Source organism: Fukomys damarensis, unplaced genomic scaffold, assembly GCF_012274545.1.
Source record: "Fukomys damarensis isolate Sample0158 unplaced genomic scaffold, DMR_v1.0_HiC HiC_scaffold_4, whole genome shotgun sequence".
Taxonomy (NCBI): Eukaryota; Metazoa; Chordata; class Mammalia; order Rodentia; family Bathyergidae; genus Fukomys; species Fukomys damarensis.
The window spans coordinates 67,267,226-67,339,314 of record NW_022900916.1 but is presented as its reverse complement, the minus strand read 5'-3'; the positions used below and the strand labels follow the sequence as shown (position 1 = coordinate 67,339,314).

At 38.7% G+C, this 72,089-nt stretch overlaps 3 protein-coding genes and 1 pseudogene across 3 annotated transcripts; 2 read left to right on the top strand and 2 right to left on the bottom strand.

The window, feature by feature from the left end:
* The first annotated feature begins 5,614 nt into the window (after positions 1–5,614).
* LOC117284136 (zinc finger protein 14-like) lies at positions 5,615–10,641 on the top strand. Its single transcript, XM_033758702.1, has 3 exons — positions 5,615–5,858; positions 6,038–6,098; positions 7,536–10,641. The coding sequence occupies exons 1-3, from the start codon at positions 5,771–5,773 to the stop codon at positions 9,427–9,429; spliced, it is 2,043 nt and encodes a 680-aa protein (XP_033614593.1). The 5' UTR covers positions 5,615–5,770; the 3' UTR covers positions 9,430–10,641.
* A 5,194-nt stretch (positions 10,642–15,835) lies between these two features.
* LOC117283362 lies at positions 15,836–16,580 on the bottom strand (annotated as a pseudogene).
* Positions 16,581–27,668: 11,088 nt separating this feature from the next.
* Positions 27,669–30,737, bottom strand: LOC117283361 (putative zinc finger protein 833). Its single transcript, XM_033756112.1, has 2 exons — positions 30,624–30,737; positions 27,669–28,367 (listed from the first exon to the last, which is right to left on the bottom strand). Exons 1-2 carry the CDS (start codon positions 30,735–30,737, stop codon positions 27,669–27,671), a joined length of 813 nt encoding a protein of 270 aa, XP_033612003.1.
* Positions 30,738–38,040: 7,303 nt separating this feature from the next.
* Positions 38,041–66,408, top strand: LOC104868224 (zinc finger protein 14). The gene is made up of 4 exons (XM_033758698.1): positions 38,041–38,607; positions 60,567–60,693; positions 60,888–60,948; positions 62,389–66,408. The coding sequence occupies exons 1-4, from the start codon at positions 38,605–38,607 to the stop codon at positions 64,622–64,624; spliced, it is 2,427 nt and encodes an 808-aa protein (XP_033614589.1). The 5' UTR covers positions 38,041–38,604; the 3' UTR covers positions 64,625–66,408.
* The last annotated feature ends 5,681 nt before the right edge of the window (positions 66,409–72,089 follow it).

Genomic DNA, 72,089 nt, shown 5'->3' with positions numbered 1-72,089 from the left:
AATGAGAGTGTGGGGTTATACTGTGCCTATCTTTGTGGCCCTGCTGCTGCAATTAGTCTTCAGAGTTGTGGTGTGACTCTAGATAAACAACTTGCCCATCTGGGACGGCCAAATATTTTCTTTCCTTTCACTTTGATTCCGCTGTATAATGCTGCTTCATTTGTCAAATAATTGCACTGTCTTTTTAGCATGGTTTTATTATCTGGGTTCAAAATGTCTACATTGAGAGATGAGGTGTGAGAAAATCTGTGATAGGAAGCCAAGTGCCTTATTCAGATTTCTGCCTTCTGACGACATTTGTTCTTTCCTTCTATTCCATGGGTCCTGCTCTTGCCTGAACTTAGGTTCTTTGGATTCGGGAGCTTTATCTGTGTGATACTGAGTCTAAAACTGCAGGAGCACAGTTGTGATCACATTTTCAGGGACAAAAATTGGAAGAGCCCACTGATAACAGTAAGAAAAACATAGGCAGCTCTGGAGTGGTAAGAGTAGATCTTGCTTCAGTGCTATGATCCCTCAGACTGGTTCATTGAACATACAGGGAATAGCTGTGGGTTGGGGTTTGGTTGGTCTTGTCATTTCAGCTCCACACGTACAGGTAGTGTATTGTTTCTCTTTTCTCTCTTGGCTCAGTCGGCAGGAAGCAGTGCAGCTTTGCATCACTAAAGAAGCGTTTGTGCTGTATGAACTGTCCAGACAGGAACGCTGGCTTGAGAAGGGGGTCCTTCTCTGTCAGGCACCCAAGGCAGAAGCTGCCAGTGTGTTGCTGAGAGCCCTCCCACCTGGCTCAGCCTGATTTGCTCTGTGGGTTCCACTGACTGTGCCCACAGGACAGATGCTGGGAGACTCAGTCCTGGAATGGGTGATTGTGCAGTGCAGTGACCCGAGGAAGGAGTGGAGCTTGTGGCAGAGGCATATGTTCTGGTTGGAAGTGAACAGAACCATCCTTGGCCAGTACCTGGGCCTTCTTGTAACAGTTGGATCTTTGTTGCTAAATGCAACTATCACTGGTGCACTTTGGCCTTTATGTGGGGCAGTGACTGCTGCCAGGAGCTAAGCATCCTGTCCTGTCCCAGTGAGGGACCAGACCATGACCAGAGCCCTACCTTTGGCAGTTAAATGCCTGCAACTCCACTCCTCACCATGCTGTACAGTGAGCAAGGGTGATTGGCTTAGACCCCTGACTCCTGTCTGAGGTTTCTGTTTGGGTGGGACCGTGCTGTTGGAATTGTTGTTTTCTTCCAACAGCTGACCTTGTATTATGGTTTATAAAAATGTTCCCAAAAGGTCTCATAAGTTTGAAAGTTGTTTGGTTTGTGTGGGACCTGTATTCACCAGTGGTTTGAGCTGTTGATAGGTTCACTCTTTGAAAGTGCTGTGAGGAGGTTGGTCATGGCCTAGAAAAGTGTGCTCTCTCCCCAGCTTTCCCCTGGCTGCCATGGCTTGAGTACATTTTTCCCCATCTGCCTTCCTGTATCTGCCTTGGAGCTAGTAAACTGTAGCGAGGCAAAGTACACTTCTCACATTTTAAGTTGTGGGTGTTGAATATTTTGTCATGTTGATATGAAAATGAATGACAGCTGGTAATTTTTTAGAAGTGTAGAATGCAGACTCTCAACAGCACAAGTTGTCTGCTGAACCCTGCTCTTCGTTGTGATGGCAGTCACTTCCAAAATTTCCCCACAGTACTCATCATTAGAAGGTGTTTATAAAAGCCATGAAAATCTGAAGAAAGATGTAATGTTACTGTGATGAGGTTCAGTCGTAGGGCGCCTTCCAAGTATGCGTAGACTCTTGTGGTCTAAGCAATGCACTGCCTACTTACATACATGTGTACATATGTACATGGTCCTCATGTAGTTTAGAATGTGAAGAAAATGGGGGAGAAAGCTATCAATTTACAGTGGCCAGTAATTCTGCACAAGTCAATTTGCAGAAGGAGCTGCCTATTCAACCCAAACTGAGAATTTCTTTTCTTAAATTAAGTTTATTGGTATATCTTAGGTGTACATAATGATCACATTCATCATAGGGAGTTTGTCCCTGCACATGATGTATCTTGCTCATTTTTTCCCATTCCCCTTCCCTCCCTTCCACACCTCCATCCTTCTCATTCATAAAAGCTTTGTTTTCATTTTCTCATTTTTTCCCCTTCCTTTCCCCTGCCCGCCCACCTAGTTCCTCTTCCCCTTTGCACATTTTCTTCGTATTTCACACTTCGTATTTGGTTCTCATTTACACTTTCAGTTTCTCACATCAGAGATATGTGTCTGATTTATTTCTGAGATACGTGTGTCTGATTTATTTCTCTTAAGAGTATAGTCTCAAGGTGCATCAATTTAACTATAAATGTCTCAAGTTTATCTTTCTTTATGGCTGAGTAATACTCCATTGTATATAAAAATCACATCTTTATCCGGTCACCAGTTGATGGGCATTTGGGCTGTTTGCAAGATTTAGCTATTAATAACTGCTGCTGTAAACATTTCTTTTGAAGCATCTGTTTCTGAGCCTGAGAAATGATAATGTTGTACATATTCATTTTAATGTTATGAAACCCTTAATGTTTAATCAAGCCTTCTGCCTAAAGCATATACCTTTTAAAATTTGTATTTTAATCTCCAATTCTTAGGAATATTTTAAATATAGCTCCGCTGTTGGTTTTGAATTTCATTTCAGTAGGTGTGAGAGTTTGCTTTGCATGATTTCCATTACTTTGAACACATTAATATTTTTCCTTTTGTTTGTACATCTTTGTAGTACCTAATGATTCATTCATTGTAGCGAGTTGGTACATGTCTATAACATATTTCAGTTTTGCCTCCTAGAAGTTATTGTTGTTCTGAACATGGTCTATTTAGAATATTTGAGACATCTGTGTACTATGTAATTATTTGATAAAGTATTATGCAATATGTAGTCTGTCCCCGTGAAGCATGATGTTAATTTTATCTGTTCCATTATACATTTTTCTGCCTTCTTCATCTATAAACTGGTAGATTTGCTTTGAAATCTTCAGGCAGAGTTGTGAATCAGTGATTTTTCTCTTCACATTCATGTTTTTCCTCATGCAGCTTGATCCTTTATTTAGTGGAATATATATCAACAACTGTTTTCAGAGAACTGCTTTTTATCTGTCTGAGCACTGTGATCATTATTTACTTTGAGGTACAAATTAAATAATGTCAAATTAATCTAGCTTCTGCTGTTGTGTTGAATCAATGATAGACTGGTGTGACTTTTGAATAGCTTTGTATTTATCCTACTCGGCTCGAGCGAAGCAACCATTCCTGTCCAGGTGGGCATGGAAATGGCACCATAACCCAGACATCTAGACATTGATCAACTTTGATATCCATTCTCTTTATCTGGCCCTCTCACCTTTTCTTCTCATGGGCAGTATAGAGTTTGACCACTGCCTGCTGGCAGCCTGTGGGTCTCATGTTTGCAGCCGTGCTGCTTTGCTTATTGCTGCCCAATGTGTGATGTCTCATTTTTTTACATATGAATGCAGACAAACAGATATAAATTAATGTGTACTTACTAGCAATTCAGTGTTTTCCTATTTTGCAATGCATTTTAATTTTAAAATTGTTGGTGAAATTTAATAAGAATAATAATTAAATATCCAGGGAATATTCAGAAAGTTTTATCATTGGGCCTTGGGCAATCAGTGAGAGTACTCAGCTGATTGATACCCCACTTGACTCCAGCCTCTCCTGCCCATGTTGTTACTCTCCCACTCTGGTGACTTTTCCCGTGTTTACCATGTATAATTTTCTGTGATGAACAGTGTTCTTTTAATTTCTTCCTTTGGAATTTTCAATAAGTGAGTGCTATAGAAATTGCAAAGAGAAATACTTTTAGTTTGTTTCACTGTTGTTCACAAGTGCTGATATGTGAATCAAGGGCAAAGCACTTTCACATACATTCCATTGGTCATGCGGTGCAGGATTTTTCAAATGTAGAATACTTGAAAAGAATCACATCTATCGCTAGTCTATGTTCTGAACATTGCAAAAAAGTCACTGGTCAACTGCAGAGTAAAGGAAATGGCTGTAGAGTGTATCACGTGATTCTTGCATAAGTCTACTTCCTCAGTATGTTCTTCCGCATTTCTTATTTGGTGATTTTCTTGAAAAAAGATTTGGTTCTTGTTTTCTCTTCAGTGTTTTTTCCTGAGTTCGATATGTGGTAGGCAGTTTTTAAAAATTTGTATCTATTGTGCTTTACCCCGTATAACATCTTTATGCTGTGAATACAGGAAATATTTTCTTGTCTTATTTCCCATGATATTCAGTATTTCAATTTATCCTAATTCTGATGGTTTCTCGACTTTTGTCTGAGAAAACAATTTATTTCACATTAGGAGTCATTTCCCTATGAATTCTGAAGGCGTTCAAGTTTCTTTCCCTTTTCAGTATATCACTTAACATACATAGATACATAGAAGAATATATAGTCTAGGATTCCAAATACATAAAAATCTTTCCTGAAACATAAATGAAACAGATTCGCAGACATATATAACATCAGCTCTATCATGAATCGGTATTCTCTGTACATGTGGACACATTAAAGACTGTCTTTCTTTTCTTAGATCCATTTGCTGTTCACTCTAGTCTCAGGAAAGGTTGAATTTGAATCTTTCATGTATATTACATAAGCTATCCACTTTCTTGCTTAGAAAATACATACATTATAATTTATTATATTTTACTGCTATACTTTTTTAACAACTCAAAGGTGTCATTTGTAAATGACACAATTTTTTGAAGTTTTCCTTTTTGGGGGGTAGTTTGAGGTAGGGTCTCACTTTGTATTTCCAACTGGCCTTAACTTAGTATGTCGTCCAGGTTAGCCTTGAACTCCTGGCAATCCTCCTGCACTAGCCTCCCATGTGCTGGGATTACAGGCTTGTATCACCACACCTGGTACCTTTTGTGTCTGATTATTTTGGAATATATTGGTTTTCAATTCATAAAATACTTTTTATTCAGTTTATTTCCCTCATTACTCTCTTATACCCTACTGAAATGTCTTATTCAAGTGCAAGGTGACCATTTGGTGACAGCAACCTATAAGATAATGTGCCACCTTTTCTCTATTTTATTTACAGACTTGTTCCAGTAAAACTGTTTTCCATTTTAATTATTCATAAACCTTATTTGATGTTCAGTTATGTTTTTTCTATGAAACTAAGTTCAGGTTTCACAATATCACCGAAGTACAAAGAAAGAAGGACTTAATGTCAGAAATTAGAAGATTTGATAAGAGGTAGCACCCATGATCTATCAAAGCCATTCATTAGATATTCATCTGCCACATTGTTTTGTGGACGGTGATCTTGTAAGCTCTGTGAGTTCTGTTTTAGAGACAGTGCAGATACCCTTGCAGTTACCCAGCAGAAGAACCAGTGCTAGTGGCAATCTAGCATCAGAATTACTGTCTAAAAATGTGCCTACACATGGATGACTAAGACAAGGAGTAGTTGAAGGATTCAACCTCCATTCAGCATTTGTTTTTGAGACAGGATCTCCCTATTTAGTGCAGGCTGGCCTTGAACTCACTGTGTAGCTGAGGCTGGCTTCAAACTCACGGCAAACCTCCTGCCTCAGCCTCCCCGGTGCTGGGATTACAGACATGCACCACTACACCTGGCTGTCAGTTCAGCTTTTTATCCCAGCTGTCAGTCAACCTTCCTTGAAGAAATTTATGATTGGTCATTTAGGAGGCAGTGACCCTCGAGGATGTGGCTGTGAACTTCACCATGGAGGAGTGGGCTTTGCTGAATCCATCCCAAAAGAAGCTCTACAGAGATGTGATGGGGGAAATATTTATGAACATGGCTGCTATAGGTAAAAAAGACATCATTTTCTCATTGCTTCTTGCTCATTGTTGCAGTTTAATTACATAGAATATGAAAACATTTTGAATATTGAAGGTCTGGTTACATTACAGAATGAATCTAACTGGAATCTACTAATGTTTATGTAATAAAAAAATGATTGCTTATATTTTTATGTCTACAATTCAGGAAGAGTCTGGGATAACCAGGAAGTTGAAGAAGAATACAAAAGGTACTGGAGAAAGCTAAGGTAATTTGCATTCAGAAGGAAAAGGAATTGTTAAGAGGCTGTGTGTGAGCAGAAATATGACAACCAAGGAAACGAGGCCATGTTCAAATTTAATTTCAGAAATATTCTCCAAAGATGTATGGCTTGAGTACGTGTAATCTGACAAACAGAGAAATATTCCAATATGGGAAACTGAGTTAGTGCAGATGTCATGCAGCAAGTGACACTATTTGATATTTAAGTATAAAAATGTTCTTTCACAATCAACATCATGAAAATGTATAATATTGCATTTAGGTATTGTGTATATGAGTAGGTGTATACGAAAAGAATAAATTTTGAGTTTTGACAGGAATCCATGTTCTGGATATTGATTTTTGTATACGTCTGAGCATGAGAGAGTCAGTAGCTAAAAAAATTGCTAACTGTGAAACAGTATTCAATATGCAAATAAATGCCAGTGTTGTAATAATAGATGTTTTCAAGCTGTCATCCTCCAGAGAATTGGGCCCATTCATGTTTTAAAATTCTTAGAAGAAAGCTTCCAACATTGGTGGCAATGTTAAGAACAGCCACTGTGATAAGCCGTATACAGATGTCTCAAAAAGCAATGATTGCATTTCTGTTTGATACAGGTGTACTTCTCCTGGGTATAGTCACAAAGAGTTAAAACCATCATATCATGCTAACACACGATACTGAAAGCAGGACATTATATAACAGCTAAGACTTAAAATCAGCCTCAATGTCCATCATTGGATGCATGGATAACATTTTCGATAGGCTTAGCATGATGGTGCATTTTATAAAATCAGCCCTCTGGAAAGCAAATTCAGCAGGATGGCAAGTTGAAGCTCAGCCTGAGCAACTTAATCATCATTGAGAATCTTTCTCAAAATAAGAAATAAAAAAAGCTGGAGATGTAATTCAGTACCAAGACCTGGGTTTAATTCCAAGCACTGAAAAGGAAAAAAGAAAATGTTCTATATAATCAGCCATAAAGATCAGTGATACCAAAAGAACTGAGTTGGTCTTCAACCCATAATGTTTAGGGAAATAAGTCAGATACAGAATATGAAATATCACGGTTTCTCTTATATGAGAATCAAAATACAAATTAGAGAGTAAAGTATAGGAGAGGTGATAGCAAAAGGCAAGCCTGGCTTTGGGGAGATCGGAATGAGAGAAGGGGGAGAGTGCCAGGGCAGTGGTGACAAAACGATCCATGTATGATATACACATGTACCAACTTCTGAGAGTGAAACCAAGCTTATGCGTTGCAAAATGTTCCAATGAAAACGTTTCCAAATGCATGCCATTTGTTTGGGATTGGCCATTTTCAATGTATCCTCCAGGCCATTCACTTGATTCATTGTCAGTATTTTTTAGAAGGTGGAAACTTGTTCTGGTAAATCATTAATATGGAGATCCATTTTTTGTGACTTTTTTTTTTCATAGAAATAAACATGTAGAGAAATTCTATCAATATAATGCATGGAATCAACATGAAGAAATACTCCTTTGGACTCCAGATGCTATTGTGGACATGAAACAAGCTAGTTTAACATCAGCTGAAAGTCTTGCTTGTAGAAAGCCCCTGACTGGGCGTTTGTCACTAAATGTGCCCGTCGTAGCTCACCCTGGACTGAAGCCGTCTGAGTATTTGGGCTTTGAAGAGGAGCTGTATAAATGTGATGAAAATGGAAGAGCCTGTGGCGATTTCCAGTCCGCTCAGAAGCGTGCGAAGACAAAGGGTGGAGAGAAACCCTGTGAGCGTAATCAGAGTGGGAAATCCTGCTCTGGTCTTAGTGCAAGAACTCACCTCAGAGAGAAGACCTTTGTGTGTAAGAGAAAATTGAAAGCCTCTGGCACACCCAATGATACTCAGATCCATGAAAGAAATCACAGTTGGGGGAATCAATATGTATGTAAACAGTATGACAAAGCCTTTGTTTCACCCCACCGTATTCAAGCACCTGAACGAAGGCATGCTGAGGAGAAGCTCTATGTATCTAAGGAATGTGGGAAAATGTTCACTTACAGTAATTCCTTTCACAGACGTGTAAGTATGCACACTGGAGAGAAAACCTGTGTGTGTAAGCACTGCGGAAAAGCTTTTAGCACACACAGTCATTGTCAAGTACACGAAAGAACTCACACAGGGGAGAAACCCTATGTATGTAAACAATGTGGAAAAGCTTTTAGCACACATAGTTGTTGTCAAATACATGAAAGAACTCACACTGGGGAGAAACCTTATGTGTGTAAGCACTGCGGAAAGGCTTTCAACACACACAGTCATTGTCAAATACATGAAAGAACTCACACTGGGGAGAAACCCTATATATGTAAGCAGTGTGGGAAAGCTTTCAGCAGATATGGTAATTGTCAAATACATGAAAGAAGTCACACTGGGGAGAAACCTTATGTATGTAAGCAGTGTGGGAAAGCTTTCAGTACACACAGTCATTGTCAAGTGCATGAAAGGACTCACACAGGAGAGAAACCTTATGTATGTAAGCAATGTGGGAAGGCTTTCAGCACACACAGTTGTTGTCAAGTACATGAAAGAAGTCATACTGGGGAGAAACCCTATGTTTGTAAGCACTGTGGGAAAGCTTTCAGCACACACAGTCATTGTCAAATACATGAAAGAAGTCATACTGGGGAGAAACCCTATATATGTAAGCAGTGTGGGAAAGCTTTTAGCACACAGGTTAATTGTCAAACACATGAAAGAACTCACACTGGGGAGAAACCCTATGTATGTAAGCAGTGTGGGAAAGCTTTCAGTACCCAGAGTTACTGTAAAATACATGAAAGAAGTCACACTGGGGAAAAACCCTATGTATGTAAGCTATGTGGGAAAGCCTTTAGCATACATGCTAGTTGTCAAGTACATGAAAGAACTCACACAGGGGAGAAACCCTATGTTTGTAAGCACTGTGGAAAAGCTTTCAGCACACACAGTCATTGGCAAAGACATGAAAGAACTCACACTGGGGAGAAACCCTATATATGTAAGCAGTGTGGGAAAGCTTTCAGTACACAGGTTAATTGTCAAGCACATGAAAGAACTCACACTGGAGAGAAACCTTATGTATGTAAGCAGTGTGGGAAAGCATTTAGTACCCAGGGTTATTGTAAAATACATGAAAGAAGTCACACTGGGGAGAAACCCTATGTATGTAAGCAATGTGGGAAAGCCTTTAGCATACATGCTAGTTGTCAAATACATGAAAGAACTCACACCGGGGAGAAGCCTTATGTATGTAAACAGTGTGGAAAAGCTTTCAACACACATGGTCATTGTCAAAGACACGAAAGAACTCACACTGAGGAGAAACCCTAAGTATGTAAGCATGCTGTGTGGGAAAGCTTTCAGCACAAGTGGTGATTGTCATAAGCACAGAAGAACTAACTGGCGAGGGTCTCCATGCGTAAGCAATATCAGAAAGAATTTTCTGCTAAGTCCTCATTTCATAGAAATGAATCACACTAGGGAGAAACCCTGTGTTTGCAAACAAATGTGAGAAAGCTTTCAGTACAAACATGTATTATGCATACATGAAAGAGTCGCACTGGGGAGAAATTTTATATATGTAAGCCTGTTTTGAAACTCCTGTAAAATTTCTTATGAGGACCACTACAAATAGTACAAAGAGTTTAATGTCAATATTTCTTCATAAATTTTCCAGAAAATATAATCCCAGATGATGAGATCCTAAAGTACAAATATTGCGTTTTTCAGTAAAAATAAATATGTATCTGTAGTATTTAATGTAAAGCTATTGGGTTGACATTATATATTTTGGGGTGTCTTGGAGCTTAGTGCATAGTGCATTAATTAAAGATGGTTAATTGAAATTATTATTATTACTGGGGATCAAACTCCGACCTTGTGCTTGTGAGGCAGGTAAGGTATCACCAAGTTAAATCCTCAGTCCTAAAATATATTATTGACTTTCAAGTAGGATAAGTATGTAAGGAGGCATAGGCCACTAAAAATTAATGTTGTTAATTTTCTATTATTGCTGGAATTTTGCCCCTGCTTTTGTTTTAAATTTTTGGCGCGTATACTCCATATTCTGTGCAACAAAAGATATTTTTGAATTTTATTATATATTTCAAGATAACGTATTTTCAGAGAATCGTGAGCATGTATTTTTAAATTTTTTTAGTACACGTTTACAATTATGCAGTTTACAGTCATCTTGGGAGCGGTACAGGTACATGTTACAGCTTGTTTCTCCTTTAACCCCTTCCCATCCCACGCTCTCCCCTTTCCTCACTTGCTCCTCTACCCGTTGTTCACACTTGTCGATACTATTTGTCCTACCTTCTGTTACGACAGTGTTTACGTTAACTGGGATTATTAGATTCATGTACGTGGCACGTCTGTCTGTCTTTCTTTTTTTTTATGTCTGTCTTTCTTACTTCCCTTACCCCTCTCCCCACCCCTCATCCTGGTTTCCTTGGACCCCTTTCTTGGTGCAGTAGATCTGTCCTCTTGACCCTTTCTATCCATCCTATTTCATTTTCTTTGTTCTGTGTCTCACGTGAGAGATACCATATGGTGTTTAACTTGTGTGTCTCATTTATTTCACTCAACATTATATATTCCACATGCACCCATTTTTCTACAAACACCTCAAATTCGTTATTTATAGCTAGCAGTATTGCATTATATATAGATACCACATTTTCTTTATCCAGTTATCTGTTGATGGGTGTATAGGCTGCTTGCAGGATTTAGCTATTAGGAATTGCACTGTTATAAATATTGGTGTGCATGTGTCACTGTATATGATAACTTACGCTCTTTGGGGAAGATACCTAACAGGGAGACAGTTGGATTATATGGAATTTCTGATTTCCCTTCTTTGAGAAGTCTCCGTACTGATTTCCATGATGGTTGTACTGGTTCACATTCCCACCGACAGTGAAGGAGTGTTCCTTTTTCACTTCAGCCATGCCACCATTTGTTATTGTCTGATTTCTCAATGATAGCCATTCTTTCTGGAGTAAGATAGAATCTTATCATATTCATTTGCATTTATCTAATGGCCAGAGATGTTCAACATTTCATATATTTGTTGACCATTTATATTTCTTCCCCTGCGAGGTGTCCATTTTTCTTGCCCACTTCTCAACTGGGTCTTCAATTTTAGATGATTTAATGTTTTTGAGTTCTTTATATATTCTAACTTAGGCCTATGGCAATTAAATAAGTTTTTTATACTGAGTTCGAACTCAGGACCTTGCACTTGTGAGGCAGGTGCAGTGCCACTGGGCTAAATCACTGGCCTGTCTGGCCCCCCCCCCCCAGGTTGTCTCTTTACACTACTGATTGGCTGTTTTACTGTGCAGAAGATTTTTAGTCTGGTATAATCCCATTTGTTGATTCTTGCTGTTATTTTTTGTGCAGCTGAGGTCTATTATAAAATCCTTCCCTACACCTGTGTCTTATTTATTATTTGTAGTTCTGGAGGGAGGAGAATGGAAGGTGTTTAGATGAGCTGTTTAAAACATTAAGGGGCAGGTTTTGGGGGAGGATAGTGATAGAAGAGATGAAAAGTTGGATGTGGGTCTGCTTCAGTTGGAGCACTTTTCATTAAAATGAAGGCTTAGCATTGAGAGTTTTCAGAGGATATTGTTGGAGGCAAGAGAGATGGTAGGAAGGAGATGTACTTTGTGACCGAGGAAAGCTGTGTGGTTGTCAGAAGCTGCTGATAGGACAGTAGGCTAAGTAAGATACAGGAGAGCCAAAGGCTCACAGTAGAGAAGATAGGAACGACAGTGGGGAGCCAAGCATGGGAAATTAAAGACGAGGAAGAGTTTATGGAGGTGGGAAAAGAATAAAGAGTTTGAGGTGACGAAGCTGGACAGGGGCTGAGACAATGATGAGAACAGAGGCAGTGGAAGAAGAAAATACAGCAAGTCCCAAGTTATGGACATTTGCACCGCAAACGTTGCTGGAGTGAAAGGTTTACTGTATAAGACTCCTTTTGTTGGACTTAGAAAGGAACTCAACTTTGAGACCTCCTGGAATGGAACTCGTTTGTAATTTGAGGACTTACTGTACACAAAATACAATACAATACAAAATACAATAACAAAAAATCAAAACAACATAACCCCACACTACTAAGTCAGTCAACAAACAAAACTCAATTCTGTAAGCTATCCAGTGGGGACACATTAAATATTCCAGTGAGGCAGTGTATGTGTGAGTGAGTCACATGTAGCTTCTTTGCCAGAGAGTCTGATTGCTCACACCCCAATAACTCTTACTCTTCCACTGCAGTACTTAAACTAGCTCACACTCAGAAAGCTAACTCGCAGAAAGGGTTGCAGGCATTCTGGCAGAGTCTGATCTGGTACAAGTTCCTGGGTTAGGACTCTTGCTGACCCTCTCCCTGCGTGTGGTAGAATTGGCACGTAGATTCATTGGCATAAAGTTGTTCACTGAACCAGGAGTATTCCTAGGTGGTTAAGTCAGCTACAGTAGTAACAGTCAGCTATAGTGGCATGTATTGGGGCACGTTGAGAACATAGCATCAGGCCCAATTTTGGATCTCCCTTTAGCTTAGAGAAGAAATCCAATTACAGTGTAAGCATCATAACAGCCCAAGTATGGACCCAGATTTAATATGCACTAAATGTGATACCTATGTCTCCTCTTATGGTTTAAAATTTTTTCAACACTATTTTTATGAATCAGTTATTTAAACTCAGGGCCTTGGGCACCAGGTAATGACAGAGGGGTGAAGAAAAGAAAAAAAAACTTTCTGCCATGTGGTATAGAAGGAGGAAATATGAGGGAGGCAAAGAATCCTAACAGTAGAGGTATGTTTTACGTTTAGACGGGGATAACAGGAAAAGCAGTATAAAATCACTAATGAATGAAAATGAGAAAGGATTCTATGACTAATATAAATGTTAGAGAAAAAGAAATTAAAAGGGGAGAAGAAAAAATAGAGAAAGGATAAAAAACAGGTGAACGAAGTCATGAAAAGATACAGATAAAGGAGAAGGGATAAAAAGGAACAGAATTTTCTTATCTTCTATAAACTATTGGAAGAAAAAAGCAAGAGGAATAGAGACATCCATACACATGGGAAAAAAGGTGGAAATAATGGAATAAAAATGGAGGGATGAACAGAGGAAAACAGCAAAAAAAAATTTTTCCTATTGTTTTGGATGCATGGTTCTTTTTCACAGCTTAGGAATAAGCAGAGCTCCATCCAGGACTGCCTCTGCTCACACTGGACGTCTGAGGTGGCAATCCACCCCCGAGATGGTGCTGGGTGCAGACATCCACATACAGTGGGCTCAGGGCACCGCTGTGACCTTCCAGTCCTGTGTAACTCAGGCCGAACCTGGCCTCTGACCACATAGGCCAGGTCCGTGTTCACCAGCTCCAGCCCCTCCGCAGGACTCCTCCAGCCCGCCCTCCAAACACCAGCTAGCTGTCTCCCTTGGCTGTCCTTCCCTCACCCACTCTGGAACTTGACCGTGTGGAGCATGGCTTGGAGCCAGGGGGCTGCTCTGGGACTCGGGTTCAAACACAGCCCTTCCTACACCAGTGTTCGCATGCCCCAAATATGCAGGCACTGGACTGAGGTCACTCACCAACTGTTGACTGTGGAAAGCCGCTCTGGAAGCGGTGCCCCACGTCTTCCTCACAGATTCCAACTGCCTCTCATTCGGTCTCAGTTTCTCTCTTCCTGTGGAATGTTCTGTGGTTGTCTGGACAGTGTGTGGGTTAGAATCTTCAAACCAGTGATTAGACATGGTCACCACATTGCATTTGGTTAACCCCTCTTATGCCTCATTCCGTTTATGATGGGTGGTCCTCCTGTCTGTGCTTCTGGTTGGTATTTTGTGAGTCTCTAAAATGGTTCCTCCTTCACTCAGCCGTGTTGGATCTTTCAGATTCTGCCTTCCCTGTGGATGTTTCCTCATCTTCTGTGATGTGAATCCTCTAGTCAGCCATGTCCAATCCCCTGTTTCAAACTTTTGCCTTGTCCAAGATCAAGTCCTTTGTCTGGTGGTATTTCTGTTTTCCCATGCAGAGGGGAAACGACACAGAGCCTGCTCCAAATTGGCTGTGGCTGAGCTAAGACACGGAGTCACAGTTGTCGGGTTGATTGGAGACCAGCCCGTGGGTCCAGGCATTCGAAAACCAACAAACGAATAGTTTTTTGGGAGAAAAATAAACTTGAAATACTAATGTGCAGACTATAATTTTTTTAAAAACCTGCATGACATTTACTTTCTGTTGTTACCAGTATCTGTAGAAATACTTATTGTCAGAATAAAAATTAACAGGTTCATTAAAAACTTTTTCCAATTTCATAACATAAAATCAGTGTCATCGGCATGCACCTTGCATGGCTATAGCAAAGTGAGTGGGCATTTTGGAAGCAAAATAACAATTCTTTAACTTAGAACAAACAATACAGTGATGTTTTGTCTGATCTGAGGTCAGATCTTGTGGGGTCTTGTCAGCCAACAGAAGCAATCCCTTAACAAGATAGACAGTCACAATCTCAACCAAGCAGTTCTGTGTTTTCATTCTCTACGATGGGACTTGAAGATCCTAAGTATTTTCTCTAATGCCCAAGATCCAGGAAACCATTATCAAAATACATAAAAAGGAACATGGGCTTCTCTGACATGTGTGACTCTGCAGAAAGCCAGCTACCAGGGAAAACCCATTGCTATCATTGCAACCTTAGGTCTGCCCTTGGGGTTGGATTAAGGCATTTTTGAATGAGGATGCTGCTATTGTTTGCCTTTGGAAGACCAGTTAAATGTGTTGACCAATGACAGAATTGCATTCCAAAAACAAGACATCTTCCTATTAGCAAGTTGTAATCTGGGCATTCAGGTGGTCTTGAGCACAGTATCTGACAGCAGAATTTAACACAAGAAAATCAAAACTTTGTTTTCTCCAAATTAGTTTTACATTGTAAATATTTTCCTTTGAAGGGATCTGATAACTAGTTAAGTCCAAGTAATAGATCAATTACTCTGCTTGTACTATTTGCATAGAAATGTCACAAATTACAAAAAAATAATTTTATATTACCAATTCATTAATAAGCTGTTATACAATTTTCCCTAAAAGGAGAAAGTATTTTTCCCATCTCTGCTCAGTGAAAATAAAGAAATTCTGAACAGCATTTAATAAATAGCTATTTTAAAAAAGAGACCAATTTTTAGGTGCTTTAGAATGTCCACTTAAAATAATACAAAAATAATTCCTTGTAAAATGTACATTTCTACATAACTTGAATATATTTGTGTACATCTAACACCTATATATTTCATTTGTGTTCTGTAAATGTGTGCTGACATATTTTCTCTAGTTATTATGAAATTAACAAGGAGGGCAGAATATGTCTTCCATGAGTCAGACGAGTGCAGCTGGTACCGTGGGTAGGTTAGAGGGGAGGCATGGTGGCTTGTAGCTGTCCACTGCTCCAGAAATATTCTCCTGGTGAAGATGACAAGTTACCTATTATATAAATCTTTACACATGCATCAGTTACTTTTTGGATTATGTACTCCTCTGATCCATATATACAAGCAGAGACAACAAGCTCTTGGAGGCACTGCCTCCTAACTCAGTAGGTTCCTGGCACATTTTTGGGCACAGTTTTAACACTGCCATTTATGTGTGGACACTAAGGCAGGCAGGATTCACAAGGCCTGGGGTTTGGAGAAAACACAGGGTCCTCTCCTAAAGATCAAGAACGTTTTGTGTCAGGGGAATAAGGCGAGTGCTGTTCCAGAGGCTGACTGAAGTACAAGTGCTCCTCACTGGTTGTGGGAGTACGTGTTCCTTGTAAGGCTCCAGGCTGGTTTCGTAAGTTTTAGCCAACAATGCTATGTCCCTGCTTAAATTCCTTCCATTTTTCAGCTACCTCATCGTTGAGTTGGATTTCCTACAGCTGGACAGTGGAACTTGACAGTGTCAGCTATGGGGACAGCGTGTAGATGCTTTTCCATCTTTTGCAAGTTGGTCCAGTACAGTGCTCTCTTGTTACTGTTCTCGCTGACAAAATCTTTAGAGCCATCCGTGTGGTCCTTTCTATCTTCAGATGAGACGGCATATGTGATATTCACCAGGAGTACTATTTCGCTGTCTACAGTCCCATAGGAAGTGTGAGCAGAGAGGCCGTTGTCTGTAGGTGTGGTGCCTTTTATTTGCAAGTGTTCCTCACTAAGCATGGTTCTATTGTTGGGTCCCGAGTGTACCTGTCCTTAGCCCAGCTGATCATCTTTCATCGGGCAGCAAAATTCTACATACTCCCCTAGTGGAGCTATGGAAACTTCTGATCGAGAGAATTGGTATTTGGCTGGGGGCCCTTAGCGATCAAATGTGGTATCTTCAACTAAATTGCAGGGCAGCTGGGCCAGCGACAAGGTTGCCATGGTGATCATGACCAGGCAGAAGCAGCAGCTCCGGGTGACCGTGGTTAAGGTGCCCATCTTTTTCCTGTTCCGTATGTCCAGGTGGACAGTAATCCCATCTGTACATTTCTTCTGTAAGTGTGGACTACCTACAGTGCCTTTAGCACTAGGGGAGCTCAGCACACAGAGCGCTGTGGTGGGCTGGGCTGGCTGCCGGTCTTGCTGGTGCCACCACTTGAATGGCAAAGCTCATCTGCAATCTGCTGCCCCAGAGTTTGGCATGGCTCGGGTGGAGCAGGAGATGAGCTCAGGCGGGAGCTCCAAACACAGTGGTCCTTGGACCCTGACCTGTGCAAAGGCTCTGAGTCTTCCCATGTGCCCAGGCTGCTGGGGAGGGCGAGAGGCACGACGAAGGCATGATGCCTTCGGATTTGGACAGCCTGAGGAAGAAAGAAGTCAGGCTTGGCGCTTTCTCCTCCGAATTAGCTTGCAAGCCTCAAACTCAAAGAGCAAGCCAGGGAGCTGTGGCCCTACTGCCCCCATCAGCCCGGAGAGGAGTCGCTGCACCCGGTCAGGGCAGGGAGCCTTGCGGAGCCCAGCTTTGTGCCTCCTGCACGCTTACCTGCTGCCCTGCACTGCCCTCTGCCGGCTTGGCTCTCCATGGCACTCCCTCCCGCTTCAGTGCTGCTGCCAGACCATAAGGTTAACTGGAAGTAGCCTTGAGTTTCCAAGTCCCTGTCAATGATTCCACACAGAGAAGAGCAAGAAGAGGCCCACGATTCCCTGCTGGACGTCTCAGCCGGGAGAGATGATGCTGGTGAGATTAAAGCATCACACACGCGTCCAAGGAAGTATGGGAGCTGACCTCCCTGAGATAGTGAGGGGCGGTCTCCTGGAGTGAGGCTTTAGGGACACATCGGTGTGTTCCCGGAAAGGGTCTGGACAGTCACACCGGAGTCAGGCAGGGGCTCCCAGCCAGTCTGGAGGGACGTGTGCTTGGCAGAGCAGCCAAGGAGGGAGGCATGAGGCAGAGCGCTGAGCTGTCAGGGCAGAGAAGGCTGGCAGTCTTCCCTGAGGTTGCCAGAGGTGCCCCAGCGTCTGGAAGCACAAGCTGACACTGGAAGTGTGGGGCAGGTGCTGCACAGTAGGCAAGGAAGGCTGGGACATGGCAACGACTGCGGAGGTCTTCCCGGCCCTCGGCTGTGAGGAGCACACAGAGCCTCCAACGCCAGAGGGAAGCTGGGTAGAAGCTAGGGGTCTAGGCTTCTGCCTTGTGTGTTTCTTATAGACCCTTGACCTCTCTAGGCTCTCCAGGAAGTCAGACGCACAGATCAGTGGCTACTTCTCCAAAGTCATGGACAGCCCCTTCCACCGAGGCCACCCCACTGAATGCCTCAGCCTAGACCCAGAGAGATAGGGCTGGGCACTCTGCGAACAGACACCTGCACTGTCCTCACCTCGTGCCCCTGATGGTGGCCTCTTTGGGCCCTGTGGGCTATTGGAGGGCCCTCTCCTACGTAGTCTCTTCTCACCTGCCTTACAAGACCTTGTTGTCTCTCCTAGGACCCCATACCGTCTACCCCTTACAGGGACTTACTATCTGTACCATGCCCAGGATCCCACTCAGGCAGGTAAAGAAATAGAAGCCAGGGTCAACTTCTGTTCCCAGGGAGTGAGGGCTGCTGTGAGGGGTCAGCATGCACAGTGGGGTCACTGGGGCTTCCTGCACAAGTCAGGAGTTGCCTGAGCGCCCTCATCCTTTCATCAGGAACCTGGAGCTGGGACTGTGTGAGGTGGGGCTGCATGCACCCCTTAAGACACCTCACCTTGCCCAGAATGCCGGGCCTGGGACCATGCTCTGCAAGTGACCCCACAATACCTGCTCCTGCAATGTATAGAGCACATGGAAAGAGTCAGCAGCTCTGAGGGAGCTTGACGTGGCAACAACGCGAACCAGATGGAGAGCGGGGTTGGGGAGGGGGACCCGGGTCCAGGACCAGGGTAAGAAACCCACTGTCCCTCCTGTTGGAGACGGAAGACTGATCAGGGCAGTGTAGGGTTTAGTCTAGGGTTTAGGGTTAGTGATGGGATGGAAAGAGTTGGGAAAAAGGTTTTGATTTTGAGTAATGGGTTAGTGAGGGGATTGGGTTAGATTTTTGTGTTAGGGTTCAGGGTTACAGATTATGGTTATGATTTAAGTTAGGGTTTGGGTGAGAAGGTTAGAGTTAAGTTTAAGGGGTAGGGGAAGGGGTAAATGCAGTGTTAATGCTAGGATTAGACAGGGTTAGCGTTTGGCTTAGGCTATCTGGTAGGGTAATAGAGTTAGGGTTAGGATTATTCTTAGGGTGGTGGTTTTTAGGGGGTTAGTGTTAGAGTGTAGGGTTAGTGTTAGGGTTTAGAGTTTGGTTAATTTAGAGTTAGGTAAGCGATAGCATTAGGTTAGGGGTTAGTGTTAGGGATTACAGATTGAGATTGCAGATAATGTTATTGCCTAGAGTTAGGGTCTAGTCCTACTGGTGGTCCCTCCAGAGGGATTCATCAAAACATTCTCAGGAGGCATGTCCAGCCACTAGTCCACTTGTGGGAGTGTTGCGGCTTGCCCTGCATCCACATCTCTCAGAAGGCAGAAACACAGTCATCGGGGATTCCAGTGATGGAACCCACTCTACACCAGGATGCATGGCTCTTAAATTGCATCCCTGGATGCTCTTAGAATCCTCTTCCAGAAGGGAGCTGGAAACATTGTGGGAGGATAGACCCAACCAGAAAATGGGCCATGGTCCAAAGGTCATGTCCATCCCTAACTTCATGGAACTTCTTTTTATGTAGGAAAAAAAGATATAGCCCCCTTCAAAAAGGACCCTTTGATTTTTACACAAATATAGTTTATGCTATTGGACTAGAGGATAGCATGGAGATAGGGTACAAATTACATATGTGATCAGGAAGGACTTTCCGGAGGAAGTAGTATAATTATTAGTCCCAGCAAGAGCTGGAGCAGTGGGAATAGAAAAGACAAAATCCGCATACTATCTCCAAGCTGCCTAGGATCTTAATGCATCACAGAGCTTGCCAGTTCTAGTTCCACCCTTGTCAATCTGTAAAGAAGAACAGTTCTTTGCTTTATGCTTAGTAATTTTGATTCTATGTTTAGTACAGAATTTAGTGTGTGAATGGGATGGAAAATCCTACTTTGTTTCAGCTACAAATTTTTCTTTTTTTTTTTTTTTTTTTTTTTTTTTTTTTTTTTTAACCATAACAAACCTTTATTATGGGAGGATCTGCCAGGCTGTCTCTGAATAAGGAGAAAGAGCAATATTCCTTGTGACATCACTAGGAGGGGCTTCTCTCTTGACAGGAAAAGAGACATGGTAGGAAGAGGCTGTCCTTTAGTGGGAGAAGCCATATTTTTAGGTGAGAAGCAGGGCATTATGGGAAGAAGGCTATTCTTTTTATGTAGCAGCCATCTTCAGAAGAGGGAAATCTAATATTCCAGGCTTTTGTTTTATGGTCATTGGGCAAAGGTCTCTTCTTCTGGAGCTGCTTCAAGCTGACAAAGGGGTGAAGGTTAGGGCTAAACCTGGATCTGGTGGGGGCAGTGGTATGTAGGGATTTCTTCCCTCTGCCTCAGTTGCTGATATCCCGCCACGATGGGTTTAGTGACTGGTTGGCAAATGTCCTTGTGTGTTCCTGTAAGAAATTGTGAAAACAGCAAAACAGGCATTTGCCTACCATGGCCAGAAGACACATGCAGGTCAGTGAACCCAATAAGGGAAGTAGCTGTGGCATAATCTGTTGGAGCCAGGAATAGTCTTGGGTCATTTCCCCATGTACCCCATTGTTTCTTAAGGTTCTTGACACATTGTTGTAATTCTTTAACATTTGCCTTGACTATGCCTGATTGGTTAACAAAATAACAACATTCTTCACCTAGAGACTGGAACGTTCCCCCTTGGGTTGCTGTTAGCATGTCAAAGTCACATCTATTTTGGGGCACCACAGCTGCTAAGGAATTAATCTGGTCCTGGCACCTGGTGGAGCCATGCTCTGTTTATCAGTCCTTCTGCTTCTTTAAAATGATTGTACCTTTTTATCTTACTGAGTTTATCGGTAAATTTTAGGTACACAGTGCAGTTACATTCATCACTGGGGTCTTGTACCTTTACATGACAGGTCTTGGTTCTCATTTTTCCCCTTACCTCCACCCTCCCTCCACCCTCTCTCTTTTGTTTTTTCCAATTGTTCTTTTAGCAAGGGCTCGACTCTTCCTAGTCAGGATTTGCCAGAAAGCTTACTGAGGGCTTTATCATATTATTTCCAATGCTCACACTTCTGAGATAATATGAATTTTGTCAGAAAAGAGGAACCCACATTCCTGCCCCAAAGTCATGCCGTCCATGCTCACGGCCCATAATTCTCCTTAGTTTCTGTCCATGTTACATACAATGTTGTCAGTGATTCATACATTCAGCTGCTTAACTAGTGCTTCTGGCAGATGCAGTAACAAAAAATAAGCAAATTTGCTTCAGTGGGACTAAGACAGCATTGCATCTCAGTGAAAAGGGAGGCTTGAGGAATGAGAGAGACCCAGAAGCAGACGGTCACTGGAGTGGTCATCATTTGTGTTCATGGACCGAATTTGTGATCTAATGTAGGCACAGTTTGTGGCACCCTAAAAACTCATAGGGGGCCAGGCTTTAGCTCAGTGGTTCCAGTGCCTGCTTCACAAGCACAAGGACCGGAGTTTAATCCCCGGTATCAGAAACAAACAAACAAACAAAACGAAAAACCTCTCACAGTAATAAAAACAAACATCATTAATCAAAGACCACAGTAATCAACATAATATCAGGGAAAATGTTGAAACATGGGCTATAAAAGCCATGCTAAAGACTTTTCAGATAGGGAAGATGACTCCATGGAAATTTTACTGGAAGTTATGTGTGTTTGATTCTGGCTAAGAATTTGTCTATATTTCCTTCATGTCCCAACACTTTGTGCATGATATCTAATTTAAATGTCCCAGGCCAATTGATCTGCCAGAGGAAACTGTAAGGCAGCTCAACATCCAAGCTGTGACATTGGCACTGTTTGCTGCCTTGCCGGATATGTAAAGAGAGTCAGGAATGTGAAGTTTTCAGGGTCACCAGAAAGGAAGTGCTGGCAAATCCCAGACCATGAAGAACATGATTGCTCAGAAGATCAGCACTAAAAAATCAAGCATTTTGCATGAGGCCAAAAGGATAATACCTTTAGGACATCTCCAAAAGTGGTCAGACACCCACCTATTTCAAGTTCATTGGCAAAAAGAGTAGTGATTTCCTTTGAAAGGCTTTGCTTTGAGAGGAAAGCCTCAAGGTGTGTGTTTGGTCAGGGTCCACAGGTAAGTGTTTCCTGGAGTTAAGCATATTTCTTTATTTTTCCCCAATCCATAAATTCCTCAAGTTTTAAATTTCCCGTTCTTATCTCCCCCCAATCATCCCTGCTTCTCTAGTATTGACCCTCAATCCCCCCATCACAAGCCTTTGGCTCTCCCATAGCTTACTTAGCCTATCGTCCCCTCTATCAGCAGCTTCTGACAACCACATAGCTTTTCTCAATCAAAAAGTACAACTCCTTCTGTCCATATCTCACCCTCGTACCCCCAAAATATCCTCTGAAAACTCTCGGTACTAGCCCTTCAACTTAATGAAGTATTCTAATAGAATCAGACCTCACACTGAGCTTCTGTTTTCATCTATCACTATCCCCCCGAAAAACCTACCCCTTAATGTTTTAAGCTCTTCATCTAACTGCCTTCCATTCTCCTCCTCCCACTTCACCTACCTCACTCCAGAACAGCCACAGCCATAAATATTTATGGTGTACAGAGAAAACAAAGGGGGGAACTACAACTACAAGGACTATCATATAAAAGCATTATATGATTGAATCTACCGATGCTGTTATAACCAGAAGTAACACCCCACTTTCACAGAGATAGATCAATTTATCAAACAAACAAAAACAAGTATCATAGCAGAACCACACCCATGGAATATATAAATCTGAGTATCCCACCTCTCTAAAACAATGTATTCTTTTCAGCAGCACATCCTTTTTCCAAAATAGATAACATAATAGTGTACAATGACTGCTTAAATACTATAAACAAAAAAGAATTGAGGGCTGGGGATTTAGCTCAGTGGTTCAGTGGCCTGCCTTGCAAGCACAAGGACCCTAGTTCAATCCCCAGTACCAAAAAAAAAGAATTGAAACTACCCCCATAATATAAGATCACTGGGAAATGATAACAGAAATCAGTGACAGAAGAAATTTCAGAAAAAGCAAAAGCTCCTGGAAAATTAACACAATCCTAAACAACCAATGAGTTACAATAGAAATCAAAGTAGAAATTTAAAACTTTCTAGGAATCAATGACAATAATTGTACATTTTGCCCAAACTGCTAAGACACAATAAAAACAGTTCTAAAAGGAAAATTCATTGCAATTAATGCTCACATTGGGAAAACAGAGCAAGCTGAGGTAAACAACCTTATAGGAAATTGAAAGATACTTGAAAACTGTAACAAACCAAACCCAAACCAAAATTAAGGAGGCAAAATGAGAGCAGAAATCAATGAAATTGAGATGAAATAAGTAAAAAAAAAACAAAAACAAAAAACAAAACCAATGAATTGAAGAGCTGTTTTTTTCAAAACAATAAAGAAGATAAGCCCTTAGCCAGACATACCAAGGGAAACACAGAAAAGATTCACATCAGTATAATTAGAAATGGAAAAGGTGAAATAACCACAGATGCTATGGAAATCCAGAAGATAGTAACTACTTTGAAAAATTACATTCCAAAAAATTAGCAAATTTGAATGGATAGATTTCTACATACATACAAATTACCAAAACTAAACCAAAAAGACACAAATATGCTTAAACCTTAGTAACAAGTAATAAAATTGCCACAGTAATAAAGAATCTACCAACTAAGAATAGCTCGGGGCCTGATGGATTCAGTAATGAATTATACAGAACCTTTAAGGATGTTACATCATCAATATTCCTCAAGGTGTTCAAAGAAACTGAAAGGGATGGAGTGTTCCTACATTCATTTATGGAAGCCAGACAAAGACCCAACTAAAAAAGACAACTACAGAAAAATCTCCTTAATGAACATAGATGCAAATATTTCAACACAATGTTAGCAGATAGAATGTAGTACATCATCAAAAAAGATTATACATCATGATCAAGTACATTAGACCCCAGAGATGCAAGAATGGTTCCACATACATAAGTCAATGAATGTAATACCTCATATAAACATAAGCAAGATTTAAAAGATAACATATAATCTTATCAGTAGATGCATAAATGACTTTTGACAAAATCCTAAACCACTTTGAAATAAAATTTCTGAAGAAAATAGATATAGTGGGACCATACCTGAATATGTTAAAATCTATTTATGACAAACCAATAGCCAGCGTCATACTAAATGAGGAACAACTAAACATATTCCCCCTAAAATCAGGAATAAGACAAGGCTCTCACTATCACCACTTCTGTTCAACACGGTATTTGAAACATCAGTGAGAGCAATCAGGCAAGAGAAAGAAATAAAAGGGATAGATATGGGAAAGGAAGAACTCAAAATATCATTATGCAGGTGATATAAGTCTCAAAGAACTCCACCAAAAAACTCTTAGAATTAATAACCAAATTTGCAAAGTAGAAGGATACAAGATCAACCCACAAAAATCATTAGCATTTGTGTACACAAATACTGAACTCAATGAGAAGGAAATTATGAGGGTAATGCCATTCACAGTGGCTCAAGAAAAATGAAATACCTAGGAATTAACCTAACCAAGGAAGTGAGAGACCTCTACAATGGAAACTACAGTACTCTGAAAAAGGACATTGAAGAGGACATCAGGAAATGGAAAGATTCCCCTGCTCCTGGATAGGCTGCACCAACATTGTCAAAATGGCCACACTCCAAAACCGTTATACATATTCAACCCAGTCTCGAGCAAAATAGCGACAGCATATTTTACAAGACTACAGAAATGCGGCTCTCTGGGGGGACCCCGTCCCGCGGGGAATAGGAAGTGAGAGCCGCCTCTTATTCGTGGGTCATCAGAGGCCGATCCGATCTTGAACGTCTGTGGAGGAAATCTTTAAGAAGTTAGAGTACACGGCCCAAGTCTGGTTTCTGATCAAAGGCTCTTTATTGGCTCAGCAAAACGATTATATACTGTTATCCCAGGGGGAAGGTTCAGCAAGCTTATTGGACAGTTCAAACAAATCCTCTACCAATCACATGAGTCATTCAAGCATTTAACCATAAAGGGACAAAGCATTTATCAGCATACAGCAATCAGTATTTTACCAAATGTGGGGAGGGGTAAGTGGGAAGGCGTACATCAACAATTAACCCTATGCAATCTTTAACTTCACAATCCCTAGGGGCAAGTAGGACAGGGAAATACCACCGGCCTCCTGCTCCAGATCCCGTGACCCTGTGGTTAGCACAAAGGGCTATTTTTTCTGTAAGATTCCCTGTTTGCCCAGGGGCTAAACCTGCCAAAAGTCACGTACGTAGTCTAGTGGGATTTTTCCACCGAGGCAAAGGCTAAGGTTGAGGGCAGCCATCTTGTGCAGGCCCAAGCAGTCTCTCACACAGAAACACAGTCCTAAAATTCATATAGAAGTAGAAGAGACGCAGAATAGTAAAAGCAATTATGGGTAAGAGAACAAAGCAGGAGGCCTTGCAGTATCTGACTTCAAGCTAAATTACAAAGTAATAATGGTAAAAATGGTATGGTATTGGAACAAAAACAGATATGTGGATCGATACCACAGAACAGAGGATACAGAAATATCCCCAGACACATACAGCTACTTGTTTTTTGATAAAGAGACCAAAAGCATGTACTGTAAGAAAAATAGCCTGTTCAGCAAGTGGTGCTGCGAAAACCAGTTATATTTGCAAAAGAATGAAATTGAAACCTTAACTCACACCATATACTAAATTAAAATAAAAATAGATCAAAGATTTAAACATTAAGACTTCTAGAAGATAAAATACATAAAAAACTAGTAGACATAAGTGTAGGAAATGATTTTATATACAGCACCCTAAATGCAGAAAAAATAGCAAGAATCAACAAATGGGATTATATCAGATTAAACATCTTCTGGACAGTGAAAGAATCAATCAGCAAAGTGAAGAAACAACCTACAAAATGGGAAAAATGTTTTTGCCAGAGACCTAATTTCTAGAGTATATGAACTCAAAAACATTTAAAGCACTGAAAAAGACCCAGCGGGTGGGGATTTAGCTCAGTGGTTCTGGCTCCTGCCTTGCAAGTGCAAGGGCCCAAGTTTGATTCCTGGTACGAAAGAAAGCAAGAAAGAAAGGAAGGAAGGAAGGAAGGAAGGAAGGAAGGAAGGAAGGAAGGAAGGAAGACCCAGTGAAGAGATTGGCAAGAGAAATGAACAGGCCCCTCACAGAGGAAGAAATACTAATTGTGAACAAATATATAAAAAAATGTTCAACATCTCTGGCCATTAGAGAAATGCAAATTAACACACTAAGATTCCACCTTACTATAGAAAGAATAGCACTCATTAAGACACCAGACAATAACAAATGGTGGCATGGCTGTGGTGAAAAAGGAACTCCCCTGCATGGAAATGTAAACTAATACAACCATTATGGAAATCAGTATGGAAATTTCTCAAAGAACTGAAGTTAGAAATTCCATATGACCCAACTATCCTCCTGCTAGGTATCTTCCCCAAAGAGCTTAAATCATCATACTACAGCAATACATGCATAACAATGTTTATAACAGTGCAACTCCTAATAGCTAAATCCTGGAAGCAGCCTACACACCCATCAAAAGATGACTGGCAAAAAGACTATGCGGTACTGACATATAATGCCATAGTACTCAGCAATAAAGAATAACAAGTCTGAGATATTTGTGAGAGAATGGGTGCGCCTGGAATGTGATGTTGAGTGAAATAAATCAAACACAGAAGTGTAAACACCATATAGTACCTTTTGTGTGAGACACACTACAAAGGAGATGATATGGGATGGATAGAAAGGGACAAGGGGACAGATCTACTGCAACAGGGAAGTGGTCCCAGGGAACCAGGATGAGGGGTGGGGAGAGGGGAAAGGGAAGTGAGAAAGACAGACATAAAAAACAGAAAGACAGACAGACGTGCCACGTACGTACACCTGATAACCCAATCAGTGTAAACACTGTGCTTCATAACGTGCTCAGACAAATAATATCAACAGGGATGAAAAAAGTATAGGGGCCGGTGGGGAGGCAGGGAGAGCGTGGAATGGGAAGGGATTAAAAGAGAAACAAGCTGTAACATGTACCTGTACCGCTCCCAAGATGACGTAAACTGCATAAATTGCAAACGTGCGCTAAGAAAACTTGAAAAAAAAACACATTTGCATTTCTCTGAAAATATGTCTTAATATAAAACATAGCACAAAATTTAAAATTATCTCTTGTTACACAGAATATGGAGTATATAGACCAAAAATTTAAAATAGAAGTAGGGAAAAATCCCAACAATTACAAAACCAATTAACAGCATTGAATTTTTTAGTGGCCTCGGCCTATGGCCTGTCCTAAAGACAAAACAAAAACTACATATTAATCCTACTTGAAGGTAAAAAATACATTTCAATTGATGTTTAATTAAATGACACTATGTTAAGATCAAAGATACAAAAATACATTAATTATGTCACTTGATTTTTTTATATTAGACACTACAGATACATTAGAAGATATTTATATTATTTACTGAAAAGCACAATGTACTTTAGGATGTCTCCATCTGGGATTGTATTTTCAGGAAAATTTGATTTTGACATAAAGTTTTTGTATTTCTTACTTGTACTAATCTCCAATGCATGAGAAATTTTCACAAAATTTTCAAAATAGGCTTACATATATAATTTCTCCCTAGTGAAACTTTCCACATGTGTGATAATAGATGTATATACTGAAAGCTTTCTCAGATTGTTTACATACATAGGGTTTCTCCCCAATGTGATGTTTTTATCTCTGTGAAATGAGGACATAGCCCCAAATCCTTTTCCACATTGCTTACAAGCATAGGGTTTCCCCTTAGTGAGTTTGTTCGTGTTTATGACAATCACTACTTGGGCTGAAAGCTTTCCCACAGTGCTTACACACACAGGTTTTCTCTCCAGTGTGCATACTTACACACCTGTGAAAGGAATTACTGTAAGTGAACATTTTCCCACATTCCTTAGATACATAGAGCTTCTCAGCATGCCTTCGTTCAGGTGCTTGAATACGGTGGGGTGAAACAAAGGCTTTGTCATACTGTTTACATACATATTGATTCCCCCAACTGTGATTTCTTTCATGGATCTGAGTATCATTGGGTGTGCCAGAGGCTTTCAATTTTCTCTTACACACAAAGGGCTTCTCTCTGAGGTGAGTTCTTGCACTAAGACCAGAGCAGGATTTCCCACTCTGATTACACTCACAGGGTTTCTCTCCACCCTTTGTCTTCGCACACTTCTGAGCGGACTGGAAATCGCCACAGGCTCTTCCATTTTCATCACATTTATACAGCTCCTCTTCAAAGCCCAAATACTCAGACAGCTTCAGTCCCGGGTGAGCTACGACGGGCACATTTAGTGACAAACGCCCAGTCAGGGGCTTTCTACAAGCAAGACTTTCAGCTGATGTTAAACTAGCTTGTTTCATGTCCACAATAGCATCTGGAGTCCAAAGGAATATTTCTTCATGTTGATGCCAACCTTTATATTGATAGGATTTCTCTACCTGTTCTACCTGTGAAGAAGAGGAAAAACAGTCACAATAAAAAGGATCTTCCTATTAATGCTTTGCCAGAACATGTTCTTGCTTCCTAAGAAATAGCAGCAATGAATTAACTGAATGGCCTGGAGGACACCTTCAATGGCTGTCACAAAAAAGTGGCGCACGTTTGGGAATTTTTAAATTGGAATGTGTTGCCATGCAGCAGGTTCACTTTAATTCTGGAAGGTCGGTCCATGTGTGTATCACATGTTGATCGCTTCTGCTACCTTCCACCGCCACGCTCCCCTTCTCTCCTTACTCTGTGCATCCTTCCATCTCCCACAATTGAGGCTTTCCTTTTCCTGTCACCTCTCCTTTACTTGCCTCCCTCATTTGTATTCCGATTTCTCAAATAGGAGAAGCAATATACTTCACATTCTGTATCTGACTCATTTCATTTAACATCACGGGTTGAAGACTAAGCCACGTCTTTTGGCAAATGACATGGTATCATTCATCTTCGTGGCTGATTCTATAGCATATTTGCTTTTCAGTGCTGAGCATGAAACCCCGGTCTTAGTACTGAATTACATCACCCCACTTACAGAAATGAACGTACTGCCTCAAAGTGGCTTATGATAAAAAGGGATGGGCATTCCTACTGTCTGAAAAATTACGATAGTCTTTGATTCTCTCCTCCATTTAAATAAAATTGTACTACACACACAACTAATCTCCAATTCAGAGACACTTATCCAGGGGAAGGTTTCACGGATGCCTTTCAGAGTGGCACCCATGCACTCACAATGGAAAAATTTACAACACTCTTGGCATAAAAGCAAGAAATTGATGGCATTTAATTTAACCAAGCATTGTGATCATGGTATACAGTCATGCTTGGTGATCTACACCTGTGACTACATCACTCTGGGAGGCAGAGACTAGAGGTTAAGAGTGACAAGCTCAGCCTGGGCTTTCTTAGTGAGACACAGTATCAACATTCGAAATGTCACGCCAGCGATGTGCACCACACTGCATCTCTACAGCCAACTGAAACTCTAAACTCCACAACACTAACAAATTAATGAAAGGGAGTTTAAAAGGGAAAACACTTTATTTTTAAGAAAGAAAAATCAGGCAGGGCATGGTGGCGCATGCCTGTAATCCCAGCACTCAAGAGGCTGAGGCAGGAGGATCGCTGCAAGTTCTAGACCAGCCTGGGCTACACAGTGAGTTCCAGGTCAGTCTGAACTACATAGGGAGACCCTGTCTCAAAAACCCCCCAAAGTAAAAGAAAACTCAGAAGACAGACAGCTACCCTGTGAGCAGTGAGGGTCAGGGGCCCCCAGAAAGCTGGAAACCCCATGGGCCTTTGTCCTCAGCTTCCTTTTATCAAGCACTAGAGACGCTCCCTCCCCCCCTTAATACCTGGAACTTGTCAAAGCTTTACTGGTTCTCTGGGCTGTCATAGATGAGCCCCGGGCCCCAGCACCCTAACCTGGGCACCATCGCCTAGGTGTACGTCCCTAAGTGTGATTTATTTGATTTTCTCTTGCCCCGTCAGGGCTTTATCTCTGAAATTTACAGATTGGTTAGAAGGGACCTTACATACAAGGTCCAGTAAGTGATTAAATAAAGGGATGTGTGTATTTACTGCAAGAATAGTGACACCGGTGTGAGAATATACCTGCATGGGTGAAGCTGAAATGATAAGACCCTAACCAAAGCCCAGCCCAGGCTTCCTCCCTGAATGCTGACTGACTCCATCTAAGGAATCATAGCCTTGAAGTAGGATTTACTCCTGCACTTCAGAGCTGCCTATGTTTTCTTACCATTCTCAGTGGGCTCTTCCTATTTGCTGTTCCTGAACATGTGATCATAACTGTGTTCCTCTAGTTTTAGACTAAATATCACATGGAGAAAGCCCCCAAACCCAAAGAACCTGGGCCAAGGCAAGAGCAGGCCCCACGGGAATAGAAGAAAAGAATCAATGCTGTCAGAGGTCAGGAATTGGAAGGAGGCAGTTGGCTTCCTGGCACAGACCTGCTGACACTGTATCTCTAGACATTTTCAGCAAAGGTAATAAAATTATGCTAAAAAGAGAATAATTACTTAATAAATAAAGAAGCTCTTATGCAAAGGAATCAAAGTGAAAGAAAATATTTTGACTGCCTCAGATAGGCAAGTTCTTTGTCCAAAGTCAAAAACACTACAACTCTGAGAGGGCTACAATGATAGGCACAGAGTAACCCCATCCTCTGTCATTTCTTCATGATCACTTAGTAATACCTGAGGACCCAACACAGTAAATTCTCCATAATATGTTGTATCCTCCTCACAGGTTGAAAGTTCTCTCCTTCGGCATATTAACTTCACCCCAGTACAGTTCTCATCTGAAGTCATGATGGGTCAGTCTTATGGTCAAATGCACTGGCTTGAGAGATGCCTATGATACAGTAAAGCCATGTCTGCATTGTCTGAGTGAGTCAGAGAGGCATGAATTTACAGGTTACATCTCATCCCCGGCCTTCTGTTCTCTGGGTCTCTCTCTCTGAAGAAGACTTGGTGCTGGCAGCCTGAAAGAACTGGAGACCGACATCCAAAGGCAATGACAAAGACCAGGACTCTCCACAGAAAAAAGACTGACTGCATCTCCTTATTCCACCTAGGGTACGAGCTCATTGGGTGATGCCAACCTCATACAGTGCACGTCTTCCCTCCTCAGGCTGTGGCCTGCATGCCAAACACCCCGGGCTCTGCTAAATCCACTGCTCAACCGGACATATCACAATTAATGATCACAAATGCCTACATGGGTCTTTCTCTAAGCTTGCCCTTCACAGATACTCCTCAGATGTACACATTACAGTCTGGTTCCAGCACATCTTTGTATGCAGAAGCCAAACATTGTTCAATCAAAGCCTCATGGCAACCAGAGTCACAACTTCAGAAAAAACGAACGCCCAAAACCACCTGCACGTGAGACACATGCTTCCTAACACACTGCAGCTTGTCATGCTCTGCAGTTCTTTAAACGGTACATGGATTTAAAGCAGCTTTTCCTCACAAGAAAGGAAGATGGGAAAAAATTCATTTTCACATGACCAAATGTGCAGAAAAATGGATAAAATGTGCATTGTGCATTTCTTCCTGTGCCCTGGTGATTCCCCCACCATTCCAGATGAATTTGGCCCAACCGGCTCTATGCCTAGCAGATTTACATGTTGTTTTATCTTTTTAAAACTATGGTATTTCTTTACCCCCACATCTCTACTAACCCATTTAGTCACTGTATAATAAACCCTAAGGATCTTACAAGTTCCTCTCCTTTCTAAAGGTATAACAGCCCGAAGGCTGAATCCTCCTAATGCTGAATCATGCCACACACCTTAAAGTATCCACCTGAAGCTGTATTACAGGACATAGGATGACATTTTGTGTAAATTAGGGACGTATTTGCTGTGGCTATTATCAATGTCCCGTCATACCATAGGGACAAGAACACACGTAGAACACAAAATTATTTGGCCGTATTCTAGAGATTATGATCCACAGGCTTCTAAGATTTCTAAATTTCTAAAAGAAAGAAGTAATAAGAAAATTAAAGAAGGAAAAAAGGAAACAGAACAGATGGCAGGGAAAGTGAGGAGAGAGAACAGAAGGATGACAAGAAGGAAGAAATACAGGGGCCAAAGTGCCCCTTTAAGTACGCTCCCAGCAACAAAACTCTGAAGAAGAGTTTGACGCACAAGGCTTTTTTCATGTTGTCCTTCTGGTCCTTGTTCCCGAGGGTGAACCTTAGTGTGTCAGATCTTTCAAAGACGCTCACATATTTTCAAAATTGGGACAGAAGTAAATGACAAAGGAACAGCCAGAATGCTTGACAACCAGCAGTGCCAGAGTGCTTGAAAACCACGGTGCGGTACACTGCACACATGGAGAAACCACAGAGAGGTGCACGGACACATGGAGTAGGGCACCTGCTGTCCCTCAGCGGAGGAGATCCTCAGCTTGGGGGTCACAACGAAGACACGGGAGAATACAATTAACGTTAAACAGCCAATGAGATCTCACGGTCAGTAAGACTTCCTCCCCCTACAATTCAACTTCATGAGAAAAATGTGGCAGAGAAAATCTTGGGTTACATTAGACTCACACAAGACAGGGTGGAAAACTAGTATTGTCACCAAAATGCTAAAAATGAACATAGGGCATATGTTCGGACATACCCAAGACAATGCCCAAGACAGGCACTTTCACAAGGGCTGCTCTGCATCCTGTCACACAAAGGCATGGAAAGGGACACACAGTGGCCTTACCCCCACGAGGAAGAGTTGTGTAGCAAAAGCAGGAGTGGAGCATGCGATTAGCTCAGGCCACACACGTGAAACAGAAGTGGAGGCATGGCACAGTAATATCACCGAGGGTCACACTGAGCTCAGGTTCAGAGATGCAGAAACAGTCAGCAAGAGCTACACGGCCGTGTGTAGACTGCATTCACTCGGGACGGCACCCTGGCAAGGAACTGAAGTGACATTCCATTTTCCAGTGTACTTCCTCTCCCAGTGGGTTTGCAAGTGACTCTTACAGAGTCCCTGCCATGGAACAGGTACATCAGCAGGTGCAGAGGTACACAGCTGGATGGAGTTGCCATGGAGAACAAAGAAACCAAGAGGACAAACTGCAACCACGCACAACAGTTCTGAACAAGCTCAGCTCTTGTGCCTGCTGGGATCCAACACAGAATGAAAATGCATGGTCAAAACTTAGGTGGATGCACAGCTCAAATGGCAACTTAACCACTTACCGGTCCAATTATTTAAATGTAGGATGATCCAAAATTGTATATTTTTGTGAAATTTTACAAGATGTCATAACAGGAAATATGAAAAATGACAATTTTATCAAATTTATTCAATGCAAGAATCAACTGGTTGAAATGACTCCTGCTTGAGCGACGCTAGAGACAGTATGTAAACAACAGTGCTGCCCACGGGATGCTTGGGGCAAACTGCTGCTGAGTGCTTAATAATTCTGTGGGACTGAACAACATACTGGGTATTTATTACAGGGTCTTTTTCCTCGTCTACTAAAAAATAATGGTCTTAACATTAACCATGGTGAGAAGGGTAAAACAAGAGCCTTATATTAAGGGCTTAAGCCAGAGTTCAGCGACTACTTGGGTTTTATTAACACTGACAACAAGAAAGGGCATGCGTTTACAGACACTGGAGACAGGAACTGATCGGGCTGTAACACACCTACCCAGAGTGCACATGTTCTAGGAAGCATATTTGTATTTAGTTGGTTTGTAAAATATTTCTCTGAGAGCCCGTCTTTTCTTGATTATTTATAATGTACTGCTTTACAAGTGTTTTAAATATCCATTATTGGTGTTCACTCCAAACATCACATTCCCTATTCTATGGAAAATGAAGGGACCTAGGGATGCTTCTGCACATTTGAAATCTAGCTTCTAAGAAATCTCTGAAGCAAAGGATCATAATTTTAAGATCAAAATGGGTAATTTCTCAGGAGTTTGTACTTGTGAGCAACCAACATAAAATACATTGTAAAACTCTATACAATTCAAGTAGTAAACAGCATCATGTCACTGAGAAATCCTAAGTAGTGGACTAAAGTTGTAAATTTCAACAGACTTCAGAAATGCCATGTGGAAATATTTATTTTAATGCAGTGAATAATATTCAGACACTACATATCAGATGTGTTTCAAATGTTTCTCAAATACAAACCATATGTTTTTCCAAGCAAATGGGCAACTCTTAAAAATCATTTTGTTAGGATATATGAAATCTTGTTTCAATTACAAAATAAAAATATTAGATTGCTGATAATAAGGAAAACTAGAAATTATGAGAAGGAACTGCTTTAGAAATCTCACATATTTTCTTTTCCAAGTGTAGGTGGAAGGAATCAAGCATCATTGTCACATGTAGGAGGAGCTTCACCTTTGCACCAGATTTCAATTTCACCCATTTGTTATTTATACAAAATCTATTGCTTCAATAGTAAATCATGAAACAAATTTGGAAATATGCAGTATTAGGTGACAAAGTTGGTAAAAGAATGCAAACGTTTGAAATAAAAAAATACTTTCACCTAAATATAAGAAATATATTTAGCAAAACATGTCATCATAAATATACAACCAGCAATTAATGAGAAGACTCAATATATTGGAAAAGATGGATAAAGTAGGGCATAATAATAACAACAAAGGTATAATAAAAATTCATAAAATTAAAATGAGAATTATAAAGGTAATGGATATTTTAAATTATGGGAAAGCATCTCACTAAGTTAATCCAGGCAGGCCATAATCATTTGATCTTACATTTACCTTCCTGACTAATGTGATTACAGATACATACCAGTGAATCTGGCCAAGCAATGTTGTATTAAGAAACTTGAAAATATAACAAAATTATGGTTTATGGAATTTTAGACAGTAGATAAACAAATTCTTTAAAATAAATAAAATTTCAAAACTGGTATTAGAAGCAAGATGCTGGAAAGTTAAAGAAGGCAGCAAGACACTGATGTGACAGTCTATTTCCCAGTATAAATTCATCTCCCACTGGGCTGAAGGTACCAGCCTGAAATCCTAGCACTCAGGAGGCTGAGGCAGGATGATCACCATCATTTCTAGGCCAGCCTGGACTACATAGTGATTTCAAGGCCAGCTTGAACTGCATTGCGAGACCCTGTCTCAAAAAAAACAATAAATAAATAAATAATTCAAAAATTCTGAAAACAAAAATAACTCTACCAGTGGGTTTACAAGTGATTCCTTGAAACTTTTAAGATATTGGTCAAAATGTGATATACATATGTGCAAATTTACCACAATGAATAAATTCATTATACATTCCAAAATTAGATTAATTATAATATTATAATAAAAATAAGATATTCAGGTAGATATAGTCTCACATGTATGTAATCCAAGAAAAGAAAAAGTAAATCTGTAGTGCATTTCATTGGTTAATGCAATCTTTACCTAAAATCAGGTAAGTGTTTACAAAAATAAGGAATTATAGGCACTCTATATCTAGGCACATAGATTTTCCATACAAGATAAAGTTTTGCCTAGTAAAATATAAGGATGTAACAGAACATACTAGTTAGCTGATATCACGAATGCCTACCCTGGGCAATATCCTGGGTTCCATCCGTAATATGTACAGGCACACGCACACACACAGGCATACACACACACACTCACACACACACACCACTATGTCATAATAAAATGGTGTTTATTTGGTAAAAGATGTTTCAGCACCAGAAAGCTATCATAAAATTCATTGCTAAAATCAACAAAAAAAAACCCTCAGCTAACCACATATGTGAATCTTGGCATAAATATATTTTCTAAACCTCAATTTCTATTGTTTCTGAAAGGTTATTAAAGAAGACAAAATTAAAATAAGCTTAATAACAAGGTAAAACACACGGACCATAAAACTAGCAGATGGGATGCAGAATGGAGACACAATACGTGTATTATATAAAATCAGAGAAAAGTATATCCACTGTTACTGTAAGGACCAAGTTTTCAGGTCGAGGTGGGCTCCCTCTGTGCCCTTTGCCCACCTCTGTGCCCCTTTCCCAGAACAGAGCTGCAAAAATTCCATTCTGTATGACAGTCTCCCTGTGTTCTGTTCCTCTTTTTAGGAACATAGTTTAAGACCAGACTAAACTATATTGTGAAATCCTGTCTCAAAAACTAAAACATAAATAAATAAAAAGAAAGAAAAAACTAAGACACCTAGTGATTGCATTAAATCTCTATAGCTTTTTTAAAAAATTATTTTAATATGGTCAGTCTGATCTGTCCTTCCCAGGTACATGGGATGTTTTTTAAATTTTCTGAAATCCTCTTTTTTTCAGACTCCTAAAAATTTTTAATTAATTTTATTAGAACATTTAAGGTATAGAATGTAGTAACATTCATCATTGGAAATTTGCACCTTAACATAATCCATCTTGATTCTTATTTTTTTCCCCATTTTCCTGCCCTACTTCCAACCCCTCCACCCCACCTACAAAGACTTTTTCCGTTTTTTCTTTTTCTCATGTTAATTCCATCCCCATATTTCTTTTCCCCTACCCCTCCCTTTTCCCCTACCACTTTGCACCTTTTCTTCCTATTTCAAATTGTCTATTATACCTTTTAGTCCTATTTACACTTTTAGTTTCTCATACCAGAGAAACTACTTGGTATTTACACATATGTGTCCTATTTCACTTAAAAGTATAAAAGTCTCTAGGTTCTCATTCTTTATGGCTGAGTAGTACTGTATTTTATTTAAAAACCACATTTTCTTTATCCAGTCTCCTGTTGATGGACAATTGGGCTGTTTCCAAGTTTTAGCTATCACAAATTGTTCTGCTATGGACATGGGTGCACATATATATCACTTTTAATTCTTTGGGGAAGATACCCAACTGGGGGATAGCGGGTCAAATGGGGCCTTCAACCTTAGTTCTTTGAGGTAGCTCCATACTAATTTCCACAGTGGCTGCACTATTCTACACTCCCACCACCAGTGGACCAGTGTTCCTCTTTCCCCACAGCCCCACCAGCATTTGTCACTGGATGATTTCATGATAGCTGCCATTCCTTCTGGGGGTGAGGTAGAATCTCAGTGTTGCTTTCATCTGCATCTCTCAAAGGATCAGTGATGTTCAACATTTTTTCATATGTTTATTTACTATTTCTACTACTTTTCTGCAAAATGTGTATTCATTTCAGATGCCCATTTTTGGATTGGGTCTTTAAATTTGGGAAGTCTGTTTCTTTTAAGTTCTTTATGTAGTCTAGATAGTAGACCTTTGTCCAAATAAGAGCTGGTGAAAATTTTTCCCACATTGTGGCTTGTCTCTTCACACTATTGGTTGCTTCTCTTGCTGTGCAGAAGCTTTTTAATAAGAGATCCCATTTGTTGATTGTGCTCGTTCACAGGCAACTGAGGTTTGTTCATAAACAGACTCCTAAAATTTTTATAGTAAAGATCTTTCACAAAAATCAACCTATCAGGCTGGGGATTTAGCTCAGTGGTTCGGTGGCCTGCCTTGCAAGTGCAAAGACGTGAGATCAATGCCCGGTACCAAAAAAAAAAAAAAAAAAAAAAAAAAAAAAAAAAAAAAAAAAAAAATTACAGGGCAAAACATGTACCAGAGAAGATGGGAGAGGAAGAAGATCTGATCCATGTTACACCTCCATGACTAAACCCACATCAGAAGTGTCCTTTCCTAATATCCTCCACACTTCTCATGTCAAACAAGATGTTAATCAACAGTATCACTCTAGGTAATATTTTCTTTCTAGGAATATAAATGAGAGGAAACAGAACACGGGAACCTTGGAATCTGAAATCCTTACGTTTCCCTTCCTCAACATCAGGAAGTGCACTCAGGTAATAACTGTATTCTTAGTCGGCACATATTTATTTTCTTGGTTTAAAATGAGTAAGTAGAGATACAATGTGAGAAAATTTCCACTATGGAGCCAACTACTACAGCGCGTATTTTTCACCACTGACGAGGTCAGACTGTTCCTTAGTTCCACTGCGGCCGGTCCTTGTCTAGATTCATGGCGTTCTCTCACAGTGACTTGACTCTATCTGGAGCTAAGAGAGCTCGCCGTGTGTGACCTCACACAGGAAGAGACCACTAAACCAGTAAAAGTCAGGAGTGCTGGGAGTGGTGGTGCACGCTTGTAAACCCAGGAGTAAGAGAAGACAGAATAACAGCAGCGCAAGGCCACTGTGAACTCTATACCGTGAGCTTAGGAACAGGCGAAAAAACACGCGAGACCCTCGTAAAGACAGGGACAGCTCTCCGGATCCAGGAGTCAACTTTGCTTAAAAGCAGCTCAGGGAGGTCAGCATGCCGGGAGACAGAGCGCTCTAAAAGCCTCTGGGTCACAAACTGCCCCGAGCTCCACTCACACCCGCAGGGCCCGGTTTGCGGCGTCCGCCTCAGCTGTCGCCGCCCAGACCGAGGGCCAGGAAGCGGGAGCAAATCAGAGTGGAAGGCGCAGGCGCGTGCACTGTCCAATCAGGTGGGCCGAGGTCCAATCAGGTGGGCCGAGGGAGGAGGGCTCTGCTTCTCGGCAGCTGAGCCCAGGTGCGGAGTACTTTGCGGAGAGCCAGTTTCCCTGGCTACACCTCCTGGATTTAGGATTGCTGCTGGCTGCAGCCTTCGTGGAAAGGACCCTGGAAGACCCTCAAGCCACGCAATGGTAAGAGTGTGGAATCGCTGCCCTGAGATGGGCAGGAATGGGACGGGATGTGGGCGAGGTCAACCCGGAAGTGGTTGGATCCGGCAATGGCGGCCCAGAGCCTCCCTGCAGCCCCCGAGTCTGCGTCCCTCCTGGTCTCTAGCCCCGTGTACCTTCTGCACCTCCTGCCTTGGCTGAGGCTGGCCCATTTTGGGTACCCGGCACCACGCCTCCCTACAGCCTCCCCGCCAGCCAGGAGCGCAGTCTCAGGCAGCCCCCGCTCACAGCCGCGTCTCCTCCGGCTGTGTGCGGACTGTGGGAGTTGTGGGGAGACCCTGATTCCGGTGACGGATAGAGCTGGAGAGCTGAGATGTGTTGGTTCCCTCGTCTCAGTCCTTCCTTCCACACAGTTGGTGGACCTCAATTTTATGTATGACTATGGTACAGGGCCTTAAACCCAGAATTTAGCTCCTCGGGTCCATGCCCCGTCATGAGGGGAGTGAATTACGAAATGTCCAATATGGCCCCATATTTCCCGCATTCATGATGAATAGTTGATGATAAATGCCATGAGAACCTAAAGACAGAATCAACATCCACCGGGGATCGAACTCAGGACCTTGCGCTTGAGAGGCAGGAGGCGGCACCAGTGAGCTAAATCCCAGCGCATGGTTTAGCATCATTTTTGATGTGACTCAGTATTGCAGCACTTGTCATGCGCGCAGTAAACTCCCGTTACATACACAGAAGTGCAAAAAAAATTATCATCTTAATGGTTTAGATAGCATCTCTTCTAACAGATAGACCTTATAAGTGAGGACTTACCGTAGCGGTCTAAATGCTAAGAAAAATGGAAGTGATGTTATGTTAATGTGTTAACTGGGGCTGGAGAAAGTGTTCCTGCTAAGGACTACTTCCAGAAGGGACTGCCCATAAAATGCACTGTGGGAAACTCATTGAACTCGGGCAGCCACATGGAGGTGTGATTTGGCAGGAATGGGATGGGAGAGGGTGTCCTCTCATATAATTGCCATAGCCATTGGATTGTTTGTAAGCAGTGTTTTAAAAGTTGAAATCTTCATTGAGGTGGGCTTTATATTGAAGGATTACTACACGAGGCATAAAGCACTAAAAGTGAGGTCTGTAGGCATAAGAATGCTTAGGGATAAAGGTTTTATCTGTTGGGAGGAGAAAGATGGCGGAAGAGGAGGGGATCTAAGGGTTTCAAAAACACCCTGTGTCAGAGAAGGCATTTCCCTGAGGTCAGATTGTACTTTGTGTGACTATAGGAATTGTGCCCTGGCTCAATCTGAGAGTAGGTCGAAGATCAAGGGCCTTAAGGATGGAGAAGAACTTAGTAAAAGTGAGATAAATGTCTTCTGTTACCGCTAATCAGTTAACCTAATCATTTTTGAGGAAAAAATTGAAATTAAAAATGTGGCCTGGTAGGCCCAAAAGTTGTTGGATATTATCATCTAAGTGTGAAGATAAGGGATTTCTCCAGGATACAAAAGATTGCAAGGTGTGGTTGAAGTTTTCATTGCATAAATGATTAAACCTGGGGCTTTTGCTCTAAATCACACTCCGTACCCTATTTAATATTTTGTTTTTAAATTTGAGACCAGCTCTCACTAAGTTGTCCAGGCTGCAGTGAACTTCTGATCTTTTTTTAGCTTCGATAGGCATGTGACACCATGAATAGCTAAGATGCAGGGTCTTTAATTACCACCATTAATGAGGATTACGGTGCTTGATTAAATGAAAATCAGTGAGGCAGGGTTGCACCCCACTTTCATCCTAGCATGTGGGACACCGAAGCAGAGTATGACAATCCTAGGGTTGTATCTCCAGTGTAATGTAACTTGTGCAATATACACAAAGCCCTGAATTCAATCTGCAGTTCCAAAGAATAAAACAAACAGTGGGGAATTTACTTACTGTTTGCACAGTAGTGATGTATGTTAAAATATTTGCTGAAGGTATTGGGCAGCTGCAGTGAGTTACTTCTCTGTTAGTGACAGGACGCCAAGTGACAACAGATAAAGTGGTCCTTTGCCGAATAGGGAACTTACTGGTAGTTTCCTATGTTGAGCACTGTATTACTCAGGATCTCCCAAGGAACTAAGCTGAGACACAATATGAGTAGTATTTGGATAATGGAGAATTACTCTGGATTTTGTTTTGGGTTTTGGATTGGTTTGGTTTCATTTGCCTGCTTGGTTGGTTATTTATCTATATATTTAGTACTGTAGAGAGGTGCACCACTCCATTCTTACTGTCTAGTTTGTTTTACCAGGACAAAACAGTAGGATAGGAGTTGTCAATAAACCCAGGGCTGAACAAATTAACTACAACACGCCAAGCATGTACAATGCTAAGGAGAAAACACTTCCCTTCTTAGTTTATGCTGATTCTGGGAACCATTCTTTCTGCCTTAATCTTGGAGAAAATATTTGACTTTATTATTTTGCTCCATCTTGTTTTCTCACTGCCTCTTCCTTGCCCTTAATAGACTGAAGTCATGCCTGTCTAGTACTGTCAGATCCAAGTCTTGGAATCATTTTTCCTTTGTAGTGATTTACATTTCTCTGGACATAGAGATGACTACAAGCATTTATTGTGTGTTTCATATGTGGTTGGATCCTACAGTCCCTGAAATTCCTTTGAGTTCTCAGGAATTCTTCAAATTCTGTGAACATCTCTCTCTTGTTGGTGTCTTGGAGAAGGCCACACAGATGATCTATGGAGAGGATCACACCTGAGATAAAGCAGAGAGCTTCAGTTTAAGGGAAGTCTTAGTCTGGCTTTATACCCCCAGTGTGTGCCATCATGGTACACCATGCATGGGATCCTTTTCTGGTGTTTACTTTAGTGGCATCTGAAAGGCAGCCTAAAGCAGAGGACCAGAAGAGAGTGCTGAAGTTTAGACTGGGAGTTATTTGGGAAGAATCATTCAGCTCCATTTTAAGGTGCAAAGGTAGAGCTGGCAGGTCTTGGGTACTTCTCAGGGTACCGTGTCATTTAGGAGCTTATGTGTCCATTGAATCTGCTAAGTCAGAATTTCAGCCACTGGTGATTTCATACTTCTGAAAATATGGATTAAACATAATACCTTATTTGCCTTTTGCACAGTTATGAGAAAATGTGCTTTTTGAGTTCAGTCAGTGATACATGGGCCACAGGAAGCAGTTTTTCTTTTTTATTAAAGAAGGAAGGGTTTATTTGGCTCACCGTTTGTAGAAGTTTCAGTTCATAGTTGTCTGACTCAAAGGCAGGGTGGCATGGCAGGAGGGCGTCACACAACAGAAACAGCGGAAACGGTTTTTCTTACTGTTCTAGAACAGGTTTGGGAAAATGCTGTAGATGCTTGGGAACATGCTTGCTGGTGCACAGAGTGCCGATCCATTTAAAATCTAGCACATATTATCCACACTACCTCCGCGGTTGGCAGTAATTTCTGTTCCTCATAATCACCAACACCGCAGTGTTTCTACCTTGATGAACTTTGTGAAGATGAATTGAGATTCATTTCTATATTTATGTCTTTTTTAACAGCTTTCTTTTAGGCCTTCATTTCTTTCCCATGTAAGCCCTTCTATAAATTTTCTGCTTGTATTATATTTTGATATTTGTGATGAGGATACTGTTCAATTAAATATTTTCTTCTGTGTATTTCTTTGTCATATCTAGAAAATGGAAATACCTTGTGCAATTTTTCATCTGAAAGTTAATTTCATCGATTATTTTCTTTGCTGAACAAAAATCCTGTTACTCTTTTTGTTTCTTTACAAAGTTATGTTAAAATTTGTGATTTTACATATTTATATCAGAAGTTTTCCCCACTCTTTCATTAGAAAGTTATTCTCTTCTATATTTTACATTTTAATATTTAATATTTTTGTCATATATCTCAATCAGATGCATCTTTGAATGTTTGTGATGCAAAATCAGGTTTACTTGACACATAAAATGTACAACTTATCACCATAAGTAGATGATTAATTACCTCTTCCTCTTTATTTGTACTGCCAGCCTTAGAAAATCTCAGTTTAAAAGAAAGCAGTATTTCTTGATATTTCTTATAAATTTACTGTGTCTGTGTGTTGTCTGATGTGCAGACTTCAATAATTGTAACTTTATAGTATGTCCTAAAGTATGGAAATGGATAGTTCTCCTGTTTATTTGAAATTTGAAAAATAATGTCTCATCCTTTGCTTTTTAAAAGGGATTCTACAATAATTTTGTGACATTTATAGTTGATTCACTGGTATTATAAATACAGTAGAATTATGGATATATTTTGAAGTATTTATGGCAGCTCACATCATCAAGTTGAAGTCTGTACCTTATTCCCTACATAGGCAGATCAGGTACCCAAGTTGTTTTCTTTTGGTTTTTTGAGACAGAGTCTCACTCACAGTTACATTGGACCTTGAACTATCTCTTTAGCCCAGGCTGGCCTTGAACGTGTGGTGATCTCACTGCCTCAGCCTTCCATGTGCTGAAATGCCTGGCTATCAAATTTTATTTATGAGAAATATTTTTTAATAGGTTACTGATTTTTAAAGAAGATATTGGTAATATTTTATAAAGATGATACATAAGTGCTTGGCAGGGTATGAATATTTCTAGGTGCTTATAGAATCTTTTTTTGCAGTGATATGTGAGGAAGATTTTCCTCTATAAAGCAAAATTACTGGCATAGATTGAGAGAAGAAGTTGAGTGGAATATCCATGATCTGTTTTCAAGACTGACACTAGAAGTATTTGCAAAAAGTGATACAACTTCAAACTTCAAATTAAATATATTTTTAAAATCAAATGGTTACTTCCCTGAAAGTTCATCATATTCATGTCATGTTGCACTTTTGATTCTATTTATAACAGAATATTTTTTGTTTTAACTTCTAGTAAATTAAAAAGTTCTTTTTCTGTTTTTTTGTTTTGTTTTGTTTTTTGTTTTGTTTTGTTTTTTTTGAGGCAGGGTCTCACTATGTAGTTGAGGCTGACCTGGAACTCACTATGTAGCCCCAGGCTGGTCTCTAACTCTTGGTGATCCTCCTGCCTCAGCCTCCTGAGTGTTGGGATTACAGGCATATGCCACCGTTCCTGGCTGCAAAAAGTGATTCTTAAACAGATCTAAGCAAAAGGCCTTTTGGTTTCTCTTTAGTTATTGACTGTATAATGACCTTGAGAAAATAATTTGAGAGCTGTTTCTTTATAGTATGTGTTTTGATTGGGAGTCACTTAGCTTTATTGTACTGGCATAGTTTTAGTGAGTGGTAAAACTATGAGGAACACTATCATATTTTCCAATTGAAGTTTTCTGGCAGGATAGGTGTTCTTGTCATTGTTCTAAAATGTAATATTTTGTTAATTTTTATCATTTGTGGATAGTGATTTCAACTCTCACTTCAGTGCTTATGTCATTTGTTTGTCTTTCTGGCCTTGTATCACCACACATGAATTTTGGTTTCACGTGACAGAACTTTGGAGACTCTGAATATCCTTGACTTATTTCTGATCCTAAAAAATTCATCTAGAATGTCTCCATTCAGTGTTCCATATGTTAGTTTTATGGTATGCATGTTGTATGTAGTTGTTCCTTTTTGAGTTTTTTAAGATTAGAGGCTCTTAAGAAATAATTAATAGAAATTAAGATTTAGAAAATAGATTTATACCAAGATTCAAATAATTGCCTGTTATTCTTTGTTGATGTAGGTTTCTCATGCTTAACCATCCTTATCTATGATAAAATAAAAGAACTTCACTTACCATAAAGTGTATGGATGCATTATTACTCTAGATTGGTCTAAGGACATCACACAGGCTAGGAAGCCCTGCTACTACTTAGCTAAGAGCCAGGATTAGAAACTATTTTCTAATGAATCCTTGTATTTTACTAGATAATGTTTTATACTGGATTTGAAAATTATAAGCGTATGTACAATGGGCCTATAATTACTTTTTCTGGTAGATATATTGCCTGGTTTTAGGTGAAGATAGATTAACTTGATGAAATTAGCTGCAAATATTTCTTACCCTTTTTAAAAAAAAATCAGAGATGTCAGACCATACCCAAGTGAGCATATCATGTTAAGGATAATAGTTGCATTACTATATGTTTTGTTATATATATATCTTTTTTAATATTTTGAAGTTTCATTGAAACAGTTGTAATCCCTTTGGGAGATGAATTTACAAAGGGAAGTTTTTTGATGGCCATTTCAGTGCTTTGACACCTTGTTGAATTCTCCAGCATTGTTCTGCATATACCATGTTTGAAAATTAATATTTTTCTAAAAACAGGTCAACTACCCAAATTTCAGTAATGACAATTTAATTATTAATATTTTGAAGTTTCATTGAAACAGTTGTAATCCCTTTGGGAGATGAATTTACAAAGGGAAGTTTTTTGATGGCCATTTCAGTGCTTTGACACCTTGTTGAATTCTCCAGCATTGTTCTGCATATACCATGTTTGAAAATTAATATTTTTCTAAAAACAGGTCAACTACCCAAATTTCAGTAATGACAATTTAATTATTCTTTTTATTTTTCTTATAATGTGCTTGATTGCTAGGTGCAGTATTGTGCACATGAAATCCCAGCATTCCAGCTGCTGTGTATGACAGGATCAAAATCTGATGTCTAGCATGGGTCACTTCATGACTGTTTCTTTCTTTATAAATATTTCTCATTTTCTTTCTTTATAAATATTTCTCATTTTCATTGTGCCTTTTGCTGTTACATCTGTCTTGTTCATCTTTTCCAATGTATTGATTCCTGCTTTACTAATGAATGGTTGTGTTTTACTCCTGAAGTGTTTTGATAAATGTATTTCTCAAAACCTGCATATTAAACTGAAAGATACTTATTTGAACTTTGACAATATACTTAAATTATTATCTAATTATAAAATATTTCTAGATCCATTACTTTAGAAAGAAGAGATTGCTTAAGAAGGAATTTTGCATCAAAAACACATGAGTCTACAGGGAATGTAGTTCAGTTGTACAACATAGGGTTAATATATCCATTGTCCTTGATTCCTTTCACCTACATTGCACTGAGAAAAGAAAGCACTTGGGATTTGTAAAGCTATTAATTTTCCACAATTTTAAATTGTTGTTTAGTACATTCAAGATAATTTTACACTTTGTAAATAGGGAAAATTTCATATGTTCTGATAGAATTTTTATAAACTTTGTCTACTTGATTGGAAAAATTAATTTAAAAAATATTCTATATATGTGTAATACATAGTTTATGAATATTATTGTCATTTAGAATGAATCTCCTGTACTTTATGTTTCTGCAGTCTCTAAAGATTGGAAACTATGGTAATCTAGTTATTGATATGAGATTTTCAAATAATATAGGATAAATGATATAACTCTCAACTTGTTAGATGTCAGATACGCCAAGTTTGTGTTCCCCCAAATTGAAGAATGAATTCTAAGGAACAGTGGAGGTTAAGAGTAGGAAATATTCATTGAGAGAGAGAGGAGAGAGAGGAAGGAGGAGACCCAAGTGGGTTGCCATGGGCCCCATTTTACGGAGCAAAGTTTAGAAAGCAAAATCATGAGGTAGGTACAAAATCATGAGGTGTGTACAGTGTGGGGCAAAACTGTGATCAACCAATAAGATTACAAGTATAGCTGCTTAGGTAATACTGATCCATTGGGGAAGCAAGTCACACAGCAAGTGTACATGGAAAGAACAAGGGCCTTCTTTTGACACTTTCTGGGTGACTGATGTCTATTAGATTTTATTGGTCTGGGTGATACCAATAGTATCAATAGCAGGAGTATATTGCTTATTCCTTGGGAAGGCATGGAGGCTGGATCATTCCATCTTTATCTTGAGGCCTGGCCTTCAGTGAGTTTACCTCCAGCTACAGTTGTATTCTCGTCTTCTGCACTGACTCCCTCAAGGGTCTAATCCTGTCTGACTACCTATAATGTTCCTACCTAACTTAGCTGTCTATAATATTACTGATTTATATATTTCTACTTCTGTCTCAGTGAAGTTGTGCTATTTACTACTTGAATTACAGAAATCTTTTTAATAATTTGTTATTTTATGCTGGTTGCCTAACAATACAAAGTCCTACAGCATTGCCAATTTTAACCTTGAAATTATGATCTCTTTCCTTTAGATTCTTGAGGATGTGTGTAGCACCATCCCTCACTTCATTCATTTCTTAGAGAATAGGAAATATCTGGAGTGAACACCAATAATACAAATTGCAAATAAATATAGACCAATATATCTTTTAATAATTGAGAGAAACATTATCAAAAATTTTTTTCTTTTCTTTTCTTTTTTTTTTGGTACTGGAGACCTTGGGCTTGCGAGGCAGGTGGTGGAACCACTGAGCTAAATCCCCAACCCAAGAAATATTTTGTATAACAACCCAGTTCAGATATATTTTATTTAGAAGAATATGCACAGTATGAGAGGCTTAATCATCCATGTCTAACTACAATGGCACCAGATGCATGCACTTTCTTGCAGTGAATGTGGGAATTAGTAGACATGGTTTGAAAACAGTATAAATCCACTTCAATGGTAGTTGTAGTGAGCTTTTTGTTGCTAAGAAAAAAATATCTGACATGTAGTGGACCCCCAAAATGTATGGGGGTTATGTTCCAAGAGCACTTACGAATTGTGAAAAACTGCACATTTCAGATATGGTTAGAAAAATACTTTTAAGTGCTTATTTTTATAATTTAAACCATAAATATGCTATATGTCCCATAATAGTTTAAATTAATTTAATAAAACAATGTATGCAGTATTGTAATAATTTAATTCCGTAAAAATACTGTACATACAACAACCTGTTATGACGTGGGAATGCCGGTGCATCTGCGGGAGATGAGTTACAAACACAGCAGCCAATCAGCAGCAAGGAGAACCGAATAATGCTCTTGAATTAGCTACTTACAAACCTTCCTCCAAAAACACAATTGCAGGAGATAGTTGCAGTTTCCACAAAACTAGAGTTTTCCCCCAAACAATTATTAGTTGAGCTCTAAGGAAAAATCTGTTTATGACGAGCCCATGAACTTTTAACCCTGACTTCATCAGGGTATACTGTAGTTTTAAATGATTACTTTTGATCAGTTTTAGAAGATTTCGTGTTTTATCAACCTGTTTCATTGCTTATAATCTTATAGAAAGGCAGAAACATTATTACAGGAAGGCATGGTGGAGAAACCCTTGTTACCCTTAAATTATCTAGGAAAGAGAGGATATGGAAAATTGGAAGTTACCATTAGCAAGCATATTCCCAGGGAACTTCTTTCTACAAAAACACTAATTAAAAAAAAAAACACACCAATAAATTAATCTATAGAAGAGGTCACAATCTGCATCTTAAAATTAACCTAAAATAATCACTTTGCAACAAAGCAACCTCAAAATAAAAACATTACTTTGCAACAAAGCCTATAAAACATGGCATTTAATTGAGTTCTTTATATATTCTAGGTGTTAGTCTATTGCCTGAGGAACAGCTGATAAATTTTTCCCATTCTATGGGTCGTCTCTTCACTCTGGTTTCTTTTCCTGGGCAAAAGATGTGATCCTACTTATTGCTTTTTTGTAATATTTTCTGTATAGTTGGGGATTTGTTTATAGTTCTTTGCCTATACCTATGTCTTCAAAAATTTTACCTGTTCCATCTTTTAGCACATTGTTTCTATTTTGGTATTTAGATCTTTGGTCCATTTCAGTTTTAATTTAGTGTATACTGAGAGATATGGGGCTATGTTTAATCTTTGGCACATGGAAAGCCAATTTCCCCAGCACCATTTATTGAAGAGGCTGTCTTCCAGTAAAGGTGTTTCACCCTTTTGTCAAAGACAAGGTAGATGAGTGTGGTTAGAGATGTTCTTGCATCTTCTATTCCATTGATCTGTGGGTCTGCCCCCCTCCGAGTACCATGTTGTTTTTATCATGGTAACTTTGTAGTATACCTTCAAATCGGGGATTGTGATCCACCCCCTGCCATACCTTTGTTGCCCAGAATGCTTTTGTTATTCTAGGTCTTCTCTGTTATCCTATGAATTTTAGGATTTTTTTTTCCTGTACGTCTGTGAGGTATGCTATTGATATTTTGCTTGAGATTGCATTAAATCTGTATAATACTTTCAAAACTGGTCATTTTCACTATTTTAGTTCTGTTTGTCCAAGAATAAAGGACATCTTACCATTTTCTGATACCCTCTTTGATCTCATTTTTCAGAGTACTGTAGTTTTCAATGTAAGATCTTTAACTTCCTTCATTAGATTGATTCCTAAATATTTGATTTTTCTTGATGCTATTTTAAAAGGTGATGTTTCACTAATTTCTCTCTCAGTGAGTTTGTTATTTGTATAGAAGAATGTTATTGATTTTTGAGTGTTGACTTTGTAATCCAATCTGCTATGCTACTGAATTTAGTTATTAAATCTAGGAGTCTTTTGATGTTTTGAGGGGCTTCTTTGTAGAGTATCATGTCATCAGCACATAATGATAATTTAACTCCTTCCTTTCCCATCCGTATTCCTTTTACTTCTTTCTCTTGTATAACTGCTCTAATGTTTCCAGAGCTATGTTGGACAAGTGTGTTGATGGTAGGCATCCTTGTCTTATTTCTGATTTTAGAGTGAAAGTTTAAAGTTTTTGACCATTTAGTATACTTGATGTTGGTTTGTTGTAGATGGTTTTTATCAGATTGAGATAAAGTCCTTCTATTCCCATTTTCTGTGTGGTTTTTTTTTTTTAATCATGAATAGATGTTGAATTTTGTGAGGTGCTTTTTCTGGATCTATTGAGATGATCATGTGGGTTTTGTCCTTGATTCTGTTAATGTGGTGTATTATATGTATTGATTTCATAAGTTGAAGCATTCCTGCATCCCTGGGATGAATCCTACTTGGTTGTGGTGTATAATCTTAATAATTTGCTTCATTGTTTGCCTGTATGTTATTGACTACTTTTGCATCTCTCTTTGTTAGGGAGATTGGTCTGTATTTCTCTTTTTTGGTTGGATCTTTCTCTGATTTTGGTATCAGTGTAATGCTTGCTTTAAGGAATGACTTTGGGAGTATTACTTTCCTTTTGATTTCATTAAAGAGTTTGAAGAAAGTGGCAGTAGATAGTCTCTAACGTTTCTGAATAATTCAGCAGTGACTCCATCAGGACCCAGCCTTTTCCTTTTTGGTGGTTTTTTAAAATTTAATTCACTGATATGGGGTCATTGAAAATTTTTATATCTTCTGAATCAGCTTGGTAATTAATATGTATTTAGGCATCTATCCATTTCTTCTGAATTTTTCATCTTCTTGAGTACAGGTTTTCCAAGTAGGTGATGATGATCTTTCAAATTTTTACAAGATCTGTTGTGATTTCCCCTTTTCATTCCTAATTGTATGAATTGGAGTTTTTTCTTTTCTTGTTTTGCTAAAGCTGGCTAAGTGTCTATTTTATTTAATCTTTTTTAATTTAATCTTTTAAAGAACCAACTTTTCAGTTCATTGATTTCTTTGTATTGCTTTCTTAGTCTCATTTGCATTAATTTCTGCTCTGATCTTTGCTTTGGGTTTAATTTGTTCTTTTGCTGTAAGTTTGAGATTAAACATTAGGTTATTCATTTAAGATCACTCTTTCTGATGTAAGAATTCACCACTATAAACTTCCCTCATAAGACTGCTTTAGTTACATCCCATAAATCTTGGTGTGTTGTATTGGCATTATCATTCATTTATAGGAAATATCTAATTCGTTCTTTGATTTCATCTGTGATCCACTGGTTGTTCAGGAATATTATTTAATTTTCATGTGATATATTTTTTGTCATTTCTTTTGCCATTTGTTTCCAATTTCTGTGCACTATTATATGCATGACATAGTTTCAATTCCTTTGCACTTACTGAAGCATATTTTATGAACCAATATGTGGTCTATTTTGGAGAATGTTCATGTGCACATGAGAAAAATGTGTATTCTTTTGTTAGGTAGAGCACTTTGTAGATGACCCACTATGTCCATTTGTTCAGAAGTTTGGTTCAGTTTAAATATTTCTTTGTTGATTTTTGTCTAGTTGATCTGTCGATTTGTGACAGTGGGATTTTGAGATTCCTAGTTATAATTGTGTTGGTGCTTGTCTGATTTCTCGTATCCATTAATGTTTGTTTTATATACACTGGTAACTTGCTTCACAAACTTGATTCTTTCTGAGATTCTGGTCACAAATAAAGTTGGATAAAAACCAAATCATATTAAATGGTCAGGTCCAATGTTGACCTATTGGGGAAATTTAATTCAGTTCTTGTTCAGTTCAATTTGCATCCAAAATCCTGGACAGAATTGAGTTTGTGAGCTAAGGTACTACTGTAGTTGGGTACACCAAGATTTGGTGCTTTTATATTTATGCTTGTCCTTCTTTTGGATTGTTCTCTTAACAAGTATCTGGTGACCTTTATCTCTTCTGATCAGTCTTGGCTTGAAATCCACTTTGTCTGCAAGTAGAATAGCTAATCCTGTTTTTTTCTGGGTTCCTGTTGCATGGAGTATTGTCCATCCTTTAATTTTCAGTCTATGAATTTCCTTTTGGTTTAAGTGTTTTTCTTATACCACATATTGTTGGATCTTGTTTCTTGATGCATTCTGCCAATATGTTTGTTTTGATTGGTGAATTGAGGTCATTCAGTTTGATGGATATAACTCATAAGTATTGACTTAACCTTGTCATTGTACTGTTGTTCTTTCCCTTCTGTTTAATTACTTGCCTTGCCTGGTAAATTAATTCTGTTGGGATTATTGAAATTATTCTCATTGTTTCTTTCTAGAATAACCTTCAGAAGTTTTTGGAATGCTGGTTTGATGCTCATGAATTTCTTCAGGTGTTTACCACAGAAGTATCTTACTTCTATAATTTTGAAAAACAGTTTTGCAGGGTACAACAATCTGGATTGGAGGTTTTTTTTAGGGCTTGAAATACTTCACTCCAAGCTCTCCTTGATTGAAGTGTTTGTGTTGAGAAGTCTGCTGTGATTCCAATGGGTTTTCCTTTTTAGGTGATTTGTTTCTTTTCTCCAACAGCTTTTATATATTCTATTGTTGTGTTTAATTTCTGAAATCTTGACTGTTATCTTTGGTGTGGGTTTTTTTTTTGTTGTTGTTGTTTTTGTTTTCCTGATCATGGCTAATTGGGATTCCTTATGCCTCACTTATGTCAAATACTTTATATGTTTGGGAAGTTTTCTGTTACATCTGTTAACAGGTTTTTTATGACCTTTGTGTTATCTTTTGATTTTCCTATTGATTCCAGTTAATCTTTTCTTCTTTGTATCATCTAGCAGCTATTGGATGGATTTTTCATGGTCCCTTGCTATTTCTAAGAAGTATTTCATTTAATGATTGCCAACAACAGCCCTATCTTCTAGATTTGATGTTCTGTCTTCACTTTGGTTGATACTGCTGCATATACTTTCAATAGAAGTTTTAATCTCCTAGATACCTGTTTGCTCCTATTTTATGGCATCCAATTCTTTCCTATGTTGGGCAGTCATGGTTTCCTGAAGCTCTTGTATTATTTTTTAATCTCTATATTCTCAAGATTCACTAACCATTTCCTTCAGTATGGTCATCATCTCTTTAGTTACCTGTGCAACTATTTATGTTTTGTTTTTGTCTGGGACTGATTCATCTACTTTGGTACTTCTGCTACCATTTTGTAAATTTCAGCCGGAAGGCTGAATTGGGTTTTTTGGATTGCATTTTGCCTCCCATATTTTCTCCTTTTCTCTCTTTTTTATTTATTTTTCAGATTGGGTCTTGTAAGTTGCTTATAGTAGATAGTTTTATTATTACTATCATAATTTGTTTAGATAATGACTACTTTTCAGAGTTTCTTCTAGGGGTATCTGGCTTTTGGACTTTTGAGTCTATCCCGGGATCATACCACTTCTGTTTATTAGGTATGAAAGATTGTGACCAGTTTGGCCTAGCACCCAGATTTTTGGTACTGGGCTGTAGTATTATTTATGGCCCCCAGATATTCTAGGTATTGACATACAAGGAGGATCAGTTGATCACAAAGCAGCTATGTCATGTTGGCTTAGTACCATCAGTAATAATTATAGTGTCAAACACAAACTGGAAAATGATAAACTGTAGTAACTAGTACACATTTAAACCTAGGTACAAGATTTATATTTATATACCAAGATCTAAGCCAAATAGAGCAATTTTACAACTTTTCACCATAAATAGTATTGAGCCATAGTAAGATAAGGGTAAATGGTACAGGTGTGGTAGTATGAAGAAAAAAAGAGAAAAGAAATAGACTATGAAAATGAAGTAATGGTAGATAGGAGGAAGGAGCTAAGATTGATGTTGAAGGTCCACTGTTGGTGGGTAGTAGTATAAATTGGTACAACCACTATGGAAATCAGTAGAGATTCCTCAAAAAACTAAAACTACAGGTTCCATTCAATCCAGTTTTTCCCCTTTCTAGGTATTGTCTCAAAACAGTTAAAAGCATCATACCACAGTGATATATGCACACCTCTGTTTATAGCAGTGCAATTTCTAATATCTAAATCTTGGAAACAGCCCATATGCCCATCAAAGGATGAATGGATAAAGAAATATGGTTTTGGTATACAATGTAGTACTATTTTGCCATAAAGAACTACATGAGACATTTTTAGGTAAATGAATACACCTTGAGCACATAATTTTAAGTGGAATAAATAGGACACGTGCTTAAATACCACATTGTTTCTCTTGTGTGAGAAACCCAATGGGTAAATAAGGAGCAAAATGGAGAATAGATGTTGGAAGTAGAAAGAAAATATTCAAATGGGAAGGGGAACCAGGGAGAGGGGCTAGGAAGGGGATGAACAGAACAGGGATAAAAATTATGGAATGAAAATATTCTGTAAATGGGGAGAAGAAGTGCTATAGGGAGTGGAGGTGATCATTATGTATGGAAAAAATGTACCAATAAACATTTTTTAAAATAATGAAATTAAACTGATAATAGTCATTTGTATTTAACATTTTAAAAGCATGGCATGTAGAGTCTATTTTATTCCATAAAATGCTTGAATGCATATAAATACAGTAGACCCCAAAAGTCAAGAGGTCTGCATTCCTAGAGCACCTGTGAAATGTGAAAAACCGTGTATTTCAGAAAAGGTCAGAAAAATACCTATAAATACCTATTTTTATAGTTTAAACTGTAAATATACTATGTTTCCCACAGTTATATAACTTAATTCCATAAAATACTATATGTAGTACTGTAATAATTTAGTTTAATACTAGTGCAACTTCTTCCTGGGGCGTTTTAAACTTCTTCTGGCACTTGGGTTCATTGCCAGAAGCCTTAGAAGGTGCAGGGCATTTTGCTGGCATCTTAGGGATCTTTAGGCTTGAAGAAGAACAAAACCAAGAACACTCAAAGATAGCAACATGTGGTATAGCCACCTGTTATGATGTAGAGCACTGGTGCATCTTCAGAGATGGGTTACAGGGCAGCAGCCAGTCTGCAGCAAGGACACCTTGATAACGCTCTCGGATTGGCTGCATCCAAACCTCCTGCCCCCCCATTGCAAAGAATATTTGTTGTTTCTGAGAGATAATAAGGGTTTCTCTGAACAATTCTTAGTTAGGTTCTAAGGAAAAAATTGTTAATAACTGAGGCCACAAACTCGGTGACTTTGTTGGGGTATACTGTAGTATACAATAGAATATCATTTCATCTTGAAGGACATCTTGCCATTCATGACATATATTAACATGGAGATCATTAAGTGAAATGCTCCAGTAACAACAAGATCAATTTTACTTCACACCTACAGCAGTCGGCTAAACAGGAGAGAGTTCAGTGATGGTTGGCATGTGTAAGGGTTTGAAAACTCAGGATAATGGACAGGTAAAGTATTTCTCTTATATATTACAAACAGGTTATAGAGATCTAGTGACTGTGGTGACTGTTATAGTACCACACATAGGTTACAGTCACGAACAGAGTAGTTTCTAGTGTTTCTTTTTTTCCCATTAACTTTATTGGTACATTGTAGGTATACAATACAGTTACATTTATCATTAGGATCTTGTACCTTTACATGACAGATCTTGGTTCTTATTTTTTCCCCATTTCCCTGCCCTCCCTTCACCTCTCCACCCTTCCCTATTTACAAAGACTTTGTTTCCATGTTTTTCCTTTTCTCATATTTTTTCTTTTCCCTTCTTTCCTTTCCCCTGTCCCTCCCACTTCCCCTACTCCTTTAGGCCTTCTCTTACTATTTCACAATATCAGTTATACATTTTGATCCTTATTTATGCTTTTAGTCTCTAACACTAGAGAAACTATTTGGTATTTACATGTGTCCTATTTATTTCACATAAGAGTATGGGCTCAATATGCATCCACTTAGCTATAAATACCTGTAGTTTCTCATTCTTTATGGCTGAGTAATACTCCATTTTATTTTTAAAAACACACACATCTTCTTTATCCAGTCTCCAGTTGATGGGCAATTGAGCTGTTTCCAAGTTTTAGCTATCAAAAACTGTACTGCTATAAACATGGGTGAGCATATATCACTGTGGTATGATTCTTTTAATTCTTTTGGGAAGATACTAGTTTCTAGTGTTTTTACCACATCCTCAAAAATAACTATTAGGATTATAGATATACTAACTAGGCAAATTGTGAGAGTTATTTCTCAATATAAACCTATATTGATACATTCAATTGTACAATTCCAATATATGCACTTTTTCTTTTCCCTCAGTGAAATGAATTAAAAATTATCAAATTTAGCAAAGTTCAGACAAATGTCTGAACATTCAATTATCTACTGCATTTTTAGAATATATAGTTTCTGAAAAATAATTAGAATATCTTAACTAAATTTATACTTGATTCTTTGAAAATGTGAAAGAATTGCTTTGGGCATGTGATTTAGGATAATTGACATCAATTATCAGGGGATCCAAGCCATGACCATAAGCTATATATTTTTTCAAAAAAATCTTCTATATTTGGGGGTATTTAGATATATTTTACCTTTATAAATATGGCATGTTGTTTGCTATTTATTAAAGAGTTGGGGTTTTGAATGCATTATGTAGAGATTCCCATGTGGCTTTTGGACTCTGACTGTGGGTTCCTACATAACTTTAGTTTTGAATTCCATATAGAGATTTATTTTTGTCATTGACTTCATATAAATGTATTGACACTGACTGAGTGAAACAGCAGTCCATTTTGTGAATTCCACTGGTTACCCATGCCAGTAATTATATGGCTTTCTGAGGGAAAGAAAATTGGGAAAACACCCCCACATTAGTAGGTATATCAATCTAGATTAAAATAGCAAATGGAAATACTGTTTTTCATTGTGTGGCTGCTACCCTTGCTGCTGGTGTACCATTCACAAATGAAATGTTGGTAACAGTTTTTGTACATTGCAGCACCCCCAAATATAATATGAAAATATTGTTAAAATGTTGTTTACTGATAAAAGTATTTTTCACAATTGTAAATGCTTATAAAGCCAACATCAAGGCACTTGCAGCTTAAATTTCTAGTAAAACATAGAGAATGTAGAAGTGGACAGATGCCTGCATGTCATTATTGAGGGTTCTGACCCTACCTCTAAGATGCTTAGGATTTATTGTAGAAGGCAGTACCTGGGTTAGTACCTTGGAGGTGGGTGAAGTGAAGATATGGTTTTAAAAGTGTAAACAATATGTGAATTTTCAGGTACAGAGCAATTTTGGGGGAGTTACACTTTTTGAAAATAGAGGAACTTTTGTGATGTTTAGCATTTATTATAGAAATGAGTACTGGGGTAAGTAAATGTGGTGAAGTCAAGAGGTAGTTTTAAATTTGTAAACAGGCTGGGAGTGGTAGTGCACAGCTGTAATCCCAGCACTCAGGAGGCTGAGGCAGGAGAATCTCTACAGGTTTGAGGATAGCCTGGACTACATAGTGAGTTCAGAGCCAGACTGAACTACAAAGTGAGACACTGTCTCAAAAAACAAACAAAAAAATGTAAACAAAGCATGTCATTTTTTTCCAATATTCAACTAGAATTGTGAGGGAGTCACCAATGCACGGAAAAAAGTGAATTATTTCATTTGATTAGTTGATGTGAACATTTTATCATATGACAATCAGTTTTATGACATCATTGTTTGATTTTTCATTCCAGCATGAGGTAATAGACCCCTGGCCTTATGTATGCTAGGCAGACACTCTACTACTGAGCTACAACCCATAGCCCTATTTTTAAATAGAGAATAAGTATTTGCAAGGTTTAAATCCATATAGATTAGCTTAAAATTTTTTTTTCTACTTCGTGTGAAAACTCAGAAGAAAAGCAATGGTCCTTCTTGTTTAGTAGTAAAAGATTTGGATTTTGTATCTGTCTCATTTAAGTTCTCTGTGTTGGTGAGAAATAGGCAAAAAATAAGAACTTGGTAGCACAAACTTAAGGCCAGTGACTTTAAGCTGAGACTCATGTTAAAAGGCAAAGGAGCCGGGTATTTAGCTCAGTGGTTCCGCCGCCTTCCTTGCAAGCTCAAGGACCTAAGTTCGATCCTCAGTACCAAAAAATAAATAAATAAATAAAGGCAAAGGAATGGCATTGCAGTTTGTCTTGGTGTATCTTGGCCTGCAGAAGTCCCTGTATCTGTGTGTGTAGAAGAGCTGCAGAAGGACTTTGTTGTTGTTGTTGTTGTTGTTGTTGTTGTTGTTGTTGTTGTTGTAGAAGGACTATTGACCATGACAAGCTTCATAATGCTGGAAAACAGGTATCTCACATGCACATAGATTTAGTGATGCGTGTTTGCTAAAGTTGTTATTGGATTCAGTGAGTCTTTTTCTGGAAAATGCTTGGTTTTTATTTTAAAATGCTAATGTTGTCAGACCATAGTTTGTACACACAAAAAATATCTGAAGGGAATCCTTAGAGAAGGATTAATTTAGGTGCTTTAGGTCAGACACATGCAGTGGATTTTTTAAAATTGATTTTACAATATGTGTCTCATACACATAGAAGAAGAAAAGCATTCTGTTGGTTCATACATTTAAGGACGTTAGTTCAAGTTGTCCTTGTTGTTAAAAAAGTAGCGTGATAGGAGGAAGGTGCCCCCCATCTCCTGGCAGGCACCACGCAGAGTACAGGGGAAGTCTGAGAGGAAGGGCTGGGGTACAGACACAGTCCCTAAGCCCATTCTTCTATGCATGATTCAGACCCACAGAGACAAACATTTTACCAGTATGGTAAGAATCTCTCAAACTAATCACATTCATCGTGGAGCCTAAGTATTAGATGACTCCAGGTCAGACCTTTTCTGTGGTGAAATTAATGTTATGAAGGTGAGAGGCTTTCAACATCTGAAGAGGACACTGGAGTACACAAAGTTCACAGGGCTAGAACCTTAAGTGTTCCTGCTTCACAGGGAAGTCCTTGGTGATCAGAAAAGTCATTGGTTGGGCTGTATTTCAGTTACCACCCTTGCCTTCATGTTTAGAAATATCTCTGTGGTCATCAGAATGCAGATTTTTCTTAGTGACTTTGAAAGAAGTAGATTGCCTGTTTGAGACAGTTGAAATATTTCCTTTCATATGGATTCTTTTGCATACTACTACCATTTTACTCCAGTTTATATATGCAATAGTTACATTGTCTTTTCGGCATGTTTTTACTATCATATTATGCCAGCTTTATTCGTGAAATAATTGTATTCTCTTCTAAGTATGTTTTTCCCCTCTTTGGCTAAAAATAAGTAGATTGATAGATAAGTCTGTGCAATATACCCCAGTGACTTATTCAGATTTCTACCCTCTGAAAACATTCAGCTCCCCCCCCTTTTTTTTCCTTCATTGTGTCCTGTCATTTCCTGGACCTATGGTCTTTGGGGTTTGGAGTTTGGGGTTTCCTCCTTTAGACTTTGAGTCTGGAAGTACAAGGATACACTAGTGACCCCATTTTTAAGGACAAAACATAGGCAGAGCCCACTGAGCAAACTAAGACAGTGGCAGCTCTTCAATGCTAGGAGAAAAATTGCTTCACAGCTATTCCCTTATTGTAAGTCAAATCAGCATCCTCGGAGAAAGCCTGTGTGAGAAGGGTTTGGTTTCAGCCTGTCATTTGAGCTTCTCCCAAACAGATAGTCCGTTTTTTTCTCTTGTTCCCCTTGGCTCATAAGGCAGCAAATGAAGCAGCAGTGCATCAGGAAAGAAGCATTGGTGCTGTGTAAACTGTCGAATCAGGCACCCTGGCCAGGGATGAGAATCTTCTTTCTGGTACCCAAGTGAGAAGCTCCCAGTGTGTAGCTAAGAGCCACTCCGGCTACCTCAGACTGACTTGCTGTGTGGAGTTTATGTACTACAGCGTGCACAGAAAGGACACTGGGAGACCCTCATTCCTGGAAATGATGAAAGCGCAAGGCCCAGTGACTCAGGACAGGAGTGGATTTTTTGAAAGAAGCATAATATCTGGCCAGAAGAAGACAGAATCAACCTTGGCCAAACCTGGGCCCCTGCAGCAATGAGCGGGTATTTGTTTCTATGTATCAGTAGCTGCTTGTATGCACTTGGGGTTTCCAGAAACTCTGTGTTGGGTTGAGGCAGCTGCCAATACCTAGTCATCCTTGTCCAGTTGAGGTGACTGCAGCATGGCACAGCCCTGTCATGGGCAGCTGTGCCTGCAACCCCACCTCTCACCATGTTGTGCAGTGACAGTGGCAGGGTGGTTGGGAGATTCCTGGCTCATGTGGAAAATTTGTGTATGAGTGATGCTGTGGTGTGAGGGGTGCCCTGTATTTAACCCATCAGCAGACCTGGTGTTATGATTTGTATCAAAAATGAACCTCGGCTGCTCCATGGGTTTGGAAGCTGACTGGATTATGTGCAAACTATTCTCATCAGTGTGTACAACCATTTATGATTTCGGTAGATGAGTGTGCTCTTTGGATGGAGGGCATGGCTGGAAGTAGGTCACTGTGATGTGGCCTGGAACGTTACATTCCCTTTTCTTTCTCATCCCATATTTCTCTGCTTCCTTCCTGGATGAGTTGAGCAGCTTTTCTTTGCCATTCTGTGACTTCCTTGGTGCCAGTTATCATGAACTGATGCTTTAAGCCAAACTAATCCTTTTCGTCTTTTAAGTCATATGTATTAGATATTTTGTCTGTGGGATGTGAAAGTGGCTAAATGATAACTAAATTTGGTAAATATCTAGGATACAGCATTGCACAACATATTCCCTTAACCCTTGACCTCATAGTGATGGCAGTGAATTCTTAAATTTTGAAAAACTGCACCATGTTGCCAAAGGCATTGTAGGGTGTTTAGGAATCGCCTGATAATCTGAGATGTAAGATATTGTCTTCCTTACTCTAATTTTATTGTTCTTAGATGTTCTCCAATAAAAACTAGTATTTTTCATTAGCATTCCCAATTGTCATTCATGACTTTTACTTTTGCACTCAGTTATGTTTTTGTCTATGCCATTAGGTTCAAGGTTCAAAATGCTGTCGAAATATAATCAGAAAAGGAAGGAATCAATTTAATAAATAATAAATTGGGAAAAATATATTCTATGATCTGTGAGAGGTGTTCATCAGATATTTTTCTACCATAGTTTTTTTTTAAACTTGGATGCTGATCTTATAGAATCCCGATATAAACCACGCTTCAGACAGTTTTCAAGTAGAACTGAAGTTAACCAAGGGGAGACCCAGTGTTCCCATTCTGTTGTTGCTTTAGCATTGAATTCTAGTCTAGCGTCAAAATTCTTGTGCAAGTGTATATATGAATGGAAAATAAGTGTTTGATGACCAAAGCATGAATTAAACATTTGCAGGACTCAGACTCACTTCAGCTTTTTATGAGTAGATGTGAGATGTTTCACGTTGTCTCACTCTTCCTTCTGGATGTCTATGTCTGATGATTTAGGAGGAAGTATCCTTTGAGGATGTAGCTGTAAACTTCACCGTGGAGGAGTGGGCCTTGCTGAATCCATCACAAAAGAAGCTGTATGGAGATGTGATGTGGGAAACCTTTAGGAATGTGGCTGATATAGGTAAGGACAGTATCCTTTCTCATTTACGCAGTCAGCACTGGTTGTTGCTTATCACTTCAGTTTACTTCATCGGAATATGGAAACACTTGATGACTTTCCAGTCATGGTTACGTTACACTATAATTCTAACTGGAATCTCTGAATTTTTATGTAATGTAGTAACTCATCATTACATTTCTCTTTCTACACTTTAGGAAGAAACAGGGATAGTAAGAATATTGAAGATGAGTACAAAAATTGCAGGAGAAATCTAAGGTAATTTGCATTCACAAGAACATTGTTTCTTAAGAATTAAAATATTAATACCAAGCAAACTATACAAATGCAGCCAAGTTCCAATTTCTTTAATAACACATTTCTCCAAAGATGCAAATATGTTGATTATCTATAATCTATTTGAAATATTACAGTATTTTAAATGTAAGCAATACTGCCATTATTCCACAAGTGACATTAATGTAAAAGAATAAATAATTTTCCATCAAGATTATACAAATTTTATATGAAATTGAATTTAGGCATTTATTACAGGAGTATATAAAACGAATTTTGTGTTGACTGAGAGTCAAATTCAGGATATCTATATATGTGTATTTTCAGAAGACAACATTCAGGTCAAATGTATAAGGAAGGCTGCATGTACTTAACTGTGGTATATACATTCAATGTATGCAAAATTGCTATCCTTGTGAACATATTCAAAATCCAAATAAATGCTACTTTTTTTATAGTGATTTATGTCAAGCAGTTCTCCAAAGCGTTCAGTCTACTCATGTTCCAAAATATTAGAAGGGACATTTCCATAATGTCATTGTAGTGTAACATCTCTGAAAATGTGTATAAAGCTTCTTCAAAAAAGTAAAAATAGAAATTCCATTTTGTACTTTTCCTGGGTTTATTCCCCCCAAATTAAAGTAATCATATTACAGTAATGCATGTGTAGCCTTGTTTGTAGCAGTACAACTTACAGAATCTAAATTTGGGAAACACCTTAGATGTCCATTCACAGATGAGCTGATTAAGTAAGTATGGGATAGCCTGGGAGTGATGATGCATATGTGGAATCCTAGCACTTTAGGAAGCTGAAGCAGGACATCATACATTCATGTTCAGCCTAGAAACTTAATAACTGATGAGTCTTTGTTTCAGAATGTGAAATAAATAACTCAGTGCTAAACCCCTGGGTTAAATATCCAGCACTGAAAAAATATGTGTATACATGACAAAGAGTGAAGTGATGTCAGTTTCCAAAAAAGTGGATGGATATGGAGTCAATAATACAATTCAGACACAGAAATTTCAATATCATGTGTTATGTTTAGTATAAGAAACCCAAATTATGAGGTAAGGATTTAGTAAAGGACAGATGGTAGAAAAAAGAGAGGCAGGCATTTTGGAGAGGGTGAAGAGGTGTAGTGGAGGTGGGGGGATGGTCATGGAAAAAGGGTGAGAAAAATAACATACACATATTACCAATTCATCAACATGAAAGAGTTATGCTTTGCAAATATGTCAGTTATAAACTGCCAAATGAATACTGCTGGTTAGGTAAAAGCTGTTTCCAAGCATCATGCAGAGTATACGGTAAACTCATGATCATATATTTTTAGGTAGCAGCAAACCAGATCTCTTCCCAGTAAACCATTAAGAGATACTTTTAAATGTGATTGGTTATTTTATTTTATTCCTTTACAGCAGTGAAGAAATAGAGAAATTTGGTGAATATGAATTATGGTATCAACATGGAGAAATGATTTTCTGGACTACAGATACTAATGTAAACATAAAAACAGCTGGTACAAAACCAAGCGAAAGCCTTGGCTCTAGCCCTGTAATTGGTCATTCATCCCTATATGTACCCATCATAGCGAACACGGGATTCAAATCATATGAGTATCAGGGATTTGAAGAGAATCTGTCTAGCTGTAGCAAATATGGGAAAGCCTGCACTGAATCCCAGTCTTCTCAGAAGCCTGCAAATACAAATCCTGGAGAGAAACCTTATGAATACAAGCAATATGGAAAATTATACTCGTATCCCACTGCAGGAACTAACACTGAAGAGAACCACCCCTCTGTATATGAGCAGGATGTGAAAGTCAGTACACCCAACTGTGTTCAAATCTGGGAAAGAAATCACAGTGGAGTGAATATCTATATATGTACACAATGTGGAAAAGGTTTCAATTCTCATCAATTTATTCATACACACGAAAGAGCTCATATTGGCAAAAAAACCTATGTATCTAAACAGAATGGGAAATCTTTTACTAATAGCACTTCATTTGGAAATCAAAGCACTCACGTAGGGGAGAAATCCTATCTATGTAAGCACTGTGGGAAAGCTTTCAGCACGCACAGTGATTGTCAAAGACACGAACGAACTCACACTGGGGAGAAACCCTATGAATGTAAGCAGTGTGGGAAAGCTTTCAGAACACACAGTGATTGTCAAAGACACGAACGAACTCACACTGGGGAGAAACCCTATGAATGTAAGCAATGTGGGAAAGCTTTCCGGACGCATAGTGATTGTCAAAGACATGAAAGAACTCACACTGGGGAGAAACCTTATGTATGTAAGCAATGTGGGAAAGCCTTTAGCACACACAGTGATTGTCAAAGACATGAAAGAACTCACACCGGGGAGAAACTCTATGAATGTAAGCAGTGTGGAAAAGCTTTTAGCACACATAGTAATTGTCGAATTCATGAAAGAATTCACACCGGGGAGAAACCCTATGTATGTAAGCATTGTGGGAAGGCATTTAGCAGACACAGTAATTGTCAGATACATGAACGAACTCACACTGGAGAGAAGCCCTATGTATGTAAGCAATGTGGGAAAGGTTTTAGCAGACTTGGTACTTGTAGAATACATGAAAAAATTCACACTGGGGAAAAACCCTATGTATGTAAGCAGTGTGGGAAAGGTTTCATCAGATACAGTTATTGTCAAATACATGAAAGTACTCATATTGGGGAGAAACCCAATGAATGTAAGCAATGTGGGAAAGCTTTCAGCACACACAGTTATTGTCAAAGACATGAAAGAACTCATAGTGAGGAGAAACTCTGTATATGTAAGCAATGTGGGAAAGGTTTCAAGACACACAGTGACTGTCAAAGACATGAAAGAACTCACACTGGAGAGAAACCCTATGTATGTAAGCAGTGTGGGAAAGCATTCAGCAGACATGGTAATTGTCAGATGCATGAACGAACTCACACTGGGGAAAAACCTTATGCCTGTAAACAATGTGGGAAAGCTTTCAGCAGACATGGTGCTTGCCAAATACATGAAAGAACTCACACTGGGGAAAAACCCTATATATGTAAGCAATGTGGAAAAGCATTCATCAGACACAGTCACTGTCAAATACATGAAAGAACTCACATTGGGGAGAAACCCTATGAATGTAAGCAATGTGGGAAAGCTTTCAGCACACACAGTGATTGTCGAAGACACGAAAGAACTCACACTGGGGAGAAACTCTATGTATGTAATCAATGTGGGAAAGCTTTCAGTACACTCAGTAGTTGCCGAACACATGAACGAACTCACACTGGGGAAAAACCTCATGTGTGTAAGCAATGTGGGAAAGCTTTCAGCACACGGAGTCATTGTCGAATACATGAAAGAATTCACACTGGGGAGAGACCCTTTGTATGTAAGCAATGTGGGAAAGCTTTTAGCACACACAGTAATTGTCAAGTTCATGAAAGAACTCACACTGGGGAGAAACCCTATGTATGTAAGCAGTGTGGGAAAGCTTTCAGCACACCGGGTTGTTGTCGAAAACATGAAAGAACTCACAGCAGGGTGAAGCCCTATGTATGTAAGCAGTGTGGGAAAGCTTTCACAACACAGAGATATTGTCGAATACATGAAAGAACTCACACTGGGCAAAAATCCTATGAATGTAAGTAATGTGGGAAAGCTTTTACAACTCAGAGGTACTGTCAAGAACATGAAAAAACACCCTGGGGAGAAAGCCTTTGTATGTAAGCAATGTGGGAAAGTTCAGCACACAGTATTTGTAAGATGTGAAATAATTCACTGGCTATAAACCATACCTATGTAAGCAATGAAGAAAAACTTTGAGCACATTCTGGTGTTGTCCAATTCATGAATCATAAAGGAGACAAATGCTTTTTATGTAAGTTACATCAAAAAGCATTCAGTTATGCTTATAGATAATAAACAATTAAGAGAAATTTAACTGTGAATTTATAAAGTGACTTGCACTGACCTGAAAGGACATAGTGGGGAGAAGTCCATCCTTTATAAGTTCATGAAAAATTCAAGCCTAACCCTAACCTCCCAGGCCAGGTGTCTTCTTTCATTCTGTCCAGATATTTGGTACACAGTTGAGAACTCTGTTCTCGTTTACCAAGTTTGATTGATTTTGCCATATCTTCACAAATTTGAACATAAAACCACTCCTCTCAAGGATAGAAGAGGATTGTTAGCTTGCATATCTGTATGTTCTTTATCCAAGTTTCTAATCTGCACTCCTGATGTTCAGCAAGTAGTCAGACCCTTGTTTGCTGGTGTCTGAAGCCTTCATGTGCTGCTTTGTTTACTGTTCACTGTGCACAATCTGTACATGTTCTCTGATTTTTTCCTTGTTAGATGTAGGCAAATATGTATAAATTTATAGTTCCCATGTGGTAATTTAGTGTTTAAGTATTTTTCAATAAATTTATTTTCAAAAAGGGTTTTGGTGAGACAATAGTAACAATATAAATATCCTGGGAACACTCAAAACCTTTTAAAGCTGGGCAGTGGCTAAGAGTACCCCCGTGAAATCCTATACTACCTACTCTTGTCTTCTCCTTGAATTGCTTCTTTTGCTGTTTTTCCTAAGTTTACCATGTGTCATTGTCACTACCAGTATTCTTTCAGTTTTGAATCTTTGGAGTATTCAGTAAATGAGTACTATAGAACTTGCACAAAAATGCATTATATGTGGTTTATTTGTCTCACTGTATTTCACATGTGCTCATGTGTGAGTTAAGGGCAAAGGACTTCCTCATCCATTATGGTGATCACGTGGTTAAAGTTTTTTTCAATTTTATTTTTTATAGCTGTGAAAAAAAATCACATTTGCCTCCAGAAACAGCAGCACAATATATTTTCTGGACACTGGAATGAAGTCAGTGGTCTGTAGTTATTGGTATACTCCAAAGTATAAGATATGGCTCTGGAGTGTCATTTGATCATTTATTCATAAGTGTACTTACTACTAGTAAAGTCTTTGCACAATTCCATTTTCTTTGGCTATTTCCTGAACCAAGGTCATGGATCTTGTTTATATTCAGTGTTTTCTCTTGAAGTGCATATGTTTTGTTCACTTTTCTTATGTGTTTGTTGATTCTTACTGAGTATACAAATTCTTACTATATATTGTGCAAATGTTTTTTTAATTTCTTGTCTCTGTTGTCCATCATGACTTACATGATATCAGTAATTCTGATGGCTTCATGATTTTCTTCTGGTAAAAGAATTTTTGTTTACATACAAAAGATATTTGGTGGAATTCTCAAAGTATTGAAGTTTCTCTTTCCTATATCAAAATACAACTAAATTATTGTACATGGACTTTGATGAATAAAGTGCATCTTTCAATACAGGTACCAGTTTGTCCCTGCCTCTTTTATTAAACAGATGGTGATTTCTGCCATTTTGCTCAGTAAGAGCTCTATCATGAATCATTACTATTACCTGTGAGCCCATCAAAGACTCTTACTCTTGTGTCTCTCTACTAGAAGATCAGTCTACATGGAGGTTTTGAATCTCCTATATATTAAGCAGTGTAGCACTTTACTAGTTATTAGACATTTACGACATTTGTTATACTGAACACTTACAAATATTTTGCCAAATCTAAGGAAATTAGGATATGACATTTTTCTACATTTTTCTTTCATTATTAATGCTTAATTTAAAAAAAATGTTCATTACATATGTATTTTGATCATATCCACTCCCTATTTCCCTTATACCACCAGAAATTTTTTATATCTATGACAGGTGATCATCATTTTTTGTCCTTGAGCTGTACAATATTTTCATTGTTCTTAAATGCTCTAATAAAAACTAATATTTTATGAAGTTTAAATCATTTATTAATTTCCTCAGTGTTGTTATCTATAAAGTTCAGTTGTTTATGAAACCAGTTTCAAAATTCTATCAAATACAATCTGAGATTAGTTCCCTAAATATTAAATTGAGAAAAGATGTATTTTTCTACTATCTGAGTAGTTCATTAGGCATTTTTGAGATTTTTACTTGGATGTTGATCTAGGCTCTCTCTTTGAACCATGCTTTAGAGACAGTGCATGTAGAAAATAGATTAACCAGTAGAAGTGTTCTCATTCTGCTGTTGCTTTAGCAATGAATTCTAATCTAGCATCAAATTCTTGTGTGTGATGGGCATATGAATGTAGAGTGTTTGATGTCCAAGGCATGAAGTAAAAAAAATTTTTTTGTACCAAGGATTGAACTCAGGACTTTGCACTTGTGAGGCAGGCAGCAAAACCACTGAGATAAATCCCTGGCCCCTCATGAAGTGAGTATTTTGAGGACTCAGCCTCATTTCAGCTTCTTATGAGATTTGAGATATTTAATGTTGTGAATCTCAACTTTCCTGGATACCTATGTCTGCTAATTTAGGAGATATGTGACCTGTGTGACGTTGTGGGTGTGAACTTCACCATAGAAGAGTGGGTTTTCCTGGATCCATCTCCAAAGAAGTTCTAAGGAGATGTGATGTGGGAAGCCTTTAAGAATGTGGCTTTTATAGGTAAGAGTGATTTCTTTTTCTCATTTATGCAATTGGAAAGCATTGATTGTTGTTCATTGTGCAGTTTCCTTAAGTGGAATGTGGAAACTTCCTGGCATGTTCACATTGTACCTTGAATCTAACTGGTACAGTGAAGCATTCTAATGTAGCAAGTCATATTTGTTTCCACCCTTGGAAACTGGGATGGTGACCGAATTGAAGATGAGTACATAAAGTACAGGAAATGTCTAAGATAATTTGCAGTCACAAGAATAAAATGGTCCTCAAAAATCAGTATGTGCCATAAAGAGCGAGAGAATAGATTCATTCATAGGAAAATGGATACATATTGAAGATATACTCCTAAGTGAAATAAATAAGTCCCACATGTGTAAATACCAAATAGTTTCCCTGGTGTGAATATTCTGCAACAATGCATAAGATTCTAATAAGATTACTGACATTTAGAAATGGGAGGAAAGGAGCTAAAGGTGTAGGGAAGGTGTGATACGTAGGGGAAGAACAAAAAGGGAAAAGAAAAAAATGTGAGAGAATGAAAAGATGAAAATAAAGTGTTTGTAGATGGGGAGGGGAGGAGGGGGTGAAGGGAGGGCAGAGGTAAGGGGAAAAAAAATGAGAATCAAGACTTGCCATGTAAAGGTACATGATCCCAACAATGAATGTAACTGTACTGTATCCCTAAATGTACCAATAAACTCAATTAAAAAAAAAATCAGTATGTGAACAGAAACATTAAAACCAAGCAAACTACAAACTAGGCCATCTTCAAATTTCCTTGGTCTCACAAAATTCTCCATGATGAATATCTACAATCTGAAAATTGAGTATTTAAAATATCCCAACATTGGAAATTTAGGAAGTGCCAATATTATGCCATGAATCACATCATCTAATTTTTCAAAATGAGCAGATTATTCCCAAGTTGAAGACTGTAAGAATGTTGTGTTAATTTTTTTTTTATCATTGAGTTTATTGGTACATTTTAGGTATACAGTGCAGTTACATTCATCATTGGGATTTGTACCTTTACATGACAGGTCTTGGTTCTCATTTATTTTCCCCATACCCCTGCCTTCCCTTCACCCCCTCCTCCCTTTCCTATTTACAAAAACTATTTCCATTTTTTATTTTCTCATATTTTTTCTTTTCCCTTATTTCCTCTCCCCTACTCTTCCTACTTCCTCTACATCTTTAGTCCTTCTCTTCCTATTACACATTGTCAATTATACCATTAGGATCTTATTTACAATTATAGTTTTTCACACCAGAGAAACTATTTAGTATTTACACACGTGTGACTTATTTCACTTAATAGTACAAGCTCAATATGCATCCATTTTCCTATTAATTAATGTCTCTAATTTCTCATTCTTTATGGCTGAGTAGTATTCCAGTTTATAGAAAAACCACATCTTCTTTATCCAGTCTCCAACTGATGGGCAAATGGGATGTTTCCAAGTTTTAGCTATTACAAACTGTGCCAATATAAACATGGATGTGCATATATCACTGTGGTATGATTCTTCTAATTCTTTTGGGAAAATACCCAGCAGAGGAATAACTTGGTCAAATGGAACCTCTAGTCCTAGTTTTTTGAGGTATCTCCATATTGATTTCCATAGGAAAACAGAGCAAGCTCAAATAACCTAATGATGAGTCTTAGGCCCCTACATAAAGAAGAACAAGAAAAACTCAAAGATCATACAAGGGAGGAAATTATAATGATTAGAGGAGAAATCAATGGAATGGAAACTAAGAAAATGATACAAAACAATCAATGAATTGAAGTGTTTTTTTTAAAGAATAAATAAAATCAATAAACCCTTAGCTAACCTTGTCAAAAAAAGGAAAGGCTCAGATCCATGCAATTAGAAATGAAAAAGGTGAAGTCACAACAGATCCAGCAGAAATTCAGAAGATCATAAACACTGACTTTGTGAATCTGTACTTTAATTAAATGGAAAACAGAACAAATGGACAGATTTCTAGATACTTCTGAAATAAAAAAGTTGAAGACAAAAAAATTCTAAACACCCCAATTACAATCAGTGAAATTGAAAATATAATTCAAAGTTTACCAATAAAAAAAGCCCAGGTCCCGATGGATTCAGTGCTGAATTTTACAAGACATTTAGAGAAGAACTTCTGTCACTATGCTTTAAACTTTTCAATGAAACTGAAAGGGAAGCAGTACTTCCAAATGCATTCCTGGAAATGTCTTATTTTGTTTCCCCAGGGAAAGACTCAACTAAAAAAGAGAACTGCAGGCCAATGTCCTTAATGAATAAAGATGCAAAAATCCTTAATAAGATACTGGCAAACAGAATACAGAGGATCATCAAGATCATACACCCTGACCAAGTCAGATTTATTCCAGGGATGCAAGGATGGTTCAACATATATAAATCAATAAATGTAATACACTCTATAATAGAGTCAAGGACAAAAACCATATGATGATCTCAATAGATGCAAAAAGAGCATTTGACAAAATTCAACACCCATTCATGGTAAAAACCCTGCAAAAAATAGATAGTCTTTATCTCAACTTGATAAAGGCTATCTATGAAAAACCAACAGCCAACATCATACTAAATGGCCAAAAACTGAAAACCTTCATGTTAAAGTCAGGAATAAGACAAGGATGCCCACTATTACCACTCCTCTTTGATATAGTTCTGGAAACATTAGTCACAACAATTAGACAACAGAAAGAAAGCAATAAATACAGAAAGGAAATGTTAAACTGTCATTATTTGCAGAAGATATGATACTCTACATAGAAGACCCAAAAAACTCTGCCAAAAGACTTCTAGACTTAATTGACACTTTCAGCAGAGTAGTTTGATAAAAGGTCAACACTAAAAAATTAATAACCTTCTTGTACACAAATAACAGACTCACTGAGCAAGAAAATAGAGAACAATTCCTTTCACAATAACATCCCCAAAAAATGAAGCATGTAGGAATCAATCTAATGAAAGAAGCAAAAGACCTCTGCACTGAAAACTATAACACTCCAAAGAGAGAGAGAGAGAGAGACCAAAGAGGATATAAGAAAATGGAAAGATATCCAGTACTCTTGGGTAGGAAGAAGCAACATAGTGAAAATGGCCATACTACCAAAACTGCTACAGATTCAATGCAATTCCAATTGAAATTCCAACATTATATTTCACAGAACTAGAAAATAAAAATCCAAAAATTCATTTGGAACCAGAAGAGACCTAGAATAGCAAAAGCCATTGTAGGCAACAAAGACGTGGCAGGGGGGTATAACAATTACCAACTTGAAACTATAGTACAAAGCCACTGTGATAAAAACAGCATAGTACTGGCAAAGAAACAGACCTGAGGATCAGTGGAATAGACTGGAAGATACAGAATCAACTCCAGATGTACTCAGCTAACTCATCTTTGATGAACCAACCATCCTCACTAGAGGAAAGATAGCCTCTTTAATAAATGGTGTTGGGAAAACTGGTTTTCAACATGCCAAAGATTAAAACTAGACCCTTATCTTTCACCATGCACTAAACTGAAATGCAAGTGGTTTAAAGATCTAAATATTAAAAAAGAAACACTAAATTTGCTGGAAGATAAGTTAGGCAGAACTCTTGAAGACATTGGCATAGGAAAAGACTTCATGAACAAATCCTCAGTAGCATGGGAACTAGCACAAAAAATCAACAACTGGGATCTCTTCTTATTAAAATGTGTCTGCATTGCAAGAGAAACAATTATAAAGACCTGATTAAATGGGCATCGGAAATGAACAGACATTTCTCAGACAAAGAAGGAAAAGCAGCAAATAAATATATGAAAAAATGTTCAACATCACTGGTCATTTGAGAGATACACATGAGAACAACACTGAGATTCCACCTCATCCCACAAAGAATGGCTGCTATCAAGAAATCAACCAATAAGCTGAGCGTGGTGGCGCATTCCTATAATCCCAGCACTTCAGAGGCTGAGGCAGGAGGATCACTGTGAATTCGAGACCATCTGGAGCTACATAGTGAGTTACAGGTCAATCTCAACTACATAGTGAGACCCTGTCTCAAAAAAAAGAAAAGGAAAGAAAGAAATCAACCAATAACAAATATTGGCGTGGTTGTGGGGATATAGGAATCCTCCATTGGTGGGAGTGCAGACTGGTACAACCACTGTGGAAATCAGTATGGAGATACCTCAAAAAACTAGGACTAGAGGTTCCATTTGACCAAGTTATTCCTCTGCTGGGTATCTTCCCAAAAGAATTAAAAGAATCACACCACAGTGATATATGTGCACCCCAAGTGTACAGTGGCAGCATTTGTCATAGCTAAAATTTTGAAACAGCCCAATTATCCATGAGTTGGAGACTGGATAAAGAAGATGTGGTTTTTCTATAAAATGGAGTACTACTCAGCTGTAAAGAATGAGACACTGGATTAATTTATAGGAAAATGGATGCATATTGAGGTCATACTCTTAAGTGAAATAAATAAGACACTTAAATGCCAAATTAACAAAACAAAACACAAATAGTTTCTGTGGTGTGAAAAAATAAAAGTGTAAATAAGGTCCAAATTGTATAACTGA

Coding starts and splice junctions, on each gene's coding strand:
- LOC117284136 (XM_033758702.1), top strand. CDS start 5,771: ATGGAGGAGTGGGCTTTGCTGAATCCATCCCAAAAGAAGCTCTACAGA. Junction 5,859..6,037: donor TATGAACATGGCTGCTATAG/GTAAAAAAGACA, acceptor TCTACAATTCAG/GAAGAGTCTGGGATAACCAG. Junction 6,099..7,535: donor AGGTACTGGAGAAAGCTAAG/GTAATTTGCATT, acceptor TTTTTTTCATAG/AAATAAACATGTAGAGAAAT.
- LOC117283361 (XM_033756112.1), bottom strand. CDS start 30,737: ATGACTTCAGATGAGAACTGTACTGGGGTGAAGTTAATATGCCGAAGG. Junction 28,368..30,623: donor TTACTGTGTTGGGTCCTCAG/GTATTACTAAGT, acceptor TCTTCTTCACAG/GTAGAACAGGTAGAGAAATC.
- LOC104868224 (XM_033758698.1), top strand. Junction 60,694..60,887: donor TAGGAATGTGGCTGATATAG/GTAAGGACAGTA, acceptor TCTACACTTTAG/GAAGAAACAGGGATAGTAAG. Junction 60,949..62,388: donor AATTGCAGGAGAAATCTAAG/GTAATTTGCATT, acceptor ATTCCTTTACAG/CAGTGAAGAAATAGAGAAAT.